The sequence below is a fragment of the Petromyzon marinus genome, chromosome 53 (genome assembly GCF_048934315.1).
Source record: "Petromyzon marinus isolate PM22_M1 ecotype Great Lakes invasive population chromosome 53, UKy_Petmar_22M1.pri1.0, whole genome shotgun sequence".
NCBI classification, from domain to species: Eukaryota; Metazoa; Chordata; class Hyperoartia; order Petromyzontiformes; family Petromyzontidae; genus Petromyzon; species Petromyzon marinus.
The window spans coordinates 1,444,228-1,516,316 of record NC_133719.1 but is presented as its reverse complement, the minus strand read 5'-3'; the positions used below and the strand labels follow the sequence as shown (position 1 = coordinate 1,516,316).

Genomic DNA, 72,089 nt, shown 5'->3' with positions numbered 1-72,089 from the left:
ATGGCCATGAGACTGAGACAGCCTGAGACTCACAGACGTGAGACTTAGAGGGCGTGAGACTCACGGACATGAAACTGGGGGAGCGTGAGACTCATGGACGTGAGACTGAGACAACGTGAGACTCGCTGATTTGAGTCTGGGAGAGCGTGAGACTCACGGACGTGAGACTGAGGGAGCGTGAGACTCACGGACGTAAGACTGAGACAGCGTGAGACTCACACACTTGAGACTGAGAGGGCGTGAGACTCATGGACGTGAGATTGAGTGAGTGTGAGACTCACGGATGTGAGACTGAGGGAACGTGAGACTTACGGACGTGAGACCGAGAGGGCATGAGACACACGGACGTGAGACTAAGGGAGCGTGAGAAACACGGACGTGAGACAATGTGAGCGTGAGACTCACGGACGTGAGACTGGGAGAGCCTGACACTCACGGATGTGAAACTGAGGGAGCGTGAGACTCACGGACGTGAGACCGAGTGAGCGTGAGACTCACAGACGTGAGACTTAGAGGGCGTGACACTCACGGACATGAAACTGGGGGAGCGTGAGACTCATGGACGTGAGACTGAGACAGCGTGAGACTCACACATTTGAGACTGAGAGGGCGTGAGTCACACGGACGTGAGACTGGGGGAGCGTGAGACTCACGGACGTGAAACTGAGGGAGCGTTAGAATCACGGACGTGAGACTGAGGGGGCATGAGACTCACGGACGTGAGACTGTGAGAGCCTGAGACTCACGGAGGTGAAACTGAGGGAGCGTGAGACTCGCGGACGTGAGGCTGGGAGAGCATGAGACTCACGGACGTGAGACTGAGACAGCGTGAGACTAACGGACGTGAGACTTAGAGGGTGTGAGACTCATGGACATGAGACTGAGGGAGCGTGAGACTCATGGACGTGACACTGAGAGGGCGTGAGACTCACACACGTGAGACTGGGAGAGCGTGAGACTCACGGATGTAAGACTGGTGAGCATGAGACTCACGGACGTGAAACTGGGGTAGCGTGAGACTCATGGACGTGAGACTGAGTGAGCGTAATACTCACAAACGTGAGACTGGGAGAGCGTGATAATCACGGACATGAGACTGAGACAACGTGAGACTCATGGCCATGAGACTGAGACAGCCTGAGACTCACAGACGTGAGACTTAGAGGGCGTGAGACTCACGGACATGAAACTGGGGGAGCGTGAGACTCATGGACGTGAGACTGAGACAACGTGAGACTCGCTGATTTGAGTCTGGGAGAGCGTGAGACTCACGGACGTGAGACTGAGGGAGCGTGAGACTCACGGACGTGAGACTAAGACAGCGTGAGACTCACACATTTGAGACTGAGAGGGCGTGAGTCACACGGACGTGAGACTGGGGGAGCGTGAGACTCACGGACGTGAAACTGAAGGAGCGTTAGAATCACGGACGTGAGACTGAGGGGGCATGAGACTCACGGACGTGAGACTGTGAGAGCCTGAGACTCACGGAGGTGAAACTGAGGGAGCGTGAGACTCGCGGACGTGAGACTGGGAGAGCGTGAGACTCACGGACGTGAGACTGAGACAGCGTGAGACTAACGGACGTGAGACTTAGAGGGTGTGAGACTCATGGACATGAGACTGAGGGAGCGTGAGACTCATGGACGTGACACTGAGAGGGCGTGAGACTCACACACGTGAGACTGGGAGAGCGTGAGACTCACGGACGTAAGACTGAGTGAGCATGAGACTCACGGACGTGAGACTGAGACAGCGTGAGACTCACACACTTGAGACTGAGAGGGCGTGAGCCTCACGGACGTGAGACTGGGGGAGCATGAGACTCACAGTCGTGAAACTGAGGGCGCGTGAGACTCACGGACGTGAGACTGGGAGAGCATGAGACTCACGGACGTGAGACTGAGTGAGCGTAATACTCACAAACGTGAGACTGGGAGAGCGTGATAATCACGGACATGAGACTGAGACAACGTGATACTCATGGCCATGAGACTGAGACAGCGTGAGACTCATGGATTTGAGACTGGAAGGGCGAGAGATAAACGGACGTGAGACTGAGTGAGCGTGAGACTCACGGATGTGAGACTGAGGGAACGTGAGACACACAGACCTGAGACTAAGGGAGTGTGAGAGTCACGGACGTGAGACAATGTGAGCGTGAGACTCACGGACATGAGACTGGGAGAGCCTGAGACTCACGGATGTGAAACTGAGGGAGCGTGAGACTCACGGACGTGAGACTGAGTGAGCGTGAGACTCACAGACATGAGACTTAGAGGGAATGAGACTCACAGACGTGAGACTGAGACAGCGTGAGACTCACGCCCGTGAGCCTGAGGGAGCGTGAGATTCAGGGATGTGAGACTGAGACAGCGTGAGAATCACGGACGTGAGTCTGAAACAGTGTGATACTCATACACGTGAGACTCACGGACGTGAGACTGAGACAGCGTGAGACTCACAGACGTGAGACTTAGAGGGCGTGAGACTCACGGACATGAAACTGGGGTAGCGTGAGACTCATGGACGTGAGACTGAGACAACGTGAGACTCGCTGATTTGAGTCTGGGAGAGCGTGAGACTCACGGACGTGAGACTGAGGGAGCGTGAGACTCACGGACGTAAGACTGAGACAGCGTGAGACTCACACACTTGAGACTGAGAGGGCGTGAGACTCATGGACGTGAGATTGAGTGAGTGTGAGACTCACGGATGTGAGACTGAGGGAACGTGAGACTTACGGACGTGAGACCGAGAGGGCATGAGACACACGGACGTGAGACTAAGGGAGCGTGAGAAACACGGACGTGAGACAATGTGAGCGTGAGACTCACGGACGTGAGACTGGGAGAGCCTGACACTCACGGATGTGAAACTGAGGGAGCGTGAGACTCACGGACGTGAGACCGAGTGAGCGTGAGACTCACAGACGTGAGACTTAGAGGGCGTGACACTCACGGACATGAAACTGGGGGAGCGTGAGACTCATGGACGTGAGACTGAGACAGCGTGAGACTCACACATTTGAGACTGAGAGGGCGTGAGTCACACGGACGTGAGACTGGGGGAGCGTGAGACTCACGGACGTGAAACTGAGGGAGCGTTAGAATCACGGACGTGAGACTGAGGGGGCATGAGACTCACGGACGTGAGACTGTGAGAGCCTGAGACTCACGGAGGTGAAACTGAGGGAGCGTGAGACTCGCGGACGTGAGGCTGGGAGAGCATGAGACTCACGGACGTGAGACTGAGACAGCGTGAGACTAACGGACGTGAGACTTAGAGGGTGTGAGACTCATGGACATGAGACTGAGGGAGCGTGAGACTCATGGACGTGACACTGAGAGGGCGTGAGACTCACACACGTGAGACTGGGAGAGCGTGAGACTCACGGATGTAAGACTGGTGAGCATGAGACTCACGGACGTGAAACTGGGGTAGCGTGAGACTCATGGACGTGAGACTGAGTGAGCGTAATACTCACAAACGTGAGACTGGGAGAGCGTGATAATCACGGACATGAGACTGAGACAACGTGAGACTCATGGCCATGAGACTGAGACAGCCTGAGACTCACAGACGTGAGACTTAGAGGGCGTGAGACTCACGGACATGAAACTGGGGGAGCGTGAGACTCATGGACGTGAGACTGAGACAACGTGAGACTCGCTGATTTGAGTCTGGGAGAGCGTGAGACTCACGGACGTGAGACTGAGGGAGCGTGAGACTCACGGACGTAAGACTGAGACAGCGTGAGACTCACACACTTGAGACTGAGAGGGCGTGAGACTCATGGACGTGAGATTGAGTGAGTGTGAGACTCACGGATGTGAGACTGAGGGAACGTGAGACTTACGGACGTGAGACCGAGAGGGCATGAGACACACGGACGTGAGACTAAGGGAGCGTGAGAAACACGGACGTGAGTCAATGTGAGCGTGAGACTCACGGACGTGAGACTGGGAGAGCCTGACACTCACGGATGTGAAACTGAGGGAGCGTGAGACTCACGGACGTGAGACCGAGTGAGCGTGAGACTCACAGACGTGAGACTTAGAGGGCGTGACACTCACGGACATGAAACTGGGGGAGCGTGAGACTCATGGACGTGAGACTGAGACAGCGTGAGACTCACACATTTGAGACTGAGAGGGCATGAGTCACACGGACGTGAGACTGGGGGAGCGTGAGACTCACGGACGTGAAACTGAGGGAGCGTTAGAATCACGGACGTGAGACTGAGGGGGCATGAGACTCACGGACGTGAGACTGTGAGAGCCTGAGACTCACGGAGGTGAAACTGAGGGAGCGTGAGACTCGCGGACGTGAGGCTGGGAGAGCATGAGACTCACGGACGTGAGACTGAGACAGCGTGAGACTAACGGACGTGAGACTTAGAGGGTGTGAGACTCATGGACATGAGACTGAGGGAGCGTGAGACTCATGGACGTGACACTGAGAGGGCGTGAGACTCACACACGTGAGACTGGGAGAGCGTGAGACTCACGGACGTGAGACTGAGTGAGCGTAATACTCACAAACGTGAGACTGGGAGAGCGTGATAATCACGGACATGAGACTGAGACAACGTGATACTCATGGCCATGAGACTGAGACAGCTTGAGACTCATGGATTTGAGAATGGAAGGGCGTGAGACACACGGACGTGAGACTGAGTGAGCGTGAGACTCACGGATGTGAGACTGAGGGAACGTGAGACACACAGACCTGAGACTAAGGGAGTGTGAGAGTCACGGACGTGAGACAATGTGAGCGTGAGACTCACGGACATGAGACTGGGAGAGCCTGAGACTCACGGATGTGAAACTGAGACAGGGTGAGACTCACGCCCGTGAGACTGAGGGAGCGTGAGATTCAGGGATGTGAAGCTGAGACAGCGTGAGAATCACGGACGTGAGTCTGAGAGGGCATGAGACTCACGGACGTGAGACTGGGAGAGGCTGAGACTCACGGAGGTGAAACTGAGGGAGCGTGAGACTCGCGGACATGAGACTGGGAGAGCGTGAAACTCACGGACGTGAGACTGAGACAGCGTGAGACTAACGGACGTGAGACTGAGACAGCATGAGAATCACACACTTGAAACTGAGAGGGCGTGAGCCTCACGGTCGTGAGACTTATAGGGAATGAGACTCACAGACGTGAAACTGAGACAGCGTGAGACTCACTCACGCCCGTGAGACTGAGGGAGCGTGAGACTCAGGGATGTGAGACTGAGACAGCGTGAGAATCACGGACGTGAGTCTGAAACAGTGTGATACTCATACACGTGAGCCTCACGGACGTGAGACTGAGACAGCGTGAGACTCACAGACGTGAGACTTAGAGGGCGTGAGACTCACGGACATGAAACTGGGGGAGCGTGAGACTCATGGACGTGAGACTGAGACAACGTGAGACTTGCTGATTTGAGTCTGGGAGAGCGTGAGACTCACGGACGTGAGACTGAGGGAGCGTGAGACTCACGGACGTGAGACTGAGACAGCGTGAGACTCACACATTTGAGACTGAGAGGGCGTGAGTCACACAGACGTGAGACTGGGGGAGCGTGAGACTCACGGACGTGAAACTGAGGGAGCGTGAGAATCACGGACGTGAGACTGAGAGGGCATGAGACTCACGGACGTGAGACTGGGAGCGCCTGAGACTCACGGAGGTGAAACTGAGGGAGCGTGAGACTCGCGGAGGTGAGACTCGGAGCGCGTGATACTCACGGACGTGAGACTGAGACAGCGTGAGACTAACGGACGTGAGACTTAGAGGGTGTGAGACTCATGGACATGAGACTGAGAGAGCGTGAGACTCATGGACGTGACACTGAGAGGGCGTGAGACTCACACACGTGAGACTGGGAGAGCGTGAGCCTCACGGACGTGAGACTGAGTGAGCATGAGACTCACGGACGTGAGAATGAAACAGCGTGAGACTCACACCCTTGAGACTGAGAGGGCGTGAGCCTCACGGACGTGAGACTGGGGGAGCGTGAGACTCACGGACGTGAAACTGAGGGAGCGTGAGACTCACGGACGTGAGACTGAGTGAGCGTGAGACTAACGGACGTGATACTTAGAGGGTGTGAGACTCATGGACGTGAGACTGAGGGAGCGTGAGACTCATGGACATGAGACTGAGGGAGCGTGAGACTCATGGACGTGACATTGAGAGGGCATTAGACTCACACACGTGAGACTGGCAGAGCGTGAGACTCACGGACGTGAGACTGAGTGAGCATGAGACTCACGGACGTAAGACTGAGACAGCGTGAGACTCACACACTTGAGATGGAGAGGGCGTGAGACTCATGGACGTGAGATTGAGTGAGTGTGAGACTCACGGATGTGAGACTGAGGGAACGTGAGACTTACGGACGTGAGACTGAGAGGGCATGAGACACACGGACGTGAGACTAAGGGAGCGTGAGAGACACGGACGTGAGACAATGTGAGCGTGAGACTCACGGATGTGAGACTGGGAGTGCCTGACACTCACGGATGTGAAACTGAGGGAGCGTGAGACTCACGGACGTGAGACTGAGTGAGCGTGAGACTCACAGACGTGAGACTTAGAGGGCGTGACACTCACGGACATGAAACTGGGGGAGCGTGAGACTCATGGACGTGAGACTGAAACAACGTGAGACTCGCTGATTTGAGTCTGGGAGAGCGTGAGACTCACGGACGTGAGACTGAGGGAGCGTGAGACTCACGGACGTGAGACTGAGACAGCGTGAGCCTCACACATTTGAGACTGAGCGGGCGTGAGACTCACGGACGTGAAACTGGGGGAGCGTGAGACTCATGGACGTGATACTGAAACAACGTGAGACTCGCTGATTTGAGTCTGGGAGAGCATCAGACTCACGGACGTGAGACTGAGGGAGCGTGAGACTCACGGACGTGAGACTGAGACAGCGTGAGCCTCACACATTTGAGACTGAGAGGGCATGAGACTCACGGACATGAAACTGGGGGAGCGCGAGCATCATGGACGTGAGACTGAGACAACGTGAGAATCGCTGATTTGAGACTCAAAGGGCGTGAGTCACACGGACGTGAGACTGGGGGAGCGTGAGGCTCACGGACGTGAAACTGACGGAGCGTGAGAATCACGAACATGAGACTGAGTGAGCGTGAGACTCACGGACGTGAGTCTGAGAGGGCATGAGACTCACGGACGTGAGACTGGGAGAGCCTGAGACTCACGGAGGTGAAACTGAGGGAGCGTGAGACTCGCGGACGTGAGACTGGGAGAGCATGAAACTCACGGACGTGAGACTGAGACAGCGTGAGACTAACGGACGTGAGACTGAGACAGCGTGAGAATCACACACTTGAGACTGAGAGGGCGTGAGCCTCACGGACGTGAGACTTAGAGGGAATGAGACTCACAGACGTGAGACTGAGACAGCGTGAGACTCACTCACGCCCGCGAGACTGAGGGAGCGTGAGACTCAGGGATGTGAGACTGAGACAGCGTGAGAATCACGGACGTGAGTCTGAAACAGTGTGATACTCATACACGTGAGACTCACGGACGTGAGACTGAGACAGCGTGAGACTCACAGACGTGAGACTTAGAGGGAATGAGACTCACGGACGTGAGACTGAGACAGCGTGAGACTCACAGACGTGAGACTTAGAGGGCGTGAGACTCACGGACATGAAACTGGGGGAGCGTGAGACTCATGGACGTGAGACTGAGACAACGTGAGACTCGCTGATTTGAGTCTGGGAGAGCGTGAGACTCACGGACGTGAGACTGAGGGAGCGTGAGACTCATGGACGTGAGACTGAGACAGCGTGAGACTCACACATTTGAGACTGAGAGGGCGTGAGTCACACGGACGTGAGACTGGGGGAGCGTGAGACTCACGGACGTGAAACTGAAGGAGCGTTAGAATCACGGACGTGAGACTGAGGGGGCATGAGACTCACGGACGTGAGACTGTGAGAGTCTGAGACTCACGGAGGTGAAACTGAGGGAGCGTGAGACTCGCGGACGTGAGCCTGGGAGAGCGTGAGACTCACGGACGTGAGACTGAGACAGCGTGAGACTAACGGACGTGAGACTTAGAGGGTGTGAGACTCATGGACATGAGACTGAGGGAGCGTGAGACTCATGGACGTGACACTGAGAGGGCGTGAGACTCACACACGTGAGACTGGGAGAGCGTGAGACTCACGGATGTAAGACTGAGTGAGCATGAGACTCACGGACGTGAGACTGAGACAGCGTGAGACTCACACACTTGAGACTGAGAGGGCGTGAGCCTCACGGACGTGAGACTGGGGGAGCATGAGACTCACAGACGTGAAACTGAGGGCGCGTGAGACTCACGGACGTGAGACTGGGAGAGCATGAGACTCACGGACGTGAGACTGAGTGAGCGTAATACTCACAAACGTGAGACTGGGAGAGCGTGATAATCACGGACATGAGACTGAGACAACGTGATACTCATGGCCATGAGACTGAGACAGCGTGAGACTCATGGATTTGAGACTGGAAGGGCGAGAGATAAACGGACGTGAGACTGAGTGAGCGTGAGACTCACGGATGTGAGACTGAGGGAACGTGAGACACACAGACCTGAGACTAAGGGAGTGTGAGAGTCACGGACGTGAGACAATGTGAGCGTGAGACTCACGGACATGAGACTGGGAGAGCCTGAGACTCACGGATGTGAAACTGAGGGAGCGTGAGACTCACGGACGTGAGACTGAGTGAGCGTGAGACTCACAGACATGAGACTTAGAGGGAATGAGACTCACAGACGTGAGACTGAGACAGCGTGAGACTCACGCCCGTGAGCCTGAGGGAGCGTGAGATTCAGGGATGTGAGACTGAGACAGCGTGAGAATCACGGACGTGAGTCTGAAACAGTGTGATACTCATACACGTGAGACTCACGGACGTGAGACTGAGACAGCGTGAGACTCACAGACGTGAGACTTAGAGGGCGTGAGACTCACGGACATGAAACTGGGGTAGCGTGAGACTCATGGACGTGAGACTGAGTGAGCGTAATACTCACAAACGTGAGACTGGGAGAGCGTGATAATCACGGACATGAGACTGAGACAACGTGAGACTCATGGCCATGAGACTGAGACAGCCTGAGACTCACAGACGTGAGACTTAGAGGGCGTGAGACTCACGGACATGAAACTGGGGGAGCGTGAGACTCATGGACGTGAGACTGAGACAACGTAAGACTCGCTGATTTGAGTCTGGGAGAGCGTGAGACTCACGGACGTGAGACTGAGGGAGCGTGAGACTCACGGACGTAAGACTGAGACAGCGTGAGACTCACACACTTGAGACTGAGAGGGCGTGAGACTCATGGACGTGAGATTGAGTGAGTGTGAGACTCACGGATGTGAGACTGAGGGAACGTGAGACTTACGGACGTGAGACCGAGAGGGCATGAGACACACGGACGTGAGACTAAGGGAGCGTGAGAAACACGGACGTGAGACAATGTGAGCGTGAGACTCACGGACGTGAGACTGGGAGAGCCTGACACTCACGGATGTGAAACTGAGGGAGCGTGAGACTCACGGACGTGAGACCGAGTGAGCGTGAGACTCACAGACGTGAGACTTAGAGGGCGTGACACTCACGGACATGAAACTGGGGGAGCGTGAGACTCATGGACGTGAGACTGAGACAACGTGAGACTCGCTGATTTAAGTCTGGGAGAGCGTGAGACTCACGGACGTGAGACTGAGGGAACGTGAGACTCACGGACGTGAGACTGAGACAGCGTGAGCCTCACACATTTGAGACTGAGAGGGCGTGAGTCTCACGGACGTGAGACTGGGGGAGCGTGAGTCTCACGGACGTGAGACTGAGACAGCGTGAGCCTCACACATTTGAGACTGAGCGGGCGTGAGACTCACGGACATGAAACTGGGGGAGCGTGAGACTCATGGACGTGAGACTGAAACAACGTGAGACTCGCTGATTTGAGTCTGGAAGAGCGTGAAACTCACGGACGTGAGACTGAGGGAGCGTGAGACTCACGGACGTGAGACTGAGACAGCGTGAGCCTCACACATTTGAGACTGAGATGGCGTGAGACTCACGGACATGAAACTGGGGGAGCGTGAGCATCATGGACGTGAGACTGAGACAACGTGAGAATCGCTGATTTGAGACTCAGAGGGCGTGAGTCACACGGACGTGAGACTGGGGGAGCGTGAGCCTCATGGACGTGAAACTGAGGGAGCGTGAGAATCACGAACATGAGACTGAGTGAGCGTGAGACTCACGGACGTGAGTCTGAGAGGGCATGAGACTCACGGACGTGAGACTGGGAGAGCCTGAGACTCACGGAGGTGAAACTGAGACAGCGTGAGACTAACGGACGTGAGACTGAGACAGCGTGAGAATCACACACTTGAGACTGAGAGGGCGTGAGCCTCACGGACGTGAGACTTAGAGGGAATGAGACTCACAGACGTGAGACTGAGACAGCGTGTGACTCACTCACGCCCGTGAGACTGAGGGAGCGTGTAACTCAGGGATGTGAGACTGAGACAGCGTGAGAATCACGGACGTGAGTCTGAAACAGTGTGATACTCTTACACGTGAGACTCACGGACGTGAGATTGAGACAGCGTGAGACTCACAGACGTGAGACTTAGAGGGCGTGAGACTCACGGACATGAAACTGGGGGAGCGTGAGACTCATGGACGTGAGACTGAGACAACGTGAGACTCGCTGATTTGAGTCTGGGAGAGCGTGAGACTCACGGACGTGAGACTGAGAGAGCGTGAGACTCACGGACGTGAGACTGAGACAGCGTGAGACTCACACATTTGAGACTGAGAGGGCGTGAGTCACACGGACGTGAGACTGGGGGAGCGTGAGACTCACGGACGTGAAACTGAGGGAGCGTTAGAATCACGGACGTGAGACTGAGGGGGCATGAGACTCACGGACGTGAGACTGTGAGAGCCTGAGACTCACGGAGGTGAAACTGAGGGAGCGTGAGACTCGCGGACGTGAGGCTGGGAGAGCATGAGACTCACGGACGTGAGACTGAGACAGCGTGAGACTAACGGACGTGAGACTTAGAGGGTGTGAGACTCATGGACATGAGACTGAGGGAGCGTGAGACTCATGGACGTGACACTGAGAGGGCGTGAGACTCACACACGTGAGACTGGGAGAGCGTGAGACTCACGGATGTAAGACTGGTGAGCATGAGACTCACGGACGTGAGACTGAGACAGCGTGAGACTCACACACTTGAGACTGAGAGGGCGTGAGCCTCACGGACGTGAGACTGGGGGAGCATGAGACTCACAGACGTGAAACTGAGGGCGCGTGAGACTCACGGACGTGAGACTGGGAGAGCATGAGACTCACGGACGTGAGACTGAGTGAGCGTAATACTCACAAACGTGAGACTGGGAGAGCGTGATAATCACGGACATGAGACTGAGACAACGTGATACTCATGGCCATGAGACTGAGACAGCTTGAGACTCATGGATTAGAGACTGGAAGGGCGTGAGACACACGGACGTGAGACTGAGTGAGCGTGAGACTCACGGATGTGAGACTGAGGGAACGTGAGACACACAGACCTGAGACTAAGGGAGTGTGAGCGTCACGGACGTGAGACAATGTGAGCGTGAGACTCACGGACATGAGACTGGGAGAGCCTGAGACTCACGGATGTGAAACTGAGACAGGGTGAGACTCACGCCCGTGAGACTGAGGGAGCGTGAGATTCAGGGATGTGAGGCTGAGACAGCGTGAGAATCACGGACGTGAGTCTGAGAGGGCATGAGACTCACGGAAGTGAGACTGGGAGAGGCTGAGACTCACGGAGGTGAAACTGAGGGAGCGTGAGACTCGCGGACATGAGACTGGGAGAGCGTGAAACTCACGGACGTGAGACTGAGACAGCGTGAGACTAACGGACGTGAGACTGAGACAGCATGAGAATCACACACTTGAGACTGAGAGGGCGTGAGCCTCACGGTCGTGAGACTTAGAGGGAATGAGACTCACAGACGTGAAACTGAGACAGCGTGAGACTCACTCACGCCCGTGAGACTGCGGGAGCGTGAGACTCAGGGATGTGAGACTGAGACAGCGTGAGAATCACGGACGTGAGTCTGAAACAGTGTGATACTCATACACGTGAGCCTCACGGACGTGAGACTGAGACAGCGTGAGACTCACAGACGTGAGACTTAGAGGGCGTGAGACTCACGGACATGAAACTGGGGGAGCGTGAGACTCATGGACGTGAGACTGAGACAACGTGAGACTCGCTGATTTGAGTCTGGGAGAGCGTGAGACTCACGGACGTGAGACTGAGGGAGCGTGAGACTCACGGACGTGAGACTGAGACAGCGTGAGACTCACACATTTGAGACTGAGAGGGCGTGAGTCACACAGACGTGAGACTGGGGGAGCGTGAGACTCACGGACGTGAAACTGAGGGAGCGTGAGAATCACGGACGTGAGACTGAGTGAGCGTGAGACTCACGGAGGTGAAACTGAGGGAGCGTGAGACTCGCGGACGTGAGGCTGGGAGAGCATGAGACTCACGGACGTGAGACTGAGACAGCGTGAGACTAACGGACGTGAGACTTAGAGGGTGTGAGACTCATGGACATGAGACTGAGGGAGCGTGAGACTCATGGACGTGACACTGAGAGGGCGTGAGACTCACACACGTGAGACTGGGAGAGCGTGAGACTCACGGATGTAAGACTGGTGAGCATGAGACTCACGGACGTGAGACTGAGACAGCGTGAGACTCACAGACATGAGACTTAGAGGGAATGAGACTCACAGACGTAAGACTGAGACAGCGTGAGACTCACGCCCGTGAGCCTGAGGGAGCGTGAGATTCAGGGATGTGAGACTGAGACAGCGTGAGAATCACGGACGTGAGTCTGAAACAGTGTGATACTCATACACGTGAGACTCACGGACGTGAGACTGAGACAGCGTGAGACTCACAGACGTGAGACTTAGAGGGCGTGAGACTCACGGACATGAAACTGGGGGAGCGTGAGACTCATGGACGTGAGACTGAGACAACGTGAGACTCGCTGATTTGAGTCTGGGAGAGCGTGAGACTCACGGACGTGAGACTGAGGGAGCGTGAGACTCACGGACGTAAGACTGAGACAGCGTGAGACTCACACACTTGAGACTGAGAGGGCGTGAGACTCATGGACGTGAGATTGAGTGAGTGTGAGACTCACGGATGTGAGACTGAGGGAATTTGAGACTTACGGACGTGAGACCGAGAGGGCATGAGACACACGGACGTGAGACTAAGGGAGCGTGAGAAACACGGACGTGAGACAATGTGAGCGTGAGACTCACGGACGTGAGACTGGGAGAGCCTGACACTCACGGATGTGAAACTGAGGGAGCGTGAGACTCACGGACGTGAGACCGAGTGAGCGTGAGACTCACAGACGTGAGACTTAGAGGGCGTGACACTCACGGACATGAAACTGGGGGAGCGTGAGACTCATGGACGTGAGACTGAGACAACGTGAGACTCGCTGATTTGAGTCTGGGAGAGCGTGAGACTCACGGACGTGAGACTGAGACAGCGTGAGCCTCACACATTTGAGACTGAGAGGGCGTGAGTCTCACGGACGTGAGACTGGGGGAGCGTGAGTCTCACGGACGTGAGACTGAGACAGCGTGAGCCTCACACATTTGAGACTGAGCGGGCGTGAGACTCACGGACATGAAACTGGGGGAGCGTGAGACTCATGGACGTGAGACTGAAACAACGTGAGACTCGCTGATTTGAGTCTGGAAGAGCGTGAGACTCACGGACGTGAGACTGAGGGAGCGTGAGACTCACGGACGTGAGACTGAGACAGCGTGAGCCTCACACATTTGAGACTGAGATGGCGTGAGACTCACGGACATGAAACTGGGGGAGCGTGAGCATCATGGACGTGAGACTGAGACAACGTGAGAATCGCTGATTTGAGACTCAGAGGGCGTGAGTCACACGGACGTGAGACTGGGGGAGCGTGAGCCTCATGGACGTGAAACTGAGGGAGCGTGAGAATCACGAACATGAGACTGAGTGAGCGTGAGACTCACGGACGTGAGTCTGAGAGGGCATGAGACTCACGGACGTGAGACTGGGAGAGCCTGAGACTCACGGAGGTGAAACTGAGACAGCGTGAGACTAACGGACGTGAGACTGAGACAGCGTGAGAATCACACACTTGAGACTGAGAGGGCGTGAGCCTCACGGACGTGAGACTTAGAGGGAATGAGACTCACAGACGTGAGACTGAGACAGCGTGTGACTCACTCACGCCCGTGAGACTGAGGGAGCGTGTAACTCAGGGATGTGAGACTGAGACAGCGTGAGAATCACGGACGTGAGTCTGAAACAGTGTGATACTCTTACACGTGAGACTCACGGACGTGAGATTGAGACAGCGTGAGACTCACAGACGTGAGACTTAGAGGGCGTGAGACTCACGGACATGAAACTGGGGGAGCGTGAGACTCATGGACGTGAGACTGAGACAACGTGAGACTCGCTGATTTGAGTCTGGGAGAGCGTGAGACTCACGGACGTGAGACTGAGGGAGCGTGAGACTCACGGACGTGAGACTGAGACAGCGTGAGACTCACACATTTGAGACTGAGAGGGCGTGAGTCACACGGACGTGAGACTGGGGGAGCGTGAGACTCACGGACGTGAAACTGAGGGAGCGTTAGAATCACGGACGTGAGACTGAGGGGGCATGAGACTCACGGACGTGAGACTGTGAGAGCCTGAGACTCACGGAGGTGAAACTGAGGGAGCGTGAGACTCGCGGACGTGAGGCTGGGAGAGCATGAGACTCACGGACGTGAGACTGAGACAGCGTGAGACTAACGGACGTGAGACTTAGAGGGTGTGAGACTCATGGACATGAGACTGAGGGAGCGTGAGACTCATGGACGTGACACTGAGAGGGCGTGAGACTCACACACGTGAGACTGGGAGAGCGTGAGACTCACGGATGTAAGACTGGTGAGCATGAGACTCACGGACGTGAGACTGAGACAGCGTGAGACTCACACACTTGAGACTGAGAGGGCGTGAGCCTCACGGACGTGAGACTGGGGGAGCATGAGACTCACAGACGTGAAACTGAGGGCGCGTGAGACTCACGGACGTGAGACTGAGTGAGCGTAATACTCACAAACGTGAGACTGGGAGAGCGTGATAATCACGGACATGAGACTGAGACAACGTGATACTCATGGCCATGAGACTGAGACAGCTTGAGACTCATGGATTTGAGACTGGAAGGGCGTGAGACACACGGACGTGAGACTGAGTGAGCGTGAGACTCACGGATGTGAGACTGAGGGAACGTGAGACACACAGACCTGAGACTAAGGGAGTGTGAGAGTCACGGACGTGAGACAATGTGAGCGTGAGACTCACGGACATGAGACTGGGAGAGCCTGAGACTCACGGATGTGAAACTGAGACAGGGTGAGACTCACGCCCGTGAGACTGAGGGAGCGTGAGATTCAGGGATGTGAGGCTGAGACAGCGTGAGAATCACGGACGTGAGTCTGAGAGGGCATGAGACTCACGGACGTGAGACTGGGAGAGGCTGAGACTCACGGAGGTGAAACTGAGGGAGCGTGAGACTCGCGGACATGAGACTGGGAGAGCGTGAAACTCACGGACGTGAGACTGAGACAGCGTGAGACTAACGGACATGAGACTGAGACAGCATGAGAATCACACACTTGAAACTGAGAGGGCGTGAGCCTCACGGTCGTGAGACTTAGAGGGAATGAGACTCACAGACGTGAAACTGAGACAGCGTGAGACTCACTCACGCCCGTGAGACTGCGGGAGCGTGAGACTCAGGGATGTGAGACTGAGACAGCGTGAGAATCACGGACGTGAGTCTGAAACAGTGTGATACTCATACACGTGAGCCTCACGGACGTGAGACTGAGACAGCGTGAGACTCACAGACGTGAGACTTAGAGGGCGTGAGACTCACGGACATGAAACTGGGGGAGCGTGAGACTCATGGACGTGAGACTGAGACAACGTGAGACTCGCTGATTTGAGTCTGGGAGAGCGTGAGACTCACGGACGTGAGACTGAGGGAGCGTGAGACTCACGGACGTGAGACTGAGACAGCGTGAGACTCACACATTTGAGACTGAGAGGGCGTGAGTCACACAGACGTGAGACTGGGGGAGCGTGAGACTCACGGACGTGAAACTGAGGGAGCGTGAGAATCACGGACGTGAGACTGAGTGAGCGTGAGGCTCACGGACGTGAGACTGAGAGGGCATGAGACTCACGGACGTGAGACTGGGAGCGCCTGAGACTCACGGAGGTGAAACTGAGGGAGCGTGAGACTCGCGGAGGTGAGACTCGGAGCGCGTGATACTCACGGACGTGAGACTGAGACAGCGTGAGACTAACGGACGTGAGACTTAGAGGGTGTGAGACTCATGGACATGAGACTGAGAGAGCGTGAGACTCATGGACGTGACACTGAGAGGGCGTGAGACTCACACACGTGAGACTGGGAGAGCGTGAGCCTCACGGACGTGAGACTGAGTGAGCATGAGACTCACGGACGTGAGAATGAAACAGCGTGAGACTCACACCCTTGAGACTGAGAGGGCGTGAGCCTCACGGACGTGAGACTGGGGGAGCGTGAGACTCACGGACGTGAAACTGAGGGAGCGTGAGACTCACGGACGTGAGACTGAGTGAGCGTGAGACTAACGGACGTGATACTTAGAGGGTGTGAGACTCATGGACGTGAGACTGAGGGAGCGTGAGACTCATGGACATGAGACTGAGGGAGCGTGAGACTCATGGACGTGACATTGAGAGGGCATTAGACTCACACACGTGAGACTGGCAGAGCGTGAGACTCACGGACGTGAGACTGAGTGAGCATGAGACTCACGGACGTAAGACTGAGACAGCGTGAGACTCACACACTTGAGATGGAGAGGGCGTGAGACTCATGGACGTGAGATTGAGTGAGTGTGAGACTCACGGATGTGAGACTGAGGGAACGTGAGACTTACGGACGTGAGACTGAGTGAGCGTGAGACTCACAGACGTGAGACTTAGAGGGCGTGACACTCACGGACATGAAACTGGGGGAGCGTGAGACTCATGGACGTGAGACTGAAACAACGTGAGACTCGCTGATTTGAGTCTGGGAGAGCGTGAGACTCACGGACGTGAGACTGAGGGAGCGTGAGACTCACGGACGTGAGACTGAGACAGCGTGAGCCTCACACATTTGAGACTGAGAGGGCGTGAGTCTCACGGACGTGAGACTGGGGGAGCGTGAGACTCACGGACGTGAGACTGAGACAGCGTGAGCCTCACACATTTGAGACTGAGCGGGCGTGAGACTCACGGACGTGAAACTGGGGGAGCGTGAGACTCATGGACGTGATACTGAAACAACGTGAGACTCGCTGATTTGAGTCTGGGAGAGCGTCAGACTCACGGACGTGAGAATGAGGGAGCGTGAGTCTCACGGACGTGAGACTGAGACAGCGTGAGCCTCACACATTTGAGACTGAGAGGGCATGAGACTCACGGACATGAAACTGGGGGAGCGTGAGCATCATGGACGTGAGACTGAGACAACGTGAGAATCGCTGATTTGAGACTCAAAGGGCGTGAGTCACACGGACGTGAGACTGGGGGAGCGTGAGCCTCACGGACGTGAAACTGAGGGAGCGTGAGAATCACGAACATGAGACTGAGTGAGCGTGAGACTCACGGACGTGAGTCTGAGAGGGCATGAGACTCACGGACGTGAGACTGGGAGAGCCTGAGACTCACGGAGGTGAAACTGAGGGAGCGTGAGACTCGCGGACGTGAGACTGGGAGAGCGTGAAACTCACGGACGTGAGACTGAGACAGCGTGAGACTAACAGACGTGAGACTGAGACAGCGTGAGAATCACACACTTGAGACTGAGAGGGCGTGAGCCTCACGGACGTGAGACTTAGAGGGAATGAGACTCACAGACGTGAGACTGAGACAGCGTGAGACTCACTCACGCCCGCGAGACTGAGGGAGCGTGAGACTCAGGGATGTGAGACTGAGACAGCGTGAGAATCACGGACGTGAGTCTGAAACAGTGTGATACTCATACACGTGAGACTCACGGACGTGAGACTGAGACAGCGTGAGACTCACAGACGTGAGACTTAGAGGGCGTGAGACTCACGGACATGAAACTGGGGGAGCGTGAGACTCATGGACGTGAGACTGAGACAACGTGAGACTCGCTGATTTGAGTCTGGAAGAGCGTGAGACTCACGGACGTGAGCCTGAGGGAGCGTGAGACTCACGGACGTGAGACTGAGACAGCATGAGACTCACACATTTGAGACTGAGAGGGCGTGAGTCACACAGACGTGAGACTGGGGGAGCGTGAGACTCACGGACGTGAAACTGAGGGAGCGTGAGAATCACGGACGTGAGACTGAGTGAGCGTGAGACTCACGGACGTGAGACTGAGAGGGCATGAGACTCACGGACGTGAGACTGGGAGCGCCTGAGACTCACGGAGGTGAAACTGAGGGAGCGTGAGACTCGCGGAGGTGAGATTGAGACAGCGTGAGACTAACGGACGTGAGACTTAGAGGGTGTGAGACTCATGGACATGAGATTGAGAGAGCGTGAGACTCACACCCTTGAGACTGAGAGGGCGTGAGCCTCACGGACGTGAGACTGGGGGAGCGTGAGACTCACGGACGTGAAACTGAGGGAGCGTGAGACTCACGGACGTGAGACTGAGTGAGCGTGAGACTAACGGACGTGATACTTAGAGGGTGTGAGACTCATGGACGTGACACTGAGGGAGCGTGAGACTCATGGACATGAGACTGAGGGAGCGTGAGACTCATGGACGTGACATTGAGAGGGCATTAGACTCACACACGTGAGGCTAGCAGAGCGTGAGACTCACGGACGTGAGTCTGAGTGAGCATGAGACTCACGGACGTAAGACTGAGACAGCGTGAGACTCACACACTTGAGACGGAGAGGGCGTGAGACTCATGGACGTGAGATGGAGTGAGTGTGAGACTCACGGATGTGAGATTGAGGGAACGTGAGTCTTACGGACGTGAGACTGAGAGGGCATGAGACACACGGACGTGAGACTAAGGGAGCGTGAGAGACACGGACGTGAGACAATGTGAGCGTGAGACTCACGGATGTGAGTCTGGGAGTGCCTGACACTCACGGATGTGAAACTGAGGGAGCGTGAGACTCACGGACGTGAGACTGAGTGAGCGTGAGACTCACAGACGTGAGACTTAGAGGGCGTGACACTCACGGACATGAAACTGGGGGAGCGTGAGTCTCATGGACGTGAGACTGAAACAACGTGAGACTCGCTGATTTGAGTCTGGGAGAGCGTGAGACTCACGGACGTGAGACTGAGGGAGCGTGAGACTCACGGACGTGAGACTGAGACAGCGTGAGCCTCACACATTTGAGACTGAGAGGGCGTGAGTCTCACGGACGTGAGACTGGGGGAGCGTGAGACTCACGGACGTGATACTGAAACAACGTGAGACTCGCTGATTTGAGTCTGGGAGAGCGTCAGACTCACGGACGTGAGACTGAGGGAGCGTGAGACTCACGGACGTGAGACTGAGACACCGTGAGCCTCACACATTTGAGACTGAGAGGGCATGAGACTCACGGACATGAAACTGGGGGAGCGTGAGCATCATGGACGTGAGACTGAGACAACGTGAGAATCGCTGATTTGAGACTCAGAGGGCGTGAGTCACACGGACGTGAGACTGGGGGAGCGTGAGCCTCACGGACGTGAAACTGAGGGAGCGTGAGAATCACGAACATGAGACTGAGTGAGCGTGAGACTCACGGACGTGAGTCTGAGAGGGCATGAGACTCACGGACGTGAGACTGGGAGAGCCTGAGACTCACGGAGGTGAAACTGAGGGAGCGTGAGACTCACGGACGTGAGACTGAGACAGCGTGAGACTAACGGACGTGAGACTGAGACAGCGTGAGAATCACACACTTGAGACTGAGAGGGCGTGAGCCTCACGGACGTGAGACTTAGAGGGAATGAGACTCACAGACGTGAGACTGAGACAGCGTGAGACTCACTCACGCCCGCGAGACTGAGGGAGCGTGAGACTCAGGGATGTGAGACTGAGACAGCGCGAGAATCACGGACGTGAGTCTGAAACAGTGTGATACTCATACACGTGAGACTCACGGACGTGAGACTGAGACAGCGTGAGACTCACAGACGTGAGACTTAGAGGGAATGAGACTCACGGACGTGAGACTGAGACAGCGTGAGAATCACAGACGTGAGGCTTAGAGGGCGTGAGACTCACGGACATGAAACTGGGGGAGCGTGAGACTCATGGACGTGAGACTGAGACAACGTGAGACTCGCTGATTTGAGTCTGGGAGAGCGTGAGACTCACGGACGTGAGACTGAGGGAGCGTGAGACTCACGGACGTGAGACTGAGACAGCGTGAGACTCACACATTTGAGACTGAGAGGGCGTGAGTCACACGGACGTGAGACTGGGGGAGCGTGAGACTCACGGACGTGAAACTGAAGGAGCGTTAGAATCACGGACGTGAGACTGAGGGGGCATGAGACTCACGGACGTGAGACTGTGAGAGCCTGAGACTCACGGAGGTGAAACTGAGGGAGCGTGAGACTCGCGGACGTGAGCCTGGGAGAGCGTGAGTCTCACGGACGTGAGACTGAGACAGCGTGAGACTAACGGACGTGAGACTTAGAGGGTGTGAGACTCATGGACATGAGACTGAGGGAGCGTGAGACTCATGGACGTGACACTGAGAGGGCGTGAGACTCACACACGTGAGACTGGGAGAGCGTGAGACTCACGGACGTAAGACTGAGTGAGCATGAGACTCACGGACGTGAGACTGAGACAGCGTGAGACTCACACACTTGAGACTGAGAGGGCGTGAGCCTCACGGACGTGAGACTGGGGGAGCATGAGACTCACAGACGTGAAACTGAGGGCGCGTGAGACTCACGGACGTGAGACTGGGAGAGCATGAGACTCACGGACGTGAGACTGAGTGAGCGTAATACTCACAAACGTGAGACTGGGAGAGCGTGATAATCACGGACATGAGACTGAGACAACGTGATACTCATGGCCATGAGACTGAGACAGCGTGAGACTCATGGATTTGAGACTGGAAGGGCGAGAGATAAACGGACGTGAGACTGAGTGAGCGTGAGACTCACGGATGTGAGACTGAGGGAACGTGAGACACACAGACCTGAGACTAAGGGAGTGTGAGAGTCACGGACGTGAGACAATGTGAGCGTGAGACTCACGGACATGAGACTGGGAGAGCCTGAGACTCACGGATGTGAAACTGAGGGAGCGTGAGACTCACGGACGTGAGACTGAGTGAGCGTGAGACTCACAGACATGAGACTTAGAGGGAATGAGACTCACAGACGTGAGACTGAGACAGCGTGAGACTCACGCCCGTGAGCCTGAGGGAGCGTGAGATTCAGGGATGTGAGACTGAGACAGCGTGAGAATCACGGACGTGAGTCTGAAACAGTGTGATACTCATACACGTGAGACTCACGGACGTGAGACTGAGACAGCGTGAGACTCACAGACGTGAGACTTAGAGGGCGTGAGACTCACGGACATGAAACTGGGGTAGCGTGAGACTCATGGACGTGAGACTGAGTGAGCGTAATACTCACAAACGTGAGACTGGGAGAGCGTGATAATCACGGACATGAGACTGAGACAACGTGAGACTCATGGCCATGAGACTGAGACAGCCTGAGACTCACAGACGTGAGACTTAGAGGGCGTGAGACTCACGGACATGAAACTGGGGGAGCGTGAGACTCATGGACGTGAGACTGAGACAACGTGAGACTCGCTGATTTGAGTCTGGGAGAGCGTGAGACTCACGGACGTGAGACTGAGGGAGCGTGAGACTCACGGACGTGAGACTGAGACAGCGTGAGACTCACACATTTGAGACTGAGAGGGCGTGAGTCACACGGACGTGAGACTGGGGGAGCGTGAGACTCACGGACGTGAAACTGAGGGAGCGTGAGAATCACGGACGTGAGACTGAGTGGGCATGAGACTCACGGACGTGAGACTGGGAGAGCGTGAGACTCACGGACGTGAGACTGAGACAGCGTGAGACTAACGGACGTGAGACATAGAGGGTGTGAGACTCATGGACATGAGACTGAGGGAGCGTGAGACTCATGGACGTGACACTGAGAGGGCGTGAGACTCAAACACGTGAGACTGGGAGTGCGTGAGACTCACAGACGTGAGACTGAGTGAGCATGAGACTCACGGACGTGAGACTGAGACAGCGTGAGACTCACACACTTGAGACTGAGAGGGCGTGAGCCTCACGGACGTGAGACTGAGACAGCGTGAGACTCACACACTTGAGACTGAGAGGGCGTGAGCCTCACGGACGTGAGACTGGGGGAGCATGAGACTCACAGACGTGAAACTGAGGGCGCGTGAGACTCACGGACGTGAGACTGAGTGAGCGTAATACTCACAAACGTGAGACTGGGAGAGCGTGATAATCATGGACATGAGACTGAGACAACGTGATACTCATGGCCATGAGACTGAGACAGCGTGAGACTCATGGATTTGAGACTGGAAGGGCGTGAGTCATAACGGACGTGAGACTGAGTGAGCGTGAGACTCACGGATGTGAGACTGAGGGAACGTGAGACACACAGACCTGAGACTAAGGGAGTGTGAGAATCACGGACGTGAGACAATGTGAGCGTGAGACTCACGGACATGAGACTGGGAGAGCCTGAGACTCACGGATGTGAAACTGAGGCAGCGTGAGACTCACGGACGTGAGACTGAGTGAGCGTGAGACTCACAGACATGAGACTTAGAGGGAATGAGACTCACAGACGTGAGGCTGAGACAGCGTGAGACCCACGCCCGTGAGACTGAGGGAGCGTGAGATTCAGGGATGTGAGACTGAGACAGCGTGAGAATCACGGACGTGAGTCTGAAACAGTGTGATACTCATACACGTGAGACTCACGGACGTGAGACTGAGACAGCGTGAGACCCACAGACGTGAGGCTTAGAGGGCGTGAGACTCACGGACATGAAACTGGGGTAGCGTGAGACTCATGGACGTGAGACTGAGACAACGCGAGACTCGCTGATTTGAGTCTGGGAGAGCGTGAGCCTCACGGACGTGAGACTGAGGGAGCGTGAGACTCACGGACGTGAAACTGTGTGAGCATGAGACTCACGGACGTGAGTCTGTGGGAGCTTGAGTCTCACAGACGTGAGACTGAGACAGCGTGAGACTCACAGATGTGAGACTGAGGGAACGTGAGACTCACGGACGTGAGACTGAGGGAGCGTGAGACTCACGGACGTGAGATTGAGTGAGTGTGAGACTCACAGATGTGAGCCTAAGGGAACGTGAGAGTCACGGACGTGAGACAATGTGAGTGTGAGACTCACGGACGTGAGACTGGGAGAACCTGAGTCTCACGGATGTGAAACTGAGGGAGCGTGAGACTCACGGACGTGAGACTGAGGGAGCGTGAGACTCACGCCCGTGAGACTGAGAGGGCATGAGACTCACGGACGTGAGACTGAGACAGCGTGAGACTAACGGACGTGAGACTGAGGGAGCGTGAGGCTCATGGACGTGAGACTGAGACAGCGTGAGACTCGCTGATTTGAAACTGGGAGAGCGTGAGACTCACGCCCGTGAGACTGGGAGAGCGTGAGACTCACACACTTGAGACTGAGAGGGCGTGAGACTCACGGACGTGAAACTGAGGGAGCGTGAGGCTCACGGACGTGAGACTGAGATAGCGTGAGACTCGCTGATTTGAGACTGGGAGAGAGTTAGACTCACGCCCGTGAGACTGGGAGAGCGTGAGACTCACACACTTGAGACTGAGAGGGCGTGAGACTTACGGACGTGAGACTGGGAGAGTGTGAGACACACGGACGTGAGACTGAGTGAGCATAATACTCACAAACGTGAGACTGGGAGAGCGTGAGACTCACGGACGTGAGACAGAGGGAGCATGAGACTCACAGACGTGAGACTGAGAGGGCGTGAGACTCACGGACGTGAGACTGGGAGAGCGTGAGACTCACGGACGTGAGACTGAGGCAGCGTGAGACTCACGGATGTGAGGCTGGGAGAGCGTGAGACTCATAGACGTGAGACTGAGAGGGCGTGAGACTCACGGATGTGAGACTGGGAGAGCGTGAGACTCACGGACGTGAGACTGAGGCAGCGTGAGACTCACGGATGTGAGACTGGGAGAGCGTGAGACTCACGGACGTGAGACTGAGGCAGCGTGAGACTCATGGACGTGAGACTGGGAGAGCGTGAGACTCATAGACGTGAGACTGAGAGGGCGTGAGACTCACGGATGTGAGACTGGGAGAGCGTGAGACTCACGGACGTGAGACTGAGGCAGCGTGAGACTCACGGATGTGAGACTGGGAGAGCGTGAGACTCAAGGACGTGAGACTGAGGCAGCGTGAGACTCACGGATGTGAGACTGGGAGAGCGTGAGACTCACGGACGTGAGACTGAGGGAGCGTGAGACACACACATGAGAATGAGAGGGCGTGAGACTCACGTATGTGAGACTGGGGGAGCGTGAGACTCACGGACGTGAGACTGAGGGAGCGTGAGACTTAAACACGTGAGACTGAGAGGGCGTGAGACTCACGGACGTGAGATTGGGGGAGCGTGAGACTCACGGACGTGAGACTGAGGGAGCGTGAGACTCACGGACGTGAGACTGAGGGAGCGTGAGCCCCACGGACGTGAGACTGAGAGGGCATGAGACTCACGGACGTGAGACTGGGGGAGCGTGAGACTCACAGACGTGAGACTGGGGGAGCGTGAGACTCACGGACGTGATAATGAGTGAGCGTGAGGCTCAAACACGTGAGACTGAGAGGGCATGAGACTCACAGACGTGAGACTGAGAGGGCTTGAGACTCACGGACGTGAGATTGGGGGAGCGTGAGACTCACGGACGTGAAACTGAGGGAGCGTGAGACTCACGGACGTGAGACTGAGGGAGCGTGAGACTCAAACACGTGAGACTGAGAGGGCATGAGACTCACGGACGTGAGACTGGGGGAGCGTGAGACTCACGGACGTGAGACTGAGGGAGCGTGAGACTCACGGACGTGAGACTGAGGGAGCGTGAGACTCACGGACGTGAGACTGAGGGAGCGTGAGACTCACGGACGTGAGATTGAGTGAGTGTGAGACTCACAGATGTGAGACTAAGGGAACGTGAGAGTCACGGACGTGAGACAATGTGAGCGTGAGACTCACGGACGTGAGACTGGGAGAGCCTGAGACTCACGGATGTGAAACTGAGGGAGCGTGTGACTCACGGACGTGAGACTGAGACAGCGTGAGACTCGCTGATTTGAGACTGGGAGAGCGTGAGACTCACGCCCGTGAGACTGGGAGCGTGAGACTCACACACTTGAGACTGAGAGGGCGTGAGACTCATGGACGTGAAACTGAGGGAGCGTGAGACTCACGGACGTGAGACTGGGAGAGCGTGAGACTCACGGACGTGAGACTGAGTGAGCATAATACTCACAAACGTGAGAGTGGGAGAGCGTGAGACTCACCGACGTGAGAATGAGGGAGCGTGAGACTCACGCCCGTGAGACTGGAAGAGCGTGAGACTCACGGACGTGAGACAGAGGGAGCGTGAGACTCACGCCCGTGAGACTCGGAGAGCGTGAGACTCACAGACGTGAGACTGAGAGGGCGTGAGACTAACGGACGTGAGACTGAGGTAGCGTGAGACTCACAGACGTGAGACTGAGAGGGCGTGAGACTAACGGACGTGAGACTGAGGTAGCGTGAGACTCACGGATGTGAGACTGGGAGAGCATGAGACTCACGGACGTGAAACTGAGAGGGCGTGAGACTCAGGGACGTGAGACTGAGGGAGCATGAGACACACACGTGAGAATGAGAGGGCGTGAGACTAACGGACGTGAGACTGAGAGGGCGTGAGACTCACAGCGTAGACGTCCGTAAGACAATCGACATCCGGTTGCCATGACAACCGGGTTCTTTTTTTGGGCGTTTACACAAAACGCCTTTTCGAATTAACAATCCGTTCAGAATTAAGCAATTAGTTACATAATAATTTTTGTGACTAATCTTCATCCAATTCATTAAAATGCATTTCAGCCTAGATTAGCGTTGTTTGACCTTTTTTGGGGGGTTTTATTGTATTTATTTGAATCGGGCATTGCTTCGGACAGCTCGAGTTTTCGCGCCAAGAAGCGAAGGCCCCCAGCGTGCGGGGTCCTTCATACCCGCGCGCGCCGTCTCCTCCTCGCGCGCTCAACACAAGAGGCATCACAATAACAACCACGCTAACTCCCACACTAACTACCACACTAACTACCTCACTAACTACTAAACTAACTACCACACTAACCACAACAACAACTGACAATCACCGCACTACCACACGAACAACCACCACACTAACAACCACGACACTAACCACACCAACCACAATGCTACCACACTAATACACTAACTATACACTAACTACCACACTAATACACTAACTACCACACTAATACACTAACTACCACACTAATACACTACCACTCTAACTACCACACTAACTACCACACTAATACACTAACTACCACACCAACCACAACACTCCCACACTAACTACCACACTAATACACTAACTCCCAAACTAACTACCACAGTAACTACCACACTAATACACTAACTCCCACACTAACTCCCACACTAACTGCCATACTAATACACTAACTACCACACTAACTACCACACTAATACACTAACTACCACACTAATACACTAACTCCCACACTAATACACTAACTACCACACTAATACACTAACTACCACACTACCACACTAATACACTAACTACCACACTAACTACCACACTAATACACTAACTACCACACTAATACACTAACTCCCACACTAATACACTAACTACCACACCAATACACTAACTACCACACTAATACACTAACTCCCACACTAATACACTAATTCCCACACTAATACATTAACTACCACACTAATACACTAACTACCACACTAACTACCACACCAATACACTAACTACCACACTAACTACCACACCAATACACTAACTACCACACTAATACACTAACTCCCACACTAATACACTAACTACCACACTAATACACTAACTACCACACTAACTACCACACTAATACACTAACTACCACACTAACAAGCAGCACTTTTCTCTACTCTCGCCAGAGCCACACAGCGCGAGCCCCAGCGGCGGCGGTCGCGGCGCGTTGCAGGCGCCGAAGGGGGCGAGGCGCGCGAGGCGGCGGGAGACGCGGACTGAGCTGCGGACTGAGCTGCCTCGCCTACAGCAGCAGCAGCAGGAGGAGGAGGAGACATGGGGGTGCGGGGGGTGCGGGGGGCCTGTGGGGGGGAGACACGGGGGGGGGGGTGAGGATGAGATATGGGGGGGGGGCAGGTTTGTAAACATGGGGATGCAGGCGAGAGACGTGGGGGAGTTATTGAGGGGGGCTGTCACTCCGACACCCTGGGGTTAATAGAGACGCGTTATTAGGAGCCGTCATAGCATTGGGAGGAGACGTGGGGACAGTGCAGCGAGAGGAGGACGTTCAGTAGAGACGTAACGCTGGAGCGGCAGCAGGATCAGCAGGAGATGTACGGGACGCGGCAGGAGTTGCCGAGTGTGTAAGGGAGTGCAACAGGAGGAGGTGGTGGTGGTGAGCGGCTGTTACAGGTGATGCTGGAAGTAGAAAATACCGCGTGTGCAAGTGGAGGTGGAAGGGTTGCAGCAGGAGTAGGTGGTGTGTGTGTGTTTGCTTGATGGTATGCAGCGTGTGACGGTGCACGTGTGAATCTGTCTACACGTGAGTCTGTGTGTGTGTGTACACGTGACTGTGTCTGTATGCGTGAGTCCTGTGTGTCTCTGTGTACACGAGTGTGTGCACACGTGAGTCTGGATGTATACGTGAGTCTGTGTGTGTACGCGTGAGTCCTGTGTCTCTGTGCGTGTACACGTGTGCGTGGGTGTACACGTGAGTCTGTGTGTGGGTGTATACGTGAGTCTGTGTGTGTGTGTACACGTGTGTGTGTGTACACGCGTGTGTGTGTACACGCGTGTGTGTGTACACGAGTGTGTGTGTGTACACGAGTGTGTGTGTGTACACGTTGTGTGTGTGTACACGCGCGTGTGTGTGTGTACACGCGCGTGTGTGTGTGTACACGCGCGTGTGTGTGTGTACACGCGCGTGTGTGTGTGTACACGCGCGTGTGTGTGTGTACACGCGCGTGTGTGTGTGTACACGCGCGTGTGTGTGTGTGTGTACACGCGCGTGTGTGTGTGTACACGCGCGTGTGTGTGTGTACACGCGCGTGTGTGTGTGTACACGCGCGTGTGTGTGTGTACACGCGCGTGTGTGTGTGTACACGCGCGTGTGTGTGTGTACACGCGCGTGTGTGTGTGTACACGCGCGTGTGTGTGTGTACACGCGCGTGTGTGTGTGTACACGCGCGTGTGTGTGTGTACACGCGCGTGTGTGTGTGTACACGCGCGTGTGTGTGTGTACACGCGCGTGTGTGTGTGTACACGCGCGTGTGTGTGTGTACACGCGCGTGTGTGTGTGTGTACACGCGCGTGTGTGTGTGTGTACACGCGCGTGTGTGTGTGTGTACACGCGCGTGTGTGTGTGTACACGCGCGTGTGTGTGTGTACACGCGCGTGTGTGTGTGTACACGCGCGTGTGTGTGTGTACACGCGCGTGTGTGTGTGTACACGCGCGTGTGTGTGTGTACACGCGCGTGTGTGTGTGTACACGCGCGTGTGTGTGTGTACACGCGCGTGCTCATGAGCACTCGAGCGGCAAAGGCGACCGGGCGTGGTGTTGGCCACCCACGTCCTCGTGTGCCGTAGCGACCTTTCCCAGGTGCTGCTACTCGCTAACAGCACTTGCCCCTACAGTCAATCCATGCTATACGGGGGATCTTTGTGTACACGAGTGTGTGTGTACACGAGTGTGTGTGTACACGAGTGTGTGTGTACACGTTGTGTGTGTGTACACGTTGTGTGTGTGTACGAGTGTGTGTGTGTACACGTTGTGTGTGTGTACACGTTGTGTGTGTGTACACGTGTGTACACGTTGTGTGTGTGTACACGTGTGTGTACACGAGTGTGTGTGTGTACACGAGTGTGTGCGTGTGTGCCTGGGCATGGCTATGCCGGAGCGTGTGTGTGTTTATAGGAGCGGTAGTGTAGTGGTTAGCGCGCTGCGCTACGAACCCGGCGACCCGAGTTTAATTCCCCCTCACGGCCAACACCAGTGACGATTATTTGAACCCGTCCTGGGCCTCCCCTAGGTCGACTCCGCCTCAAATGTGTACCTGGTGAGGTGTGTAGTAAACATCCCCACTGGGGAGACAAAGGCGGCCGGGCGTGGTGCTGGCCACCCACCCCCTCGTGTGTCCACCCTTCATAGGTACTGCTACTCGCTAACAGCACTCGCCCCAACATTTAGTGAAGTCTACAAATGAACCTTATGGCGGGACCGGCATCCCCAATAAACGTTAAGTGAAAGTCGTATTAGGGTGCTCCACATTTTGAAAAATCGATTAATGATTGGAATAGTTTATTGTTGAATTTCACATACCCGTGACATCTTAGCCGAATTGAATGATGTTTAGGGATCGCTAACTGGTCCTTATTGTACTGCCTCAGACCGTATACGATTGTGTATGCATGATTATGATTAACACGTAGGCTTTCGCGACCATTAATAATAAAGGTTTTTGGGCGAGATCGTGGAAGTATAAATGTGTCGAAATCCTCCACCACTCGACAGCCAATCGGTAAGGGATTTGTCACATAAAACGCTAAATAGTGACTACTTGAGCCGACCGGTGTGTTGAAGAGTGAATCCACAACATTTACGATCTTGAGTATGACGTTTCGCTTGTAATTACATCGGGCGATTTTCCAAAATATTCGGGTGGCGGAGGGTTTTGACACATTTATACTTATGCGATTTAACCCAAAGACCTTTATTATGAAAGATTGTGATTGTGTACAAATGTTCACTAATGATTATGCGTGTGTACGTGATAACGATTGTGTATGAATATGCAATAATAGTGTATTCATTATTGTGAATGAATGATTGTGTATAATTGTGCATGATGTATATAAATTATTATGGTTGTGTATGCATGATTGTGTATGCATGCTTATAGTTGTGTATGAATGATTGTATATGATTGTGAATGAATAATTGCATATGATTATGAAATGTTTGTGTATGCATTATTGTGTATGGATGTTTATGTATTATCTATGATGTATGAATGGTTATGAGTGGGTGTATGATGAGTGTGTGTAAGATGGTTGTGTGTATGATGATTGTGTGTATGATGATGAAGATTGTCTATGATGATGAATGTTCAGAGGAAGTCGGCGCGGAGTCGTGAGAAGAAGCAGCGCCGCCAGGAGGAGCGGGCAGCACTGGCGGCAGCGCAGGCGCGAGTGCGAGCAGCCAATCAGGTGACGGAGAGGGACACAGCCCTACCCCTAACGCCACTCTTTGTGTCTGTGTGCTGTGTGTGGGGAGCGGTAGTGCAACGGTTAGCACTACGCTGTGCTACGAACCTGGCGACACGGGTTCGATTCCCGCTCACCGCCAACACCGGTGACAATCATCTGAACTGGACCTCCCCTTAGTCGACTCGGCCTCAAATGAGTGCCTGGTGTGTGTGTGTAAACATCGCCACCGGGGAGACAAAGACGGCCGGGCGTGGTGTTGGCCACCCACCTCGTGTACCGTGCCGGCCTTTATAGATGCTCGCTAACTGCACTTGCCCCAACAGTCTGTTAAGGCTACACGGGGGATCTTTGTCATTGTGTGTGCGCTAATGCTCTATTCCCGCTCTCGGCCAACAACGGTGACGAATATCTGAACCGGTCCTGGGCCTCCCCTTGGTCGAAACAGCCTAAAACGAGTATCTGGTGCAGTGTGGATTAAATATCTCCACTGGGGAGACAAAGGCGGACGGGCATGGTGCTCACCACCCATCCCTTCGTGTGCCGTGGTGGCATTGATAGGTGCTCGCTAACAGCATTTTCCCCAACGAGTCTGTTAAGGCAGTGGTTATCAACTGGGGTTACACGGACCCCTGGGTGTACGTGGACAATGTCTCACGGGAGTATGCGAGGTAATTTATAAATATACGAAATTATATCATATGCGTGAGAATCATTGGTGAATAATCACGTTGTATGAATCTGCCAATGTAAATTAACTACGGTAAAATCTAACTCCATACGGTATCCTAGAATACCGTAAAAGGCCTTTCTCAACTCATTGATTATAAAAATGTTGGTTTCCAACACTTGGTTGAAAAATAATTCAAGACTGGGGGCACCGTAGCCAAGAATAGTTGAGAACCACTGTGGTAAGGCACTACCGCTTCCAATGGGGTGGCCTTATGAATTGGGCGGCAGATTGTTTGGTGCAGTGGTGACACTTGTACCATGCAGTAAGAAGTCCCTGGGTTCGACTCCAGACTCTCGGGTGCCTTTGTGTGGAGTTTGTATGATCTCCCCCTGTTCTGCGTAGGTTGCCACTGGACTTCTCCACCTCCCCCCCTCCCACAGCTGAGCCCATCACCGCACGCACTCGTGATGACCTCGGCTATCTTATCTTAAAGGAATTCATATTGCGCCTTAAGTAAGGCGCTTTACTCAGAATTAACAGCAGTACAACAATGTACGAATGTGATGGTGGAGATGAGGTGAATGAGAAGCAATGGGGGCGAATCTGTGATGCGTGGATTCCGTGAATGCGAAATTGATACCTGTAAATGATTATGAGTGGATTGAATGAATGGGGTTAATGAGTGATAACCATATAATTAGAATATGAAGAGGGAACAGTAACAGTGGCAGTGGTTAGGAGGGGGAGTCATGGGGTGAGCTAGGAAACAATAAGTTTTGAATGAGGAGCAGAAACTTAGTGAGCGAAGGTGACCGCTTATTGTGGAGCGGGAAGTTTGTTCCAGTGAAGGGGGGTGAGAAGAGAGAGAGAGCGACAGCGTGGATTGAGCACAAGGAGAAAGAGAAACAGAGACAGCAAAGATTGAGAACATAGAGGGGGAGAAGGCGACGTAGAAAGATACAAGCGTGGCAAGATACAGTGGGGAAAGATCATGAAGGGATTTGTAGACCAGGGTGAGGAATTTGAGTTGCGTGTTTGTCAATGTTACTTTGCTTGATGGAGCCAGACATCCCAGCGCTGAAACATTCCCCCGCAAATCACTCAATTTGGTCCATAATACAGTTGTTTTGGGTTAGAGTGCATAAATATAAAAGTGTCGTTAAACCCGCCACCACCCGACACAGCCAATTAGTAAGGTTTGTCACGTAGACAGAACGTGCCAATTCATTACTAGTACAGCACACCGGTTGTGTGTTGGAGAGAAAATCCACAACATTTACAATCTGAGTACGACGTTTCGCCCCAGTAATTATAACTAGCATCATCAGGCGGCCGACAGACAGATTTGTGGAGAAATCCTGTTTCCTTTTTAGATGGAGGGACAGATGTTGTCACTTGTGATTCCCTCATGTGCGAAGGCCAGTGCGGGGAGGGTGGGGGGGAAGGCCAGGAGGAGCAGCAGCGTCCGCCCCCTTCTGCGAAAACTTGGCAGGACCCTCCCGAGAAAAGAGTCTTGAGACTCAGTGAGGCATGCCAGGGCAAACGAGCGTAAGTAAAATCAGAATGGAGGAGGCTCTCGATAATCCGCGTGCGGTTGATCCTTTTTACGGATTAACCGCGGGCCTGAGATTTTGACATAAATTAATAACTCGTGGATTTTCCCTTCAGCCCAAAATAACGATCTAAAAACAGTTAAGCATTGTTATTGTGGGAAATGTTTATTACAAGTCACGTACTTAAACAGAACAAATATGTGCTCTGGTTAATCTAAAATCCACACGATCGCCTCTACAGTACAGTAGAGTAGTGATATCTTTACAACAGTGGGTGGAGTGTGATGTTGATTGGCGTGGCTCTGCTGTCATCCACTTAGTGAGCGGGTTTTTCTGCGCCGGAGCAGGAAAGTGTCATCACTGAGCACATGCGTTGAATTTTTGATTTGTTCATTAACAAACTCAATTTCCTTAACTTAAACATAATGTATACCTATATTAAGTATTTTTTGGCATAAAGATTCGCGGGAAATTGTAATCTTTTGGGATTATCGGCGATTTGAATTATCCACGGACATCCTCTCCATCATTAGCGCGGATAATCGAGAGTTTACTGTACAGTGAAAGCTCCAATATCCAGGAGGGTGCCGGTTAATCAAATATGCAGGTTATCTGAGAGTTCTACTTAATGGTTTCACCAAATTTTCCAGTGACTTACAACTTTTTAAGAAAGAAACCAAGCCTACATTTTAACGATGATAGAAGAAATAAGATAACTCTTCAAGAGGCACTCACCGGTCAGTTGTAGAGCATTCTTAGTTGATTGTAGAGGAGCAGTGAGGCCATTGATCATCGAGTCTATACAGCCGCAGAGTACTGCGTGTACAGACTGCCGCTTGCGCCGCCACTCGGCAGCATCCTGGAGTTTCCGTAAACTACAGATCCATGATGAGCACACGGCAAGATGCCAGATGGTCGTCGGAGTTTTTACGGATACATTAAGGAAGATTTATATGTCGGTTAATAGAGCATTCTGGATGGTAAAGTGCCAGATTAACAGCGCTTTTTGCCGTACACCAATTGTCCCATTGGCTTCACGGAGTCTGTCGCGGTGTCCAGCTGAGCGGAAGATTTTAGTGAAATCAGGATTTGGGCCCTGGTTTAAAATTTTCTCACCTCAAGATTGACTAATTTTGGTGACACCAGGTCTCCCTTCTTGTTATTGTGAATATCATTGTCTCTTGGGATTTTTTGCACACAGCGTTGGTGAACGGTGCTTTTTTCAGGAATATTTTGCTGTTTTTTCTCGTGGATTTTCTGTTTGCACAGTCACATAGCCACTTTAAGATGTTTTTTTTGTTTGTGTTTTTTGTTTGTTGTGGTTGCACCCGATTCAAGAGTCAAATGGCTCACAGGACTATACCAAAATAAATAAACTGAAAAAAACTGAAACTCTTTGGAGGAGCTCTCGCCTGGTTAAACAATAAAAAACATAAATGGTCCCAGGTAAAGGTTGAGGCTAACCTGAATGGTGGGGCGGGTCCTTTTCAGAGACTGAGGAGGCCATACCCACTGTGTGGAGGCGGGGCCAGCAAACGAGTGGGCGTGGCTATGTACATCTGGGAGGGGCTTAGGGACGGGTTGCCATTTCTCACCCTTTGGCCCCCGCTGAGACTCCCAGAAGTGTAGCGGCGTTCGTGCGTGTGCATGTAGAGTGGGGAGCGGTTTTGTAGTGGTTAGCACACTGCGCTATGAACCCGGTGACCCGAGTTCGATTCCCACTCACAGCCAACACCAGTGTCGAGCATTTGAACCAGTCCTGGGCTCCCCCTAGGTCGACTCGGCCTCATAATAGTACCTGGTGCAGTGTGAAACATCGCCACTGGGGAGACAAGGGTGGCCGGGCGTGGTGCTGGCCTTCCAACCCCTCGTGTGCCCTTCCAGCCTTCATAGGTGTTTGCTCACAGCACTTCCCCCAACAGTCTGTTAAGGCTATACGGGGGATCTTTGTTTTTTTCTATGTTGAGTGGGGAGAAGTGGCACATAGTAAAACCCTCGTTCGATTCCCACTCACGGTCAACATCAGTGACAAATATCTGAACCGGTCTAGGACTTACCCTCGTTTGACTGAGCCTGCCTCCCCCTAGGTTGACTCAGATGAGTACCTGGTGCGGTGTGCAAACATCAGCACTGGAGAGACAAAGGCAGCTGGGTGCTGCTTGTGTTTAGTTCTTCCCCCGCACTTCCGATTATCACGGTCGGCGATGTATGGTGCCAAAGAAGTTCAACATCGGTACATCGTGTGTCGTGCCGGCCTTCATTGGTGCTCGCTAACAGCACTTGCCCCAACAGTCTATTAAAGGCTACAGAGGGGATCTCTGTCTGTTGGTGTGTCTCTATGTCACTGTCTCTGTGCCCCACAGCTCCAGGACCCCTTGGCTTCATGGCCACTCTTTCAGAAGTACGATCGCAATGGGTGAGTTCTGTTGTCCATGCGTCTGTCTGTGCTTAAACTTTCTGACCTGCCCCTACTGGACATCTGTAAAAAATGAGTTTCATAGCTCATCGGATTCTTCCAGTCGAAGTAAATATTCTGACTCTGTGCCTTTGCCCAAGCGTGCGTGGATCTGTCTCTCCTCATGTTGATCTGTATTTCACCATGCTTGTGTGTGCGTGTCCGTCCATTGGCGTGTCTGTGTGTGTCTGAGTTTGTGCGCTTTGTCGACCTATGTGTCCATACACGTGTTTTGTACGTTTGTTCGTGTGTCTGTCATTGTGACTGTCTGTGCTTGGGTGTAAGGCCGTATTAGTCCGTATATGTGTGTCTGAGGGGGAGCAGTAGTGCAATGGTTAGCGCGCTGCGCGAGGAACCTGGTGACCCGAGTTCAATTCCTGCTCATGGTCAACACCAGTGATGATTATCTGAAGCGGTCCTGGGTCTCCCCTAGGTCGACTCAGCCTCACATGAGTACCTGGTGCAGTGTGTAAACATCGCTACTAGGGAGATAAAGGCAGCCGGGCATGGTGTTGGCCACCCACCCCCTCGTGCAGTGCCGACCTTCATAGATGCTCGCTAGTAGCACTTTCCCAAAAAAATTGATCTTTGTCTTGTTGTAGGGGAAGCGTTGGTTTGGTGGTTAGCGCACTGCGCAATGAAGCTGGTAATGAGTTTGATTCCTGGACATGGCTAACATAAGTGGCGAGGGACATTGAACCGGTCCCAGACCTCACTCATTGAGTACTTGGTGCAGTGTGTAAGCATCGGCATTGGGATGAAAAAGGCAACCAGGCGTGGTACTGGCCACCCAGCCCCTTGGGTGCCGTGCCGGCTTGAATGGGTGCTACTCACTAACAGCACTTGCCCCAACCGTCCGTTAAGAATGCACGGGGGATCTTTGTCTTCACAGGATGAACGTGCAGATTGAGTGTCGCCGTGTTGTGGATCTGGACTCTGCCACCCTGGATTGGGCATTCAGCCTCACCAAGGAAAACATGCAGGCCCTGTAAGTCACCCTGTGTGTACATGCAGGCCCTGTAAGTCACCCTGTTGTGTACATGTAGGTCCTGTGATTCACCCTGTGTGTACATGTAGGCCCCGTGAGTCACCCTGTGTGTACATGCAGGCCCTGTAAGTGACCCTGTGTGTACATGTAGGCCCTGTGAGTCACCCTGTGTGTACATGCAGGCCCTGTAAGTCACCCTGTGTGTACATGCAGGCCCTGTGAGTCACCCTGTGTGTGCATGCAGGCCCTGTGAGTCACCCTATGTGTACATGTAGGCCCTGTAAATCACCCTGTGTGTAAATGCAGGCTCTGTAAGTCACTCTGTGTGTACATGCAGGCCCTGTGAGTCTCTCTGTGTGTACATGCAGGCCCTGTGAGTCACTGTGTGTACATGCAGGCCCTGTAAGTCACCCTGTGTGTACATGTAGGCCCTGTAAGTCACCCTGTGTGTACATGCAGGCCCTGTGAGTCTCTCTGTGTGTACATGCAGGCCCTGTGAGTAACTTTGTGTGTTCATGTAGGCCCTGTGAGTCACCCTGTGTGTACATGCAGGCCCTGTGAGTCACTTTGTGTGTTCATGCAGGCCCTGTGAGTCACTTTGTGTGTTCATGCAGGCCCTGTAAATCACCCTGTGTGTACATGCAGGCCCTGTAAGTCACCCTGTGTGTACATGCAGGCCCTGTAAGTCACCCTGTGTGTACATGCAGGCCCTGTGAGTCACTCTGTGTGTACATGCAGGCCCTGTAAGTCACCCTGTGTGTACATGTAGGCCCTGTAAGTCACCCTGTGTGTACATGCAGGCCCTGTGAGTCTCTCTGTGTGTACATGCAGGCCCTGTGAGTCACTTTGTGTGTTCATGCAGGCCCTGTGAGTCACCCGGTGTGTACATGCAGGCCCTGTGAGTCACTCTGTGTGTATATGCAGGCCCTGTAAGTCACCCTGTGTGTACATGTAGGCCCTGTAAGTCACCCTGTGTGTACATGCAGGCCCTGTAAGTCACCCTGTGTGTACATGTAGGCCCTGTAAATCACCCTGTGTGTACATGCAGGCCCTGTGAGCCACCCTGTGAGTCACTGTGTGTACATGCAAGCCCTGTGAGTCACCCTGTGTGTACATGCAGGCCCTGTGAGTCACTCTGTGTGTACATGTAGGCCCTGTAAGTCACCCTGTGTGTACATGCAGGCCCTGTGAGTCTCTCTGTGTGTACATGCAGGCCTTGTGAGTCACTCTGTGTGTACATGCAGGTCCTGTGAGTCACTCTGTGTGTACATGTAGGCCCTGTAAGTCACCCTGTGTGTACATGTAGGCCCTGTGAGTCACCCTGTGTGTACATGCAGGCCCTGTGAGTCACCCTGTGTGTACATGCAAGCCCTGTGAGTCACCCTGTGTGTACATGCAGGCCCTGTGAGTCAATCTGTGTGTACATGTAGGCCCTGTAAGTCACCCTGTGTGTACATGCAGGCCCTGTGAGTCACTCTGTGTGTACATGCAGGCCTTGTGAGTCACCCTGTGTGTACATGCAGGCCCTGTGAGTCACCCTGTGTGTACATGCAGGCCGTGTGAGTCACTCTGTGTGTACATGTAGGCCCTGTGAGTCACCCTGTGTGTACATGTAGGCCCTGTGAGTCACCCTGTGTGTACATGCAGGCCCTGTGAGTCACTCTGTGTGTACATGCAGGCCCTGTAAGTCACCCTATCTGTACATGCAGGCCCTGTGAGTCACTCTGTGTGTACATGCAGGCCCTGTGAGTCACCCTGTGTGTACATGCAGGCCCTGTGAGTCACCCTGTGTGTACATGCAGGCCCTGTGAGTCACCCTGTGTGTACATGCAGGCACTGTAAGTCACTCTGTGTGTACATGCAGGCCGTGTAAGTCACCCTGTGTATACATGTAGGCCCTTTGAATCACCCTGTGTGTGCATGTAGGCCCTGTGAGTCACCCTGTGTGTACATGTAGCCCCGTGAGTCACCCTATGTGTACATGCAGGCCCTGTGAGTCACCCTGTGTGTACATGTAGGCCCTGTGAGTCACCCTGTGTGTACATGCAGGCCCTGTAAGTCACCCTGTGTGTACATGCAGGCCCTGTAAGTCACCCTGTGTGTTCATGCAGGCCCTGTGAGTCACCCTGTGTGTACATGCAGGCCCTGTAAGTCACCCTGTTAGTCACTCTGTGTGTACATGCAGGCCCTGTGAGTCACCCTGTGTGTACATGCAGGCCCTGTGAGTCACCCTGTGAGTCACTCTGTGTGTACATGCAGGCCCTGTGAGTCACCCTGTGTGTACATGCAGGCCCTGTGAGTCACCCTGTGTGTACATGCAGGCACTGAGTCACCCTGTGTGTGCATGCAGGCACTGGGAGTCACCCTGTGTGTATATGCAGGGCCTGTAAGTCACCCTGTGTGTACATGCAGGCCCTGTAAGTCACCCTGTGTGTACATGCAGGCCCTGTGAGTCACCCTGTGTGTACATGCAGGCCCTGTGAGTCACCCTGTGTATACATGCAGGCCCTGTAAGTCACCCTGTTAGTCACTCTGTGTGTACATGCAGGCCCTGTGAGTCACCCTGTGTGTACATGCAGGCCCTGTGAGTCACCCTGTGTGTACATGCAGGCCCTGTGAGTTACCCTGTGTGTACATGTAGGCACTGAGTCACCCTGTGTGTGCATGCAGGCACTGGGAGTCACCCTGTGTGTATATGCAGGGCCTGTGAGTCACCCTGTGTGTACATGCAGGCCCTGTAAGTCACCCTGTGGGTCACCCTGTGTGTGCATGTAGGCCCTGTGAGTCACCCTGTGAGTCACCCTGTGAGTCACCCTGTGTGTATACGTGCTGGTCATGTGAATCTGCCCTATATGTTTGTGTGTATCTCCGTGTGTGTGTATCTCTGTGGGGAGTGGTGGCGCAGTGGTTAGCGCACCGCACTACGAACCCGGCGATCCGAGCTCGATTCCCGCTCATGGCCCAACACCAGTGACGATTATCTGAACCGGTCATGGGCCTCCCCTAGGTCGACTCTGCCTCAAAAAATAGTACCTGGTGCGGTGTTCAAACATTGCCATTGGGAAGACAAAGGCGGCCGGGCGTCGTGTTGGCCACCCACCCCCTCGTGCTGTGCCGGCATTCTTAGGCGCTACTCGCTAACAGCACTTTTACCCCAACAGTCTGTTAATAGGCTATACGGGGTGTATTTGTCTATCTCTTGTGTGTGTATCTCCGTGTGTATCTATCTGTCTGTGTGTCTATCTCTGTATCTCTCCGTGTGTATCTATCACTTTCTCTCTGTGTATCTCTATATCTCTGTATCTGTATATTTATCGCTCTCTCTGTGTGTATCTCTTTGTGTCTATCTCTCTGTATCTGTATATATATAGCTCTCTGCGTGTGTGTACATATCTCTATATTTCTGTGTGTGTATCTCTCTGTCTCTCTTTGTGTATGTACCTATCGCTCTCTCTGTGTATCTCTTGCCTGTGTATCGATCGCTCTCTCTGTGTATCTCCCTGGCCATCGGGGACAGCTACGAGCAGAGCGAGTGGGGCTGGAAGGAGCGCGAGAAGCAGGAGGAGATGCGTGATGAGCGCGCCTGGTACCTGCTGGCGCGTGACGGCGCCGGCGCTCCCCTCGGATTCTCACACTTCCGCTTCGACACCGACTGGGGGGAGGAGATCCTGTACTGGTGCCTCACTCACCCACACACTCAGCTCACCCCTCTCACCCTTCTCCCCTACCTCTCACCCACGCTGTCACCTCACCCCCTCACCTGCCCTCTCAGCTCACCCCTCTCACCCTGCTCCCCCACCCTCTACCCCACCCTCTCACCTCACCCCTGTCAGCTCACCCCTTTCAGCTCACCCCTTTCAACTCACCCCTGTACGCTCACCCCTCTAAGATCACCCCTCTCACCTCACCCTTTTCCCCTACACTCTCACCCATGCTGTCAACTCACCCCGATCCCCCACCCTCGAAACTACCCTCACACCCCACCCCTATCACACACCCTCTCATCTACCCTCTCATCTCACCCTCTCACCTACTCTTTCACCTCACCCAGCTCAGCTCACCCCTCTCACCTCTCACCATTCTCCCCTACGTTCTCACCCATGCTGTCACCTCACCGCTATCGCCCACCCTCTAACCTAGCTTCTCACCTCACCCCTCTCACCCACCCACTCACCTGATCCCCTCACTTCACCCCTCACCCTTTTCACCTACCCTCTCACTTCACTCCTCTCACCTACCCCTTCGCCTACACGCTTACCTCAACCCTCGGCCGGGCATGGTTGCTGGCCACTCACCCCCTCGTGTGCCATGCCCCAACAGTCTGTGTAAGGCTACGCGATGGGATCTTTGTTGCGCACAGTTACGAGATTCAGCTGGAGGGCCGCGCGAGACGGAGAGGACTGGGCAAGTTCCTCATGCAGGTTCTGCAGCTCATAGCCAACAGGTGCGTCGCAAGCCCACAGCACACACACAGCAGGACAACAACAACAACAACCGCCATTCACCACTATGCGGCGGAGACGTCACCACGGCGCTTGTGCCATGCTAGGTGCACTTTGAGGCCACATGAAGTGTCCGTAGGCCCGCTGGCAGGTCACAGAACAGGCGCAGGACTGACTGAGATGACTGGCAGATGCACAAACTGTGCTCCCCACTATGCTTACTCGTTGCTTAGCCCCATCTATCCCACCGAACTAAAGCTGCTTGGGCATGCAGTGGGTGGGCATGCGGAAGATATGACCCAGCCAACGCAGCCTCACTTGCTGGAGGAGCTCACCGATTAAACTGTGTCCAGATCTTTCAAAGATCTGCGAACTCCCCACACAATCCAGTCTGATTAGACCCAGAATGGATTCATACTCTTTGGTTCTATTCGGTAAAGTCACGTAGGTAAAAAATAAAACAACAAAAATCACGACGTTTCGGCCACAACACAAGAGGCCTTCATCAGGTGAAGGGATCAGGCTGTTTCGAGGACAGCGCTGGAGTGAAACACAGCCACGCTCAGACCGTGGACCTTTAAGCTGTGTGCGAGGAAACAAGGTGCAAGGCTAGCCTGAATGTTTCAAACCGGCACAGATGTGCCTTTAGAGGGCTCTACATTTAAACAGCGTAGAGAAGGGAAGGCATAACTGTAGCCGAGAAGACCCAGAGATTGGTATGGAGCGACAGTCCAGGTAGCTTCTACACAGCGTTATGCAGCCGATTCAAATATAATTCTGCTTGGCTGGTTCGGAGTGAGACCTTTGCTTTCCAGGATCTTTCCTGGTACACTGAAAAGGAAGATACCAGAGTGGTTATTGCAATCAGTGTGCGGTCCCCTCTTTTAAAAAATTGGGCTCACCAGGACATCCTTCAAATCCTGTGGAACCCGTCCTGTGGACCAGACTGTTAAAATTACATCATAAAGGCAGTCTGCACACAAACGCCACCATCCCTCAGCAATTCGCTTGAAAGGTCATCTCTCCCCGGCGCTTTACCTGGTTTCAAGCTCCGGTTCGCCCTTTGTACTTCCTCAACAGATGGCACCTCAGCCAACCACTCACAAGGAGCGGCTTCTTCCTCCAATATTTGAGGCACAGCTGCCCATACCTCGCCTCCACGCTCCCACACCCACTTCATTCTTTGGTTCAAAAGAAGTGCCACTCCCTGTTGTTTGTCAGTTTCCTGCCCCGAGTTGAGAACTGTCCACCCCTCATCGTGACTGGAGCCAGAACCAGTCCACCGGACCTCCTGTACACCACAGAGGTCCTGGTGGTACCGATCCAGCTCCCGACAGAGGAATAGAAGCCTCTCCTCCGCATCAAATGTTCTGACATTCCACGTGGCCAACCTCGGTGTTTACCAGCAGGTGTCACAGATGCCTCTGATCCCCGGCAGCCTCCTGCACCAGCTTACATGCGTGTTTACACCGTGGTTATTGGTATGAGTCATTGCTAAAGTGGAGAGGTTACCAGCACCCTGACAGAACACGCACAGCAACCAGCACCGCTGCGTGAAGTTTATCATGGGCGTTGTTTGACTGTGCTTCACCACACTGGTCAGTGCGGGTTGGTTAAAGGGGAGGCTGAGAAATTCCTCACCGAGATGCACGGCTTGTTCTCAGGAGGGTGACGCCACATTGACACTTCACCCCAACGGTCCCCAGAGCCATGGCGCGGTGATGAGAGCACTGTGGAGTGCCACGGTGGTGAGATGTTAACTACCTCGCCTGATATACAGGAGTCGAGGGTTTGATCCCGACCCTGACGCCTGGAGTTTGCGGTGTCTCTCTCTCCCCGTGGCCGCGTGGATTTTTCTCCGGGTCCTCCGGTTTTTCCCTCCACATTTAGAATCGGCATGGCTTTAGAGTATTTGGCTGCTACTATAAATTTCCACGTTATTATAAGCCACTTCGTTGAGCTATCATTTGTGATAGCCAGGTCGCTTCTGAAAAAGAGCTACGTAGCTCAGTGTAGGCCTTACCTAGTCAAATAAAAAGTTTTTTTTTACTGTGCTACGAACCAGGTGACCCAAGTTTAATTCCCGTTCACGCTCAACAGCAGTGGCGAATTACATGAATTGGTTCTGGGCCTCCCCTAGGTCGACTCGGCCTTAAATCAGTACCCAGCGGATTGCGTGAAAACAGCGCTTGGGGAGGGAGGCAGACGTCCGGACGTGGGTCACGGCCACACCACACACCCCTCGGGCGCCGTGCCGGCCCTACTAGGGGCTCGCCAGCGGCGCTCACCCCAGCGGTCTGTGTGGGCTACAGGGGGGATCTTTGTCCCTCTGTCTCCCGGCCCCACGCAGTACGGAGATGAAGAAGGTGGTGCTGACCGTGTTCAAGCACAACGAGGGGGCCTACCGCTTCTTCAAACACACCCTCCAGTGAGACTCACCACGCGCTCGCCACACCCTCACCACACGCTCACCACGCTCGCCACGCTCGCCACACGCTCACCGCACTCAACACACACCACGCACCGCGCCCTCACCGCAATCACCGCTCACCCGCCACACTTCTTAGCTATGGGGGTGAAACCGAAGAGAGCCCGGGTGAAACCCATGCAGACCGGAAGGAGGAGCATGACATACCACACCACAATGGAGAGAGGAGCCTGATATCATGGGGACATTTTTTTCCAGTATCAAAGTATGAAAAATAAGAAGAGGTTTTACCCTTTCTGGCAACAGAACGTGAGGTGTTAAGATGTTCAAACACCGAATAGAAACCTTTTTCAAGGAATCAAGTCTGCATCAACCACACACGTGCTTATGTTGAACATGCAAACAAACATACTCTGATAATATATGGCATTGTCTTTTAAACTGATTGGCCTACAGCAGAGACAGCTTTCTTTATGGCCTAGTCTCACCAGTGTCAGAGCAGAGAACAACGCCAACAGGCGAACAGCGCAAACACATTCAGAGCATTTATAGCTCGGGGTGAGCTGCCCGAGTTGGGCAATCAAACCCAGGCCCCCCTTGTGGCTGCAAGGCCCCCCCGAGCATCACTACAGCTCCCAGCCGGGAGTCTCGCGACACGGCCGCGCTTGTTCCGGCGGGCGCAGGTACCAGCTGGACGAGACGTCGCCCGGCTACGGGGGCGGTTGCTGTGGGAACGGCGCCGGCGATGGCGGCGGCGGCGGTGGCGGCGGCGGCGGCGGCGGCGGCGGCGACGGCGACGGCTGCTCCTACGACGTGCTCAGCCGGCGCACCAAGCACGGGCAGCGCTCGCCGTGCTGCGCCCACGTGCACGCCGCGCAGCCGCACGCTCACCAGCACGTGCAGGCGCAGCCGCACGCGCAACAGCAGGCACAGCAGCAGCCTCACACGGCTCATGGCGAGTGCGGGTCGTGCTGCCACTGAGTGGGGATAGTGGCAGTGGAGGTGGGGGGGCACAGGGAAAGGGGGTCAGGAAAGGGGGGGTCGGGGGACGGGGGGGGGGGGTTTGATCCAGAGTGGAAGGGGAGAAGTGTGCGTCGGATTGTGTGCGAGTCGCTGTGCGTGTCGTTCCGTGTGTGTATGCGCCACTGCGGTAAGTGTGTCGGTGTGTGTATGCCACTGTGGTAAGTGTGTTACTGTGTCGGTGTGTGCTGTGGTGTGTCACCGTCGGTGTGTGTGAATGTGAGTAAAACGTGTCGAGTGTGTAAGTGAACACCACAGTGTGCGAGCGTGTTCGCCGCGAGCGAACTCTACGTTTGTTCATAAGCTGGGAGTGATCGTGTTAGACCAGGAGTGTGAGTGTGCGTGTCGACGCGGGTGTCCGTGCATCGGTGTTGAACTCACCCTTTTTGGACGGAGACGCTGAGAGAGCTGTTTTCATAGCGGACTATTTTTACTCGTTGGGGTGGGATGGAGGTCGATCATGAGTTTAGGAATACCCGGAGCCGGAGGACGATCGTGGAACATAGCAAGAAGAACTCTGGGCGTTTGGGAAGGGGTGGGGGCCAGTGTCAATTATAACTCAACGCAATAAACTCTTTGGATTTATACCTCCCACAGAGGGCATCCGTGTCATCTCAACACAGCGCGTGCCTTGAATTTCATACCGAGGTGTTTACGACCAATACGATTCCTCATTATTTTTATGAACAGGAAAACCCCACCGAGCCGTTGACTCTTTTTTTTCAGAGGCGGCCCCGGCCACACATGACATCTATGCCACGGTGCCGAGATGTTAACTACCTCACCTGGTATACAGGAGGTCGTGGGTTCCATCTCAACTCTGACGCCTGCAGTATATTTGGAGTTTGGGTGTCTCTCCCCGTGGTCGTGTGGATTTTTCTCCGGCTTAAGGTTTTTTCCTCCAGATTTAGAATCAACGTCATAAGTTTAGAGTATTTTGGCTGCTGCTATAAATGTCCATATGATAAGGCCACTTCGTTTTTTGCTATCGTTTACGATAGCCATGTCGCTTCTGTAAAATAACTATATAGCTCAGTGGGGCCTTACCTGCTAAAATAAAATAAAAAAAATATTTTAGATAGCTTATCACAGTGGCTGAGATCATCATCACACGTTGCAATTTACAGTCAGCCAAGTGATCTAAACCCCGCGTGTTGATTCTAAATGTGGAGGGGCGCAACACGGGAGGAGGAACTCGGAGAACGATCCGCGTGACCGCCGCGGGGAGAGAGAAAGAGAGACGGAGAGAAACACATGGGACTCGCCGAGTCTCGAGGATCAGAATCTTTACGATGAGATCCATGAAAGCTCTTTTTTCACAAATGTCCAGTAGGGGTGGGTCAGAAAGTTACAACAACAAACACACAAACACGATAGGAGCGCAAAGTATCGGCAAAGTAAGCAAATCACTGAAATAAACAAACTCAGCAATTTTTATTCTTAGTTTTTTCGGTAAAGTCACGTTGAAGAGAAACAACAAAATAACAATATATATAAAACAACGTGACTTTACCGAAAAAACTAAGAATATGAATTACTGCAGTCACGAAAGCTTTAAATCAAAATTCAGCAATTTTTATTTTACCAGGTAAGGCCCCACTAAGCGATGTAGCTCTTTTTCAGAAGCGACCTGCCTATCACAAATGATAGCCCAACGAAGTGTCTCATCATCGTGTGGAAGTTTATAGCAGCAGCCAAATACTGTGAACGCGTGGTGATGTTGATTTTAAATATGGAAGGGAAAGCCGGAGGGCCCGGAGAAAAATCCACGCGACCACGGGGAAAGAGAGACCCGCAAACTCCAAATATATACTACGGCAGCAGTCATCGTCAGGGTCCGGAATCAAACCCAGGCCTCCTGCATAGCCGGCGAGTGATAACTTCTCGTCACTACGAGGGGTTAGGTCAGGTGTCGGCAACCCACGAGTTGAGTGACTCCAGCACACCGGTGTGTTGGAGAGTGAGCCCACAACATTTACTCTGCCAACATCGGTGTATGGACGTAGTAACTATTTGGCATGTTTGTTTACGTGATAAACCCACTTAATTGGTGGTGGTGGGTTTAACAACACATTTTTACGCGATCTAACGCTAAAAGACCTCATGGATAATATTGGTCGCGAAGGCCTACTGCGTGTTAAGCTGTCTAATCTGATTGATTTCGACTTTTATTTGACGTTTCGCTGGAGATTACATCCAAGCACGTAATTCTAACCTGCTGGATGCGGTCAAGTCACCACGGCGCCTGTGCCAGGCTAGGTGCACTAGAATGTAATCTCCAGCGAAACGTATAATAACATCTAGATTTGAAGCTTTCGTAACTGCAGGAATCCATACTCTTTGATTCTTTGGGTAAAGTCACGTAGGTATAAAATAAATCGCGACGTTTCGATTGCAACACAAGCAATCATCATCAGGTGGGCAAACCACAGCAATATTTGTTTTGCTGAAGTGGGAGAGATGCCGTGGTAACAGGTTATATAGGTAAGAGAGGGGGGAGGGGCAAGGGAGGGGGGTAGGGGGATGGGGAGTGCTGCGTGGACGCGAGGAGAGGGACGTGAAGCTGGACGGGGGGAATTGGGCGGGGCTGGAAGTGGGAGGCCGAGAGAGTTGGGGATGGGGGGGGGAAGTTAACTCCGAAAAATAGACTAGTACCCGGCAGATATGATAGACAACCATAAAGCAGGGTTTTACCTGGTTAATACCATCCTTCCAATGATTGCTCAATTTGTATCCATCTTCTCGGTTGAAGTTATGTCTATGTTTATATATCTGGATGGCTTCATGAACAAATCTTTGAATGTAGCTCGAAGGCTTGCAGAGTACCTTGGTCTCGGAAAACACTATCATGGCAGAGGTATTGGTTCAGCTGTGTTTCAGATCTGCCTTGTGTTCGCGGACACAGTCCGAGATATGTCGTTTCGTTTCCCTGATGTAACTGCTGCCGCAGGTACAACTTAGTTTGTAAACTCCAGGATATTGCTTGTCAGGAATGACATCCTTCACAGATGGGATTAGATCACGGATTTTGTGTACTGCATTGAATCGGACCTGGATCTTGTGTTTGTTTAAGATTTTGGAAATATTTTTGCTAACACCTATGTAATGCGGTCCGAGTACCCATTCATCTCGAGGGCCTGGTGTACGTGTTCCAGTTCACTGGCTAGGTGGTGTTGGTTGTAAATGCAGTGGGCCCTATGGTGTAGTGTTTTGAAAAGGGAATTCTTCGGTGCCGGATGGTGGTGGAAATCAGGTTTCAGATGGGAATCTGTGTGGGTGGATTTCCTGTGGACAGTATCCGAACGAGCTGTCAGGTCTGTTCTCAAACAAAACATCCAGGATAGGTAGCTTACCATCCTCCATTTCCATGGTGAATTTGATGGATGGGTGTATGGAATTGATGCGGTTGAGAAATTGGTTCAAAGCTGGCAGGCCATGTGGCCAAATGAGGAATGTGTCATCTACATATCTCTTCCACAAGGAAGGACGTAGGGTAGATGTCTGGATGGCATCTTTTTAAAATTTCTCCATGAAAACATTCGCTATAACTAAAGATAAGGGGGAACCCCTGGGGGTACCTTCATTTTGTTTGTAGAAAGTACCATTCCAGGTGAAGTAAGTGTTGGTAAGGCAGTGCCTAACCAGAGTAGATACATCAGGATTCAGTCCATGTTGGACTAAGTCTTCAATTATTGCTAAGGTGTCAGGTACAGGAACCTTGGTGAACAGAGAAACTACATCAAAGCTGACGAGCAAATCATCTGGGGACAGTGAAATGCCCATGATTAGAGAGACCAAGTGAGCTGAGTTACGTACTGCTGAGGTCGTCTTGCCCGTACACAATTCAATAGAGTACGCAAAATCCGTGATCTAATCCCATCTGTGAAGTGTTGTATATATATATGCCTTTTTCCAAAAAAATTATATTAAGAATAATTCTGCCATTTGTTTAATAATAATCGATAAAATAAATAAATAAAACACCCTCAAACCCGCTACCTCCCACAAACACCTAGCATCTGGAGGTCGTTAAAGGTCATTAAATAATAAACTCCGGGGCAAAGGGAGGTTAACGACGATCTGCAAATCTCCAGATTGCCAAAGGACCGCAAAGGATCTGCTTGGCGCTTTGGAAAGTTCACAAACAAATATCCAGAATCACAGGCATGGACGCAGAGCACAGGGCAAACAGACATTATAACTGATATTTTTGTTATTATATATACACAGGAAAAGTTTGAAGCTTGGCTATAAGAATAAGTCGACATTATAGACTGCAGTATTATTTTATTTTTTATTGTATATTTCTATCTACGTGACTTTACCAAGAGAACCAAAGTACATGAGTTCCTGCAATCACGAAAACGTAAGTCCAAACTAAGCTATATCTCTGACCTCGAGAATAAAAAGCACGGATCCCTAGATGCAGACAGGGAGCAAAAGTTAATAAAACCCTTGACATACCGGAGGTAACATCTAATGACATTACAAATCTTGGTTAAACATAGACCAAATAATCACAAGAGATTAGACCTAGGGTAATTCAAAAGAGATACAAGAAAATAGGTCAAACACACAAGTCCAGATAATATGTATTCCATGAAATCAGAGCCTCCCCGGCCACCTTTGTCTTCCAACAATTTGACATCAACACATGGTAGCCATAAATACGTATGGAAGGTGCGTCCCCTCCCTCTTAGCAGACACCACGAAGAGAGAGGTTGGGAATGCAAACAAAAACAAACTATCAAAGGTCAAAAGGGGGGGGGGGGGGCAGCCAGGCCGCTGTGGCCTTGGGAGGAGGACGGTGACAGAGGGAATCTGTTTTTTTCTCTCTCGCAAAAGACACGGAGAGAGGAGAGAGAGAATTTCACATTTAAGCACGGACATAGGCAATGCAGAGAGAAAGAGAGTGCTGCGAACGAGAGAGTACTGCGACGGGCAGGCTCCGGGGCATGGCCTCGACATTAGCAATGGGTGCTGTGTCTCGCAGAGAAGAGGGGCGAGGTGATGTTAGGTGCTGAGTTCGGCATGGACCGACAGTATCGCTGGAAGTTTATTCTACAGTTTTCCCGATATTTAGAGTCGCTTGCAAAGTCCAGGATTGCAATAAGTTGTATTGTACTAAGCTATCAGAGTTGTGTAAGAGGTGTGCAAATACAATTCACAAGTTTTGAGAGTGAGTGCCAGCGCCCACGAGCAGCTGCGATCGGCAGGCTCCGGGAACCTGCCACCGTGACCGGCACATCGTCAACGATCTGCACCAGCAGAAGCCACGAGTCTACAAAGTCAACGCAAAGAGTTGAGCTCTGCAAGCGGCAAGCTCCGGGGTGGGACTCTGCAATCAACCAGGGATGGGGAGACTTGCCGAGTAGCGTTGTGTCACCGAACACGAGTTCGGCGCTGACAGAAGAAGTATCGCTCAAAGTCATTCTACCCCGAGTGCCAGCTCCCACAAGCAGCTACAGCCGAGCAATAGAATAACGAGCAACGACGAGCAAGCATCCGGGAGAAAGGGTGGAAAGCCCAAGCATCGACCCAGCCAGCATCGCAGAGAACCAGCTGCAAGCGCAATCGAGCATCGCCAAAGAGCACAGAGCCGGAGAGAGCGCGCAGCAGCGCCACCAGCGCCTCCTACAACAGAAGGATGTCCTTCCTGACATGCAATATCCTGGGGTTTACAAACTGAGTTGTACCTGCGGCAGCAGTTACATCGGGGAAACGAAACAACATGTCTCGGACCGTGTCCGCGAACACAAGGCAGATCTGAAACACGGCAGAACCAATACCTCTGCCGTAGCTGACCATTGTTATAACGCTGTGGGCTCTCATGATATTGTGTTTTCCGAGACCAAGGTACTCTGCAAACCTTCGGGTTACGATCAAAGGTTTGTTCATGAAGCCATCCAGATATATAAACAGACATAACTTCAACCATGAAGATGGATACACATTGAGCAATCATTGGAAGGCTGTTATTAACCAGGAAAAACCCTGCTTTATGGTTGTTGTCTATCATATCTGCCGGGTACTAGTCTATTTTTCTGAGTTAACTTCCCCCCCGCATCCCCAGCTCTCTCAGCCTCCCAGTTCCAGCCCCGCCCAATTCCCCGAGTCAAGCTTCACGTCCCTCTCCTAGCGTCCACGCAGCGCCCCCCCCCCTCTCCCCCCTTGCCCCCCCTCTCTTACCTATATAACCTCTTACCACGGCATCTCTCTCCCACTTCAGCAAAAAAAAAGATTATTGCTGTGGTTTTCCCACCTGATGATGAACCAAAAAGTATGTATAACAACATCTTTTGCTTGCTTTTCAAGATTGATGTAGCCTAACACAAAAGTAACTCCGTATGGATCGATACATTAGATTATTTTATTTTCGTAAATGTTTTTCTTTTGGCAATTTGGTGATCCAAAGGTGGTCGCTCCAACAACAAAGAGAGCCGCCATTCGCCACTCAGTGGTGGTCACGTCACCACAGCGCCTGTTCCAGGCTCGGTGCACTGGAGCCACGTGTAGTGTCGGAAGGCTCCCTGCCGGGACTCAGGGCACCACCCCCTTACACACTGGCCCCTCCCACTCACTCGCCCCTCCCCTTGGGGTGTGGCGAGTCATTAACGACCTCGCCTGGTATGAAGGAGGTTCGTGGGTTCGATCCCCGACCCTGATGCTTGCTGTGCATGTGGAGTTTGTGAGTCTCTCCCCGTGGTCGCGTGGATTCTTCTCCGGGTCCTCCCTGCACATTTAGAATCGCCATCACTACGCGTTTAGAGCATTTGGCTGCTATACATTTCCAAATGATAAGCCACTGTGGTTGATGTATTATTTGTGGCCAGGTCACTTCTGAAAAAGAGCTACACAGCTGTGGCCTTCTTCTACTTTGGTTCTTTCGGTAAAGTCACGCAGAATGAGAATAAAATAATAAATTAATAAAATAAAATAACAATAAAATTCTCACGACGTTTCGGCCACAACACAAGTGGCCTTCTTCAGGTGAAAGGAACAGACCTGTCGGGACGACAGAGCTTCAATGAACGTTGTTAAGATTCGTAGCGTCTTTTAAGCTGGTTTAGAGAGGTGAGGCACCCTGACAAAGGGGGTTTACATATAAAACATGAAACTAATAAATAGCAAAACTCATTGGTTCTTTCGGTAAAGTCACGTATGTATTTGCCTCCATGCAGTTTGCCGTTCTCTGTGTGCCCTGTGGGTGATGTCCCTCTGTGTGTTCTGGGTGGGTGGCTGGCACCACGCTCAACCGCACCAGGTTCTAATTTCAGGCTGAGTCGACCTAGGGGAGGCCCAGGACCATGTTCCGATAATCGTCACTGGGTGTTGTTGGTCGTGAGCCGGAATCGAACTCGCAGCGCGAACAGCGACACCGCTCGCCCCACCCCCCACTCTCGCTAAGCCCCTCCCCCACTGGCCCCTGCCCCACTCCCATTAGCCCCTCCCCCACAATACCAACGGCCGCCATTCTCCACGTGACGGTGACGTCACCACGGCACCTGTGCCAGGCCAGGTGCACTTTGAATTTTGACTTAAAACTTTCGTGACTACAGGAATTCATATTGTTGGTTCTTTTGATAAGGTCACGTAGATAGAAAATAAAATTTTAAATTAAATTCAAAATAAAAGGACATTTGGCGCTGGCTGCCCCGCCCACGCTGTTTCCGCCACGCAGCTTGCTCTCTGAAAGCGCCTTATAAGGAGTTGCATTTGGAGGCTTGTCCCCCTCTTTTCTCTCCGCCTGATGAAGACCGCTTGTGTTGCGATCGAAACGTCGTGGTTTTTATTTTTTTATTTTCTATCTTCATGACTTTACCGAAAGAACCAATAATAGGTGCGCTATTTGTTCTTTCGGTGAAGTCACGTAGATAGAAAACAAAAAATAAAAAAAATGTAAATCAAATAACAAAAAATATATAATACAAATAAAAAATATAAATACCACTGCCCCCCCCCACCCTCTTGTTCTCTCTGTATGTCAATGGCTCTAGGATTTGGTGTTACATGTTATTTATGTAGTTTATTGTAAAAATTCGGTCACAGTCCTTGTGATCACTGTTACGTTGCAATTATGGCTTTATTTTTTGGTGATTTGGAAAACGTTTTTTGGTTTGGACATGTTGGTTTTGTTGTAGTACGGAGTTAGACTGATGGCCTTATTCAAGGTTTTTGTGGTGGTTGTTGTTGTTGTTTGACTTGCATCCCACTGGGATTTTTTGTACACAGCGTTGGTGTACGGTGCTTTTTTCAGGAATATTTTGCTGGTTTTTTTTCATGGATTTTCTGTTTGCACAGTCACATAGTCACTTTAAGATGTTTTTCTTGTTCGTGTTTTTTGTTTTTTTGTTTGTTGTGGTTGTACCCGATTCAAGAGCCGAATGGCTCACAGGGCTATACCAAAATAAACTGAACTGAACATGGGCACTGACCTGGATCATTCCAGGATAAATCTTTTTTGCAGATGACACGATACTGATTACTGCTGGCCGCTCTCCAGATGACATGATTGCTCAGCTCCAGGGTGATTTCAACAAACTACAACATCAGCTAGTTTCTCTTAAACTAGTCCTGAATACCTCCAAAACCAAGGTGCTATGCTTCTCACCGGGACTAAAGCAGGAAGTTATTTTTCCCCAATTACATTCCTTGTATAATTATCAAATAGAGCAAGTCAAGATCTATAAGTATCTTGGGGTCATCCTGGATTCAAAACTGAATTTTGAAGATCACATTGATTATATTGGTAAAAAGACAAAAATAATAATTGGTTTTCTGTAACGACACAAGCACTGCTTCCCCCCAATGTTCCGTTTGGAATTGATAAAAGCTACCATACTGCCTCTACTTGACTACTGTGACATCGTGTATAAATCAGCCCCAAGTACTGTACTGAAGAAGCTTAATTCCATCTATCACTCGGCCTTAAGATTTGCATTGAACTGCCCATATAGGACTCACCACTGTGATCTCTACATTAGGTCAAACTTAACATATCTTAATGTTCGACGGCTTGTGCACCAGATCTTATTTATTCACGATGTACTTACAAAAAAAATCCGCAGACTACCTACTGAATCTCCTCTCTGTTTCAAAGAACAAATTTGACCTCAGGTCTTCGCTCATTTACCAGCTTCACATTCCTTATTGCCGTACAAAAACCGGAGGAAGGGCCTTTGCTATTGATGCCCCTAGGGTCTGGAATGCTATTGCCAATAAACTGCAACTTGAATCACTACCTATGAGATCTTCACTCAAAACTGCTCTAGAAGAGTTGTACACCCCTAGCTGCCACTGCTATTCAGTGGCCTAAAATATGGCTCTAGGGTTTGGTGTTATAATTTATTTATGTAGTTTATTGTTAAAAATTCGGTCACAGTCCCTATGATCACTGTTACATTGCATTTATGGCTTTTATTTTGGTGATTTCGAAAACTTTTTTTTGGTTTGGCCATGTTTTTGTTTATTGTGGTACGGAGTTAGACTGATGGCCTAAATCTTAGTTGTCTTGTGGTTGTTGTTGTTTGACTTGCATCCCACTGGGATTTTTGCACACAGCGTTGGTGTACGGTGCTATTTCACGAATATTTTGATGGTTTTTTTCCTGGATTTTCTGTTTGCACAGTCACATAATCACTTTAAGATGTTTTCTTGTTCATGTTTTTGTTTGTTATGGTTGCACCCGATTCAAGAGCCGAATGGCTCACAGGGCTATACCAAATAAATGGAACTATGAACCCTCTGGCCCCTCCCCCGCTCCCACTGGCCACTCCCACGCTGCCACTAGCCCCTCCCCCCCACTGGCTCCTCCCTCACACCCACTGGCCCCTCCCCCCACTGGCCCCGCCCCTCTGCCATCCCCCCCGTGCCGGGTGAGTTGCCCCGCCCCCCCTATTAGCTCCTCCCCCACACCAATTGGCCCTCCCCCCACTGGCTCCTCCCCCTACTGGCCCCTCCCCTCTCCCCACCCACTCTCTTCCACCCCCGTGCCGGGTGGGTTGCCCCGCACCCCCCTATTAGCTCCTCCCCCACACCAATTGGCCCTCCCCCCACTGGCTCCTCCCCCTACTGGCCCCTCCCCTCTCCCCACCCACTCTCTTCCACCCACCGTGCCGGGTGGGTTGCCCCGCCCCCCCATATTAGCTCCTCCCCCCACACCAATTAGCCCTCCCTCCACTGGCTCCTCCCCCTACTGGCCCCTCCCCTCTCCCCACCCACACTCTCCCACCCCCGTGCCGGGTGGGTTGCCCCGCAAGATGGCAGTGGGCGCCTTCCCTATCGCCAAGCTCGCCTACCTCGGCGTGCGTCAGCTCAGCAAGCCGGTGGCGAACCGCATCAAGGCGGCGGCGCGGCGCAGCGTCTTCTTCAAGACCTACGTCTGCCAGCCGCCCGCCAACCGTGAGCGAGAAGAGGCGTCCAACGCTCCCGCGGTGTAGGGGGTGTAGGGAGGGGGGGTCACCTTCAGTTGTGCCGCCTATGCGGACTACCAAATTGCATTCGTGCGGGAAGTTTGATTTCGCGTCGAGGCTAAAGCGTCGTCGTGAGGTTGTTCGGCCGCCCCGGGCCGCTTCTGGCTGGCCCCGGGCACGAACCGCGGGCTGGGGAGAGAGAGAAGAGAGAGGAGAGAGAGAGAAGAGAGAGGAGAGAGAAGAGAGAGGAGAGAGAGAGAAGAGAGAGAGAGGAGAGAGAGTTAGACTTGTGAGCGGCTGCCCATAAAGCTTTGCCGTATAGCAGCACCCAGCCTGATGACGATTGGCTCCCATGTTCAAAAAGGCAAAAGATTTGACTCCTCGTGCCCTAGACTTGGTCGGATGGTTCCTCGATTCATTTCTGGAATCATTTCTTAGTGGACGGTGGCATCAAAATATTGATGCTCGTCACGTTTGATTGGGAAAGTAGCTGCTAACTCTTAAGTCAACTTTCTGATGGAAAATATGCAGCTCACTTGAAGGGGCAACAGAGACATCGTAAGACTGTTTTGTGAGGATCGTTGTGTTATCCTGCACCGGTGTACTGCCAATACTTACAAATAGAGAGGCGTCAGGCTCGGCTTGGGGCCGATCTCGTACCTTTGCTGTCGTTAGCTACACCCCATGTGAAGGCTTTTGTGGGTCCCTCGTTATTTTGGTTTAATGGCTTTTGGTGCCAACTTTGGGTAGCCTCTGCCTCTCCAATTAGCGCGTTTGGCTACGTGCGGTGCGCAATACATTCAGCATCCATACCGATTGATGCCTGTGGCCTAGCCTAAAGCTGTAATAACCTGCCGCCTGCTTTTACAATGCAATGCAGGTCGTATTCTGCGTTCATGCGGCGGCTAATATGTGACTGTATCTTAAGATCAACACGGTTGGCTATGTACGGTGTGAAAGAAGTTCACCATACATACAAGATGCTTTGAAAAGTAAACAAAAAAAATCCTGCATTTTTTGCGACACAAAACACCGTTTGTGCAACTGGGTTAAAAAAATGTTCCCGTATTAATCGTCAAAAATAAATGTTGCTGTGAAAACAATAAAAATGACTGTCGCAAAAAAAGAGAGAGGAGAGAGAGAGAGCGAGAAGAGAGAGGAGAGAGAAGAGAGAGAGCGACGGCTCTCTCTCTCTCTCTCCACGGCACGAGACCGGTTTGTGTCGAGATCGGCCTCGGTGGAGGAGGCTCGTGAAGGACGCCGCTTGCTTGGGGAGTTTGGAGGCCGTCGCCCCTCCCGACAACATTGCAGGGGCAGAGGAGCGACGCTCACAACAACGAGCGGAGAGCCGGGCCGATCAAATACAGCGATTTGGCACAGTGGGGGGGTACAGGTGGTGCATCGGCCAGCCATCTCAGTCGGTCAACCCATGGCACCTGCAGGGTCGGTCCCGTGACCTCAGAGAGCCTTCGACACTTCACGTGGCTTCAAAGTGCACCTAGCCTGGCACGGGCGTCGTGGTGAGGTGACCGCCACGTCGTGGTGAATGGCTGCTGCGTTTACCCGCGTGAAGTAAGACACCGCGACTTGCAACGCGAGTAGTATTTGGCCTACTCTTCCTGCTGATGCCAGACACACGGACAGGCGTGTCCCGTCTGTACCTGGTGGCGAACCCAGGTGTACGGCTGGCTGGGTAATCAGTCGTGAGCGGCGAGGTGGGTGGTGGCGGTGAGACACTGGCCCCCATCAATCTTAGCTGCCGCGCCGGGAGGTCGAATCGAAACGGTGATGAGTGTGTCCAGTGCGCCGCTGACCCCTTCATTCAATCGCAGCACGCAGTGGTCGGTATTCCTTGTCTAGTAGGGATTGCAGTAGCTATGAGATGTTAACTAGCTCGCCTGGTGTACACGAGGTCGTGGGCTCGATCTCGACCCTGACGATGCCTGCTGTATACTTGGAGTTTGCATGGCTCTCTCTGCCTCTGGTGAGATGTTAACTACCTCGCCTGGTGTACACGAGGTCGTGGGCTCGATCCCGACCCTGACGATGCCTGCTGTATACTTGGAGTTTGCATGGCTCTCTCTGCCTCTGGTGAGATGTTAACTACCTCGCCTGGTGTACACGAGGTCGTGGGCTCGATCCCGACCATGGCGATGCCTGCTGTATACTGGAGTTTGCATGGCTCTCTGCCTCTGGTGAGATGTTAACTACCTCGCCTGGTGTACACGAGGTCGTGGGTTCCATCCCGACCCTGACGATGCCTGCTGTATACTTGGAGTTTGCATGGCTCTCTGCCTCTGGTGAGATGTTAACTACCTCGCCTGGTGTACACGAGGTCGTGGGCTCGACCCCGACCCTGACGATGCCTGCTGTATACTTGTAGTTTGCATCGCTCTCTGCCTCTGGTGAGATGTTAACTACCTCGCCTGGTGTACACGAGGTCCCTGGCTCGATCCCGACCCTGACGATGTCTGCTGTATTTGTCTCCGGGTCTTCCAGGGTTTTCCCTCCACGTTTAAAATCACCATCACCACGCGTTTAGAGTAATTGGCTGCTGCTCTACATTTCAATATGATGAGAGCCACTTCGTTGGGCTATCATCTGAGACCAGGTCGCCTTCTCAACAAGAGCCTCATACAGCTCGGTGAGCCTACCCTGGTCGAGTTCAAAATAAAAACCATCGTGTTTAAGCGTAGTGTTAATTGTAATTGCGTTAGTGTATAAGTACAAAGGCATGCGGTTGATTGTGCGTGGTAGGGCAGTGTGAATTATCATGGAGTGCGTATACAGTGGTTTAGCCCGTAACGCAGTGCTAAGGGTCCTGTGTCAGTGTGCTGGGCGGGTGTTGTTGGTCATACCGAGCTCCGCCACGCTATCTCCAACGCTGTGTGGAGTAGGCAGCAAGCGAGGGTAGGTGGATCGTACACAGATTATGTTTGCGAAACTCCCTTCTGCCCCGCGGGTGGCGGTGCTGAGGAAGAGCCATACCCCCTGGCTCGCCAAGAGAAGGCAGGACAGGAAGTGGGCTCGTGGCCATCGGTTTATTCCATCTGTACGGGGATAGAGTGTTGCCCTCTCGCGCGATATAGCAAAATTGTGTACTCCCACCACCTGCTCCTTCTACGGTGTGATAGAGCGTTGCCCCCTCGCATGCATGAGTTTGACAGAGTCTTGAAGACTCTTTCAGGATGGGCGCTGCCAAGTTTTCCGCAGAAAGTGGCAATGTTTCCCCGTTGCGTGTGATCCCGGTTGAGGGGTGTGCGATGTGAAAATCTTGAAAATAAATATGGACGATGACGCCCTGTGGTGCTCAGTGGCCTCCACACTACACCAGTCCCTCGGTGAACAGTTACATTGGTTAACAGTTTTGCAGGTTAACGTTTCGCCTCCCTTAGTGACCCCATGGTTTTGGCTGGCATGAACAAGTGGGCTACCGTATCCGTGTTTACGTTATGCACGCCGGCGCCAACTCCGGCCAATCTTGAGTGCTCAGCCGATCAGCGACACCCATTTATGAGCGTTTAGACCTCGACTGGCTTCGTTTAAATCGCGTTTTATGTTGTGGCAGTGGAGACAGCCTCACTTGCAGACTCGGTGACTTGGAATTATGTTTCAACTCATAAGTGACTTCGAGGCACAGTTATTTCGGTAAAAAAAATTAACCGAGGGACGACCGTAGTCTTTGCGAAAGGCGTCGCGGGATCTTTAACGTCCGATGTGAGTAGAAATGAGGAGGACGCGTGGCGGGAGCGCCTCTACGGTTAATCCAACCGCAGCATTAACCGGGGCGGTCGTTGGTTTGGAGCCGCGAAACCTCTGCGACTATTTGTTATGCATCTAAATAGAGGTCACGCCGAGCCATAAGGACTCTTTTTCAAGAGGGTGCTGCCGCTGCTGCCACTACATTAGGTTTTTATTTAGTTCTTGAAAGATGCGTTCAGCCGATGAATGATGAGGTCGTGTTTGTTATTCACCTGGGTAGGAGGAAAAACCAGAGCAATGCCGGAGAAAACCCATGCCTTGCGCGAGGGGGCAATGCTCTTTCCCCCCCCCCCCCCCCCACCACCGATGGAATGAACAGATGGAGATTAGTCCACACTCTGCTGTACCGCCTTCTCCTGGCAGAGCCAGGGGTATGGCTCCTCCTCTACTCCCATCAATGGGTAGAAGGGAGTTTCGCGAGAACGTCTGCGCGGTGATCCACCAACCCCTCGTTGCTATGCCTCCACAGCGCCGGGTCGCAGGCCACGCCACGGGCACTTGAGATGTTGAGATGCGGCTCATGGGGTTCTGCCACCCCACCCCTCCCACCCACCCACGCCACCACGCAGTGTACCACTGGATCGAGATGAAGACCAAGATGCGACTCATGGGGTTCCGGGGGGCCCAGGTGAAGCCACTGGACCAGGAGGCGGCGGCAGAGCTGGGGGCTGAGCTCCTGGGTGAGGCGGTGATCTTCATCATCGGGGGCGTGTGCATGGTGGCGGAGTACGCGAGACAGGTGGGCACCACGAGTCGCATGCACGCACACACACGCACACACACACGCACACACACGCACACACGCACTTACACACACGCACGCACACACACACACGCACACACGCACACACACACACGCACACACACACACGCACACACACAACAACAACAACAACAACCGCCATTCGCCACTAAGTGGCGGTGACGTCACCACGACGCTTGTGCCAGGCTATGTGCACCCTGAGGCCACGTGAAGTGTCGAACGCCTGCTGGCAGGAGGTCACGGGGCAGACCCAGGTGCCACGGGTCGACTGACTGAGATGACTGGCTGATGCACCACCTGTGCCCCCTACTGTGCCAACCTGCTGTGCTTTAGCCACCCGGCGCTCCGCTCGCTGTTGTGAGCGTCGCTCCTCCGCCCTCCGTTGTTGTTGGAGGGCGACTGCCTCCAACTGCCCAGTAGCATCCTTCACGAGCCTCCTCCACAGAGGCCGATCTTGACACCGCTGGTACCAGTCATCGGCAAGTCCACTCAGCTCCACGTCCTCCTGTACCACATCACTCCATCTCTTCTCTAGCCCGTGCCGCGCCCGCTTAACCCCCTCAATCCGGCCAAACAAAAGCTGTTTCGGCATGCGGTGGCTGGGCATGCGGGCTACATGACCCAGCCATCGCAGCCTTGCCTGCCGGAGGAGCTCACCGATGGGACCCTGCCCAGATCTTTCAAGGATTTGTGAGCTCCTCACACAATCCAGTCTGGTTAAACCCAGGATGGATCGTAGGCAGGCCAGCCTAAATGTTTCCAACCGGCGAAGATGTTCCATTAGGGGGGTCCACGTTTCGCAAGCGTAGAGAAGGGAGGGAATGACCGTGGCCGAGAAGACTTGAAGCTTAGTGCGGAGCGACAGACCAGGTAGCTTCCACACAGCGTTACGCAACCGATGAAAAGATATTGCCGCTCGACTGATTCGGAGTGAGACCTCTGCTGTTAAACTGGAGCCAGTCATAAGCACACTGCCCAGGTATGGGAAACTCTCCACTCTCTCCACAACTGCCCCATCACCAATTGGGAGTTGTGGGGGTGGAGTGTCCGATGGTACAAAATACCCAGGCAGGTGCTTAGTTTTGGTGGGGCTGATGGTAAGGCCCCACCTCTTAGTGGCACGCTCCAGTCTCAGCAGCAGCGTCTCCAACTCCTCCTCTGACTGAGCAGCTATTACCAAGTCATCAGCATACATAACGTGGTTGAGCAATAGGGAGCCATCCCTTGACCGCACCCGGGCATCGATTAGCCTCCCATTATATCTGTACCATATGGAGATTCCCCCGTTACAGCTATTGAAGGCTTCACGAACCACGTGGTCAAAATAGATGTTAAATAATGTGGGAGCCAGAGGACATCCCTGTCGCACCCCAAGGTGTACAGGGAATGGCTCTGACTCCCGGCCACGTAGTTTTACCCGGGCCCGCTCACCATCATGAAGGTCCTTAATGATCGTGAGCAGAGGGTCAGGTACTCCAAAAGCACGAAGAACGACCCAGAGCCCAGGCCTACTGATGGTATCATAGGCCTTGACCAGGTCAATAAAGCAGAGATGTAGGTCTTGTTGGAATTCCCTACACCTCTGCTGTAGCAGACGGACAGAAAATATGGCATCTGTGCAGGACCGCCCTTTCCTGAAACCGCATTGGGGCTCCGCAAGCCTCTCCTCAGCGTGCCTGGCAAGGCGATGCTGAATAATCCTTGCCAGGACCTTTCCCGGCACACTGAGGAGTGAGATGCCCCTGTAGTTGTTACAGTCTGTGCGGTCCCCCTTCTTAAAAAGGGGGACCACCAGGGCATCCTTCCAATCCTGCGGAACCCGTCCAGTGGTCCAGACTGTTGTTATGATGTCATATAGGGCAGTCTGTGCACAAACGCCACCCTCCCTCAGCATTTCGCTTGGGAGATCATCTCTGCCCGCTGCCTTTCCTGGTCTCAGACTCCGGATCGCCTTCAATACTTCCTCAGCAGATGGCACCTCAGCCAGCCACTCACAGGGGGTGACTTCATCCAATATTTGAGGCACCGCAGCCTCAGCAGGGTCATCCTCACTTTGTGCCACGATGTTTTCCTGGCTGAGGGATTTTCCCTCCCCCAGGACCTCACAGAAATGCTCAGCAAATCTGCGAACCTGTTCCTGGGGGTCGGAAATTGGATCACCGTTTTTTCCCCTAATGATGGTAATAGGTGTGGCGCTGCAGGTTACTTTTTTGATGGAGTTAAATAGAGATTTGTGATCACGGGCCACTGAGGCAGACTCCATCTCCTCAGCAACCCGCGACCACCACCCATCCTTGCAGCGCCTCACAGCTCTCCGAACCTCCGAGCGAAGGCTGCGGTAAGCCTCCTCATTCTCTGACGTGGGATTCTGTAGCCGATGACAGTGGGCCTGTCGCTTTTTCTCAACCATCCTGAACAACTCCTCTGTCATCCAGGGTGTCTGGGGAGGTCTGGACCGCGTACCCAAAGCAGCCATTGCAGCTGCATGAGTCACAGTCCTAAACCTCGCCCATTTACCCTCGACATCAGGAGGAGTCGGGGACGATGCCAATCCCAGCCGCAAGCGATGATGAAATTCTCGCTTGCAACTTTCATCAGATAACTGAGACCAGGCCACTTTAGGTTGGAATGGGGTCCTGGGTGTACACCCACCACCGGAGTGGAAGAATGGCAGGCGCATCTTACAGATGACTAGTCGATGGTCAGAGGGCAGATCAGCTCCACGGTAGGTCCTGGTGTCAAGGACATGAGCTCGCATTCGCTGGTCCGTCACTATGTAGTCCAGCAGATGTTCTTGCTTGGACCCGGCATGCATCCATGATGTTGTGTGGATGCGCCGATGCCGGAACAGCGTGTTGGTAATTACAAGCCCATGGGCTGCACAAAAATCTAGCAGCCTCCTACCGTTGTTATTGAGCTGATCTGGCCCATGCCCTCCAATCACTCCAGACCAGGTGCCAGTATCATGACCAACTCGGGCATTGAAGTCACCCAACATGATGACTCTATCCCGAGGGGCCACTTTAGCCAGCACCTGTGACAGGAGGTCATAGAAGGCATCTGACTCATCGGCTTTGCCTGCATCCCTCCACGGATGTTCATCTTCGGTGGGGGCATAAGTAACCACGACCACCATTCCTCGCCTCCGGTTGATGGGAAGGCGAGCCCAAAGTAGCCTGGGGCTTACAGCTTCCCACACCTCACCGCCACGCTCCCACGCCCCCTTCATTCTTTTGTTCAAAAGAAGACCCACACCCTGTTGTTTGGCAGTCTGCTGCCCCGAGTAGAGGACTGTCCACCCCTCATGGTGGCAGGAGCCAGAGCCGGTCCACCGGACCTCCTGAATGCCGCATAGATCCAGGCGGTACCGGTCCAGCTCCCGACAGAGGAGTGGCAGCCTCTCCTCTGCAGTGAGCGTTCGAACATTCCACGTGGCCACCCGTAGTGGCTTTTCGTTGTTTCTGGAGTAGCCCCGAGGGTAGGTATTCAATCTCCTGGCTCCGCCAATTGGGGTTTGGCCAGGAGACGTCATAGACGCCTGGCCCCCCGGGGCCTCCGGCACAAGCTTAGTAGTTGCACACACACACACGCACACACACACGCACACGCACACGCACGCACACACACGCACACGCACGCACACGCACGCACACGCACACGCAAGTACAAAGATAGCCCCTATAGGACTAACAGACTGTAGGGGCAAGTGCTGTTTGCGAGCACCTATGCAGGCCGGCACGGCACACGAGGGGGTGGGTGGCCAGCACCACGCCCAGGCCGCCTTTGTCTCCCCAGTGGCGATGTTTACACACCGTACCAAGTGCTCAGTTGATGTCGAGTCGACTTTGGGGAGGCCCAAGACCGGTTCAGAAAATCGTCACCGGTGTTGGCCGTGAGCGGGAATTGAATTCGGGGTCGCCGGGTTCGTAGCGCGGCGGCGCTAACGGCTACACGACCGCTCCCCAAGCACACACACGTTCACTTTGACACGCACACACGAGTGGACCAGATAAACACGCGCACAACAACAACCGCCATTCGCCACTAAGTGGCGGTGACGTCACCACGATGCTTGTGCCAGGCCATGTGCACCTTGAGGCCACGTGAAGTGTCGAACGCCCGCTGGCAGGAGGTCATGGGGCAAATCCAGGTGCCACAGGTCGACTGACTGAGATGACTGAGATGACTGGCTGATGCACCACCTGTGCCCCCTACTGTGCCAACCTGCTGTGCCCTAGCCACCCGGCGCTCCGCTCGTTGTTGTGAGCGTCGCTCCTCCGCCCTCAGTTGTTGTTGGAGGGCGACTACCTCCAACTGCCCAGTAGCGTCCTTCACGAGCCTCCTCCACAGAGGCCGATCTTGACACCGCTGGTACCAGTCATCGGCAAGTCCACTCAGCTCCACGTCCTCCTGTACCACATCACTCCATCTCTTCTCTAGCTCGTGCCGCGCCCGTTTAGCCCCCTCGATCCGGCCGAACAAAAGCTGTTTCGGCATGCGGTGGCTGGGCATGCGGGCTACATGACCCAGCAAACGCAGCCTTGCCCGCCGGAGGAGCTCACCGATGGGACCTTGCCCAGATCTTTCAAGGATTTGTGAGCTCCTCACACAATCCAGTCCTGTTAGACCCAGGATGGATCGTAGGCAGGCCAGCCTAAATGTTTCTAACCAGCGAAGATGTTCCATTAGGGGGGTCCACGTTTCGCAAGCGTAGAGAAGGGAGGGAATGATCGTGGCCGAGAAGACCTGAAGCTTAGTGCGGAGCGACAGACCAGGTAGCTTCCACACAGCGTTACGCAACCGATGAAAAGATATTGCCGCTCGACTGATTTGGAGTGAGACCTCTGCTGTTAAACTGGAGCCGGTCATTAGCACACTGCCCAGGTATGGGAAACTCTCCACTCTCTCCACAACTGCCCCATCACCGATTGGGAGTTGTGGGGGTGGAGTATCCGATGGTACAAAATACCCAGGCAGGTGCTTAGTTTTGTTAGGGCTGATGGTAAGGCCCCATCTCTTAGTGGCACGCTCCAGTCTCAGCAGCAGCGTCTCCAACTCCTCCTCTGAATGAGCAGCTATTACCAAATAATCGGCATACATAACGTGGTTGAGCAATAGGTAGCGATCCCTTGACCGCACCCGGGCATCGATCAGCCTCCCATTATATCTGTACCATATGGAGATTCCCCTGGTACATCTATTGAAGGCTTCACCAACTACGTGGTCAAAATAGATGTTAAATAATGTGGGAGCCAGAGGACATCCCTTCGCACCCCAAGGTGTACAGGGAATGGCTCGGACTCCCGGCCACGTAGTTTTACCCGGGCCCGCTCACCATCATGAAGGTCCTTAATGATCGTGAGCAGAGGGTCAGGGACTCCAAAAGCACGAAGAACAACCCAGAGCCCAGGCCTACTGATGGTATCATAGGCCTTGACCAGGTCAATAAAGCAGAAATGTAGGTCTTGCTGGAATTCCCTACACCTCTGCTGTAGCAGACGGACAGAAAATATGGCATCTGTGCAGGACCGCCCTTTCCTGAAACCGCATTGGGGCTCTGCAAGCCTCTCCTCAGCGTGTCTGGCAAGGCGATGTTGAATAATCCTTGCCAGGAACTTTCCCGGCACACTGAGGAGTGAGATGCCCCTATAGTTGTTACAGTCTGTGCGGTCCCCCTTCTTAAAGAGGGGGACCACCAGGGCATCTTTCCAATCCTGTGGAACCCGTCCAGTGGTCCAGACTGTTGTTATGATGTCATATAGGGCAGTCTGTGCACAAACGCCACCCTCCCTCAGCATTTCGCTTGGAAGATCATCTCTGCCCATTGCCTTTCGTGGTCTCAGACTTTGGATCGCCTTCAGTATTTCCTCAACAGATGGCACCTCAGCCAGCCACTCACAGGGGGTGACTTCTTCCAATATTTGAGGCACTGCAGCCTCAGCAGGATCATCCTCACTTTGTGTCACGATGTTTTCCTGGCTGAGGGATTTCCCCTCCCCCAGGACCTCACAGAAATGCTCAGAAAATCTGCAAGCCTGTTCCTGGGGGTCGGAGATTGGATCACCGTTTTTTCCCCTAATGATGGTAATAGGTGTGGCGCTGCAGGTTACTTTTTTGATGGAGTTAAATAGAGATTTGTGATCGCGGGCCACTGAGGCAGACTCCATCTCCTCAGCAACCCGCGACCACCACCCATCCTTGCAGTGCCTCACGGCTCTCCGAACCTCCGAGCGAAGGCTGTGGTAAGCCTCCTCATTCTCTGACGTGGGATTCTGTAGCCGATGACAGTGGGCCTGTCGCTTTTTCTCAACCATCCTGAACACCTCCTCTGTCAGCCAGGATCTCTGGGGAGATCTGGACCACGTACCTAAAGCAGCCATTGCAGCTGCATGAGTCACAGTCCTAAACCTCGCCCATTTACCCTCGACATCAGGAGGAGTGGGGGACGATGCTAATCTTAGCCGCAAGCGATGATGAAATTCTCGCTTGCAACTTTCATCAGATAACTGAGACCAGGCCACTTTAGGTTGGAATGGAGTCCTGGGTGTACACCCACCACCGGAGTGGAAGAATGGCAGGCGCATCTTACAGATGACTAGTCGATGGTCAGAGGGCAGATCAGCTCCACGATAGGTCCTGGTGTCAAGGACATGGGCTCGCATCCGCTGGTCCGTCACTATGTAGTCCAGCAGATGTTCTTGCTTGGACCCGGCATGCATCCATGATGTTGTGTGGATGCGCCGATGCCGGAACAGCGTGTTGGTAATTACAAGCCCATGGGCTGCACAAAAATCTAGCAGCCTCCTACCGTTGTTATTGAGCTGATCTGGCCCATGCCCTCCAATCACTCCAGACCAGGTGCCAGCATCATGACCAACTCAGGCATTGAAGTCACCCAACATGATGACTCTATCCCGAGGTGCCACTTTAGCCAGCACCTGTGACAGGAGGTCATAGAAGGCATCTGACTGATCGGCTTTACCTGCATCCCTCCACGGATGTTCATCTTCGGTGGGGGCATAAGTAACCACGACCACCACTCCTCGCCTCCGGTTGATGGGAAGGCGAGCCCAAAGTAGCCTGGGGCTTACAGCTTCTCACACCTTACCACCACGCTCCCACTCCCCCTTCATTCTTTTGTTCAAAAGAAGAGCCACACCCTGTTGTTTGGCAGTATGCTGCCCCGAGTAGAGGACTGTCCATCCCTCATGGTGGCAGGAGTCAGAACCGGTCCACCAGACCTCCTGAATGCCACAGAGATCCAGGCGGTACCGGTCCAGCTCCCGACAGAGGAGTGGCAGCTTCTCCTCTGCAGTGAGCGTTCGAACATTCCACGTGGCCATCCGTAGTGGCTTTTCGTTGTTTCTGGAGGAGCCCCGAGGGTATAGATTCAATCTCCTGGCTCCGCCAATTGGGGTTTGGCCAGGAGACGTCATAGACGCCTGTCCCCCCGGGGCCTCCGGCACAAGCTTATTAGTTACATATTTCAGTTTAACTTGTGGTTTAGTGGTAATTAATTGAAGGTGGAGGGGTTACCAGCCCCTCGCACCCATCCAGAGCCCCCGTTTATCCACTGTGATGGACACAGGCGCCATGAGGGGAGGAGCCAATCGGAATTGGCCCTCCCCCCACAGCACTGTCCACGACAGAGTTGCCCGTCCGGCACCGCAAGGAGGTAGGGGGTTGTTTTGCCGGACACACACACACACGCACACACATACACATACACGCACACATGCACACACATACGCACACACATACACACACACATACACGCACACACACATACAACAACCGCCATTCGCCACTAAGTTGCGGTGACGTCACCACAACGCTTGTGCCAGGACATGTGCACCTTGAGGCCACATGGAGTGTCGAGCGCCCGCTGGCAGGAGGTCACGGGGCAGACCCAGGTGCCACGGGTCGACTGAGATGATTGGCTGATGCACCACCTGTGCCCCCTACTGTGCCAACCTGCTTTGCTTTAGCCACCCGGCACTCCGCTCGTTGTTGTGAGCATCGCTCCTCTGCCCTCCGTTGTTGTTGGAGGGCGACTGCCTCCAACTGCCCAGTAGCATCCTTCACGAGCCTCCTCCACAGAGGCCGATCTTGACACCGCTGGTACCAGTCATCGGCAAGTCCACTCAGCTCCACGTCCTCCTGTACCACATCACTCCATCTCTTCTCTAGCCCGTGCCGCACCCGTTTAGCCCCCTCGATCCGGCCAAACAAAAGCTGTTTCGGCATGCGGTGGCTGGGCATGTGGGCTACATGACCCAGCCATCGCAGCCTTGCCCGCCGGAGGAGCTCACCGATGGGACCTTGCCCATATCTTTACCACGAAACTACGACACACATACACACACACGCGCACACACACGCACCTCGTGCATTCCGTGCCATTTCTGCTCCCGTCTCAGAACGCCAACTCTCGGCGCAAAGAGGCCGAGCTGACGGCTCAGCTGGACGCGCTGCAGTTCCAAATCGACGCGCTCCGAGATCAAGTCTCGCCGCCGCCTCCACCGCCTCACGGCGGCCACACCGCCTCCTCCGCCACCGCGTCAGCCACCACTACAACCGCCGAACCAACGAGGACCGCCCCCGACGCTCACAGCCAAACGCGCAGCGAGAGGCCCTGCCTGAAATGAACTTGGGTGGAGGAATGGAACCCCCCACCCCCGTACCCCGCCTACCCCCGCCCACCCTGCGTGGTGGGGAAGGACGGAGGTTCCGTCGACCCCATCTGGGGTGCTGCAGCTGTCGCTGCCTCCTCTTGCTCCTCCTCGTTAAATGTCGTCGCTGTGACGATGACTGATCGATTTTTGTTTTTTGCGAGAAATGTGACGACGTTGCGAGTGCGTGCGTGAGTGCGTGCGTGCGTGTGTGAGTGCGTGCGTGAGTGCGTGCGTGCGTGCGTGAGTGCGTGTGTGAGTGCGTGCGTGAGTGCGTGAGTGCGTGCGTGCGTGCGTGAGTGCGTGCGTGAGTGCGTGCGTGAGTGCGTGCGCGGTCGGCGGGAGCTGGTTGTGAGATATATGCCGATCGGATAAAGCCGCCAAGGATATCTTGGGGGGAGCTGTAGCCCAGGCCTCGATGGCGACGGGGAAAGGTTGAATGTAGCGCTTGTGGTGGTTGTCTGCGGCGCCTGTCCCGCTATCACCGTCTCTCTGGACAGCTTCAGGGACCGTTCAGTCTGGGGGGGGGGACCCCTTATCAGGGTCCGAGCAACCAAGCACTTAATACTAAAAAAAATTCAGATTCGAGCTGGCCGTCACAACTGATAGCTCAGCCAAATGGCTCATCTTCATCATCGTATGGAAATTTATAGCACCCAAATACCCTAAACAATGTGACGTTGATTCTAAATGTGGAGGGAAAAACCGGAGGACCAGGAGAAAAATCCACGCGACCATGGGGAGAGAGAGAGAGAGAGAGATGCGCAAACTCCAAATAAACCTTAGACCGGTTTCGATTTTCAGTATCTCATCAGTGTGGCTTTCCTCAACCAATTCTGGTTTAACTTTTCCCTTTCCTCCCACGCCTACCCCCCATCAGACCCATCAGACGCAGGTCCCCATCAGACGCAGGTCCCCATCAGACGCAGGTCCCCATCAGACGCAGGTCCCCATCAGACGCAGGTCCCCATCAGACGCAGGTCCCCATCAGACGCAGGTCCCCATCAGACGCAGGTCCCCATCAGACGCAGGTCCCCATCAGACGCAGGTCCCCATCAGACGCAGGTCCCCATCAGACGGAGGTCCCCATCAGACGCAGGTCCCCATCAGACGCAGGTCCCCATCAGACGCAGGTCCCCATCAGACGCAGGTCCCCATCAGACTCAGGTCCCCATCAGACGCAGGTCCCCATCAGACGCAGGTCCCCATCAGACGCAGGTCCCCATCAGACGCAGGTCCCCATCAGACGCAGGTCAGCCTGTCGCTGCCGAGAGACCTCCACCGGGAGCCCGCTTGGTTTGTCCGCTTCACTCGACGGTTTTCCGTTGCCGCTGGTTGTCAAAGTCTCTTTATGCCGCGCGACCTCGCGACCTCGCCTGGCCTCTAGGCCACCGCTGCGCTGGCAGTAATGGGAAGTAGAGCCCAAGCCCACAGTCTGTTCTCCTACAAACGCGTGTTTTACCAACACAACTACTTCGGCGTTGTAGGAGAACGGGACTCTATTGGAGGAATTGGATTGAGCTGAAATGAAGCTCTTTTTCACAGATGTCTGGTAACTATAAACCATTTTTATTTTTACCAGGTACGGCCCACTGAGCTATATGGAAGCGACCTGACCACAATTGATAGCTCAACACGAAGTGGCTCGTCGTCATCCTCATCGTCGTCATGTTGGGAATTTGTTGCAGCCAAATAGAGTCCGTTCTCCTGTCACACGTGTTGTTGTTTTCACAACGCGAATTGGATATATAGTAACGCGATGAATGTATGGAGGGGGACGCATTTTTCTCACATCGCGGGATGCGAATCGGATATAACGCGATCGAGCGAACGGAACTATGTCGAACGCCACGAGGGATAAAGCGGTCGCACGGCCGCCTTGGCGTATCATCATCGTCATCGCACGAGGCAGTGGGATGATGCTGGATGATACTTCTAGACGCTACCCTCGGTCTTTGTTCAGTCTGCGTTACGCATCTCGCGTGTTCTCACGGACTGCGCTTTACCCCTATGTATTATTATTTATTGTAACGTGGTTCTTCCATAATGCGGTGTTCCTCAGGGACGCGACATCTCCCGCATTATAAAGAGAACGGACTGTCCGGGAGGAATCCGATTGAGCGATATGAAGCTGCTTCACAGATGCCTAGTAACTATAAACGATTTTTATTTTACCGGGCAAGGCCCGCTGAGCTACAATAACCCTCATTCAGAAGCGACCTGGCGATCACAAATCATAGCTCGACAACGAAGTGGGCTTATTGTCACGTGCAAATTTATAGCAGCCAAACACTCGTCAATTCTAAATGTGAAGGAAAAAACCGGTGGACCCGGAGAAAAATCCACGTGACCATGGGGAGAGAGACACGCATACTCCAAATATACAGCAGGTGTCATGGTCAGGATTGAACCCACAATCTCCTGTATACCAGGAGAGGTAGTTAACAACTCGCCACTAAAGGCTCCCTGGGCACAAAATTACAATCCGTACTGCACAAGAGGAATACCGACCACAGTGTGCTGTAATGAGTGGTTCAACGGCGCACAGGATTTGCTCACCCAAAGGTCACCGCCAAACTCCAAAATATAGAGCAGGTCCGGGATCGAGCCCACGACGCCCTGCATACCAGGCGAGGTAGTTAACTTTTAGAGAGGACTGTAGTCCAAACACCCCGAGAGACTCGGGAGCCACCAACCCATCCACCCCCCCCCCCCCCGGTTTCCGGTTTGACCGCTCACCCACGGGAGTTTCACGTCCCGTCACGCGTCCGCCCGCGTTGAGCCAAGAGAGGGCAGGGCCTATCGTGGCGCTTGCTGTCCGCGTTGCTGGAGCGGCCGTCAGTCCGTGGTCGCTCCTCACGCGTCGGCACGGCCGTGGCGAACCAACGAGGCCGCCCCCCGCGTGGATTCCGGACGACGCGCGACGGCGATTATTTATTGATGTTTGCGAGCAACTTGTGGCCTTTGCTGGGGTCGATGAGGGCCCCTTTCCCAAAGGCGGTTGTTTGACCATACTTCACCACGCCGGCCGTGGCCAGGAACGCGGAGCGTGGCAACCGCTGGGCCACCACTCTGGCTGCGCTGCTCCGACCGTTCGAGAGTGGTGATGCGGATTGGCGCGGGGGGAGGGTGGAGGGGGGGAGGCTCGCCAGAGTCTCGAGGCCTTATTTAAAGAGGCCGCTGCTCCAGTTTGGAATGTTTCATCACCAACTCATTGAACGACGCGAAGAGTTTGGGAGGAGAGACACCAAATACAGCGGGCGGTGACGCGCAAAGCTACGTACAGATGGATTCAATAATCCATTCTAGTACCGCCATCACCTGGTCACCTCGCGGCCACGGTCCATGACGGCCCAGCAGTCTTCCCCAATCCCAAGTTCAATCCCAAGTGACGACCCGGACTCAAACCGGTTGCCAACGGGACCTCTCGCGGCGGCTCAACAAAGGGTGTCACAGTGCACCTCGGCGGATCCACCGCCAACGTTAAATGAAGGCGCCCCGACACTGAACCTCTTGGCTGATTGCGTTTATTTATTGTAGCTGGGGAAGGTGTCTCCACCAAATGCGTGCGTGTACACACGCGCATACACACACGTACACACACACACACGCGCGTACACACACACACGCGCGTACACACACACACACGCGCATACACACACGCGCGCATACACACACACGTACACACACGCACACACACGTACACACGCGCGCGAATTTCGCTGGCTCTGTTTGCCGGGACCCCGCTCCTCGTTGAGTTCAGCTCCCCCCCCTTCCTCCCAATACAAGAAAATAAATAATGAATGCCTCTTCTCAGCCTCCTCGTTCGGGAACTCGAGAACCCCGGTTTAGTCACAGCTAAGTCTGAGTCTGGGTCTCTATGTGAGTCTGTGGGTCTCTGTGTGAGTGTCTGGGTCTCTGAGTGTCTGGGTCTCTGTGTGAGTGTCTGGGTCTCTGTGTGAGTGTCTGGGTCTCTGTGTGACTGTCTGGGTCTCTGTGTGAGTGTCTGGGTCTCTGTGTGAGTGTCTGGGTCTCTGTGTGAGTGTCTGGGTCTCTGTGTGAGTGTCTGGGTCTCTATGCGAGCGTCTGCGTCTCTGTGAGTCTGTGGATCTCTGTGTGAGCGTCTGGGTCTCTGTGTGAGTGTCTGGGTCTCTGTGAGTGAGTCTATGTGAGTTTATGGGTCTCTGTG

At 53.5% G+C, this 72,089-nt stretch overlaps 2 protein-coding genes across 3 annotated transcripts; both read left to right on the top strand.

Moving 5' to 3' along the window:
- The first annotated feature begins 26,404 nt into the window (after positions 1–26,404).
- On the top strand, positions 26,405–44,885 carry NAA40 (N-alpha-acetyltransferase 40, NatD catalytic subunit). 2 transcript variants are annotated; one of them, XM_032974130.2, is made up of 9 exons: positions 26,405–26,507; positions 27,438–27,591; positions 30,640–30,735; positions 35,322–35,374; positions 36,306–36,401; positions 39,919–40,077; positions 40,762–40,845; positions 43,194–43,271; positions 43,955–44,885. In XM_032974130.2, the coding sequence occupies exons 2-9, from the start codon at positions 27,586–27,588 to the stop codon at positions 44,250–44,252; spliced, it is 870 nt and encodes a 289-aa protein (XP_032830021.1). In that variant the 5' UTR covers positions 26,405–26,507; positions 27,438–27,585; the 3' UTR covers positions 44,253–44,885. The 2 variants fall into 2 exon arrangements, with proteins under 2 accessions (XP_032830021.1, XP_032830022.1); XM_032974131.2 differs by lacking the exons at positions 26,405–26,507; positions 27,438–27,591 and adding an exon at positions 27,748–27,942.
- Positions 44,886–54,492: 9,607 nt separating this feature from the next.
- On the top strand, positions 54,493–71,716 carry OPA3 (outer mitochondrial membrane lipid metabolism regulator OPA3). The gene is made up of 3 exons (XM_032974132.2): positions 54,493–54,692; positions 59,035–59,204; positions 67,649–71,716. The coding sequence occupies exons 1-3, from the start codon at positions 54,551–54,553 to the stop codon at positions 67,874–67,876; spliced, it is 540 nt and encodes a 179-aa protein (XP_032830023.1). The 5' UTR covers positions 54,493–54,550; the 3' UTR covers positions 67,877–71,716.
- The last annotated feature ends 373 nt before the right edge of the window (positions 71,717–72,089 follow it).

Coding starts and splice junctions, on each gene's coding strand:
- OPA3 (XM_032974132.2), top strand. CDS start 54,551: ATGGCAGTGGGCGCCTTCCCTATCGCCAAGCTCGCCTACCTCGGCGTG. Junction 54,693..59,034: donor CTGCCAGCCGCCCGCCAACC/GTGAGCGAGAAG, acceptor GCCACCACGCAG/TGTACCACTGGATCGAGATG. Junction 59,205..67,648: donor TGGCGGAGTACGCGAGACAG/GTGGGCACCACG, acceptor CTCCCGTCTCAG/AACGCCAACTCTCGGCGCAA.
- NAA40 (XM_032974130.2), top strand. Junction 30,736..35,321: donor GAGTGCGAGCAGCCAATCAG/GTGACGGAGAGG, acceptor TGTGCCCCACAG/CTCCAGGACCCCTTGGCTTC. Junction 40,846..43,193: donor CTGCAGCTCATAGCCAACAG/GTGCGTCGCAAG, acceptor GGCCCCACGCAG/TACGGAGATGAAGAAGGTGG.